General features: G+C 45.7%; 1 protein-coding gene across 3 annotated transcripts; it reads left to right on the forward strand.

Moving 5' to 3' along the window:
• The first annotated feature begins 34,817 nt into the window (after nucleotides 1-34,817).
• Nucleotides 34,818-55,204, forward strand: LOC137534615 (oocyte zinc finger protein XlCOF8.4-like). Of its 3 annotated transcripts, none has more exons than XM_068256195.1 (5): nucleotides 34,818-34,965; nucleotides 42,837-43,005; nucleotides 43,984-44,169; nucleotides 44,250-44,373; nucleotides 52,169-55,204. In XM_068256195.1, exons 1-5 carry the CDS (start codon nucleotides 34,955-34,957, stop codon nucleotides 53,260-53,262), a joined length of 1,584 nt encoding a protein of 527 aa, XP_068112296.1. In that variant the 5' UTR covers nucleotides 34,818-34,954; the 3' UTR covers nucleotides 53,263-55,204. The 3 variants fall into 3 exon arrangements, with proteins under 3 accessions (XP_068112296.1, XP_068112297.1, XP_068112298.1); XM_068256196.1 differs by lacking the exon at nucleotides 34,818-34,965 and adding an exon at nucleotides 35,896-36,149; XM_068256197.1 differs by lacking the exon at nucleotides 34,818-34,965 and adding an exon at nucleotides 35,896-36,088.
• The last annotated feature ends 6,964 nt before the right edge of the window (nucleotides 55,205-62,168 follow it).

A 62,168-nucleotide genomic window follows, 5' to 3' on the forward strand; every position in this document is an offset into this window, starting at 1 on the left:
GAACAAAAGAAGCATGGAGGAGGACACTGAAGTAACAGGGAAACAGTGGTGACACCAGGGCCGGATTTACCATAAGGCACTGTAGGCACCTGCTGATGTAAGGGTGGCCCATTCCTCTCCCTCCTATGTGGAGACCTAAGCAGAGTGTAATGAGAAGTTACTCACACAGCTCTCTGTATTCCATTGCTGAGATCTCCCTTCAGTCAGGGTCACCACTAGCTACCGAATACTTGGGGGCACATCTAGCTACATAATACTAAGGGTACCTCTGGCTACCTGATGCTAAGGGGCACCTGTAGCTACGTATGATGGGCAAGGGAAGTAAGGGAAGAGTGACAGCTAGGCCATCCAGCACACTTGTGGTTAGAGATGTCCCAAACAGGCAATTGTGGCTTATCCCAGTTGTCTGTAATTAATGGTATACTGTATCTTTATCTTTCTCTGTTCAGTAAAATGAGGGGAAGAAAAAAATCTCACCTTATACAGAGGATTATGTGCTGCTGTACATATGTGGCTTGTGACATTTGTTGCTTTTCATGTGAGGGGCTAGCGTTTGTTGCATTACATATGTCTTGGGTAACTTATGCTTCATTTCATAAATGTGGGGTAATGTGTGCTGCATTTCATATGTTGAAGGTAACATTTGCTGCTTTTTGTATGTCGGAGGTAACATTTTTAGCTTTTCATATGTTGGAGGTAACGTTTGCTATGTTGGAGGTAACGTTTTCTGCTTTTCATATCTGGAGTCATAATTATGGGAAGTAACCATGGGACCTGAAAGACTGAGGGGGCTGGAAGAAGCCCCAGCAAAATAAAATAAATTTTTTCCTCGTCTCAGGTCTTCTTTAAAGAGGAACTGTCGCGAAAATCTTAAAATTTAAAACACATACAAATAAGAAGTATATTTCTCCCAGAGTAAAATGAGCCATAAATTACTTTTCTCCTATGTTCCTGTCACTTACAATAAGAAGTCGAAATCTGTCATTACCGACAGATTTTGGACTAACCCATCTTCTCATGGGGGAGGGGGGGTTTTCAGGGTTTTCTTTATTTTTAAAAGCACTTAGTGAATGCCAGTTGCTCCGTCCAACTGCCAAAATAGTGTACAGCGAGCAGGGAGGCTGGCCAGCACATTTGTATAAATCTTTTTCAGGGAATGTCTTTAGAAAGAATAAAGGACATGCTGAGAATCCCCTATGGAGAGATGGACTAGCCCAAAACCTGTCGGTAAAGTCAGATTTCTACTGCTTACTGTAAGTGACAGCAACATGGGAGAAAAGTCATTTATGGCTCATTTTACTCCGGGAGAAATGTACTTCTTATTTGTATGTGTTTTAAATTTTAAGATTTTCGCGACCGTTCCTCTTCAAGGAAAATAAATAACAATGTCCTAATAAACACTGATCTTGGCTGTAAAGTCACAAGTCAGGCATATGTTAGATCAGCAGGTCTGATGAAGCTGTAACTGCTGATATTTATTATTCTTACCTGTTATTGTCATTTCACCTCCTGATCATCTTATGACACCACAACAGTTCAAGCAGATACTATCTGGGAATATCTTAAGTCACATTTATTTATTCATTGCAGACTGGTTTGTTGATATTTCTGGTCTTATTATGGTTATAACTTTAGTTTTTTCTCACTACACAGTGTAAGAGAACGTTCCAGAGCTAAAAACATCAATACCTTTCTCCCCCCCCCCCCCCCCCCCCAAAAAAAAACCCCATTATATATAGCCATGTGAAAAAATAAGACCACCACAGAAATTATAAGTGTTAGGGGTGTAACAATAGAAGCAGTGGAGCATTCTACTTTAACTTTACCTCTGTCACGCTGGTGCGTGATGAGACAAGGTACAGTTGAATACACAAACAGAAGTACGTAGAGCGAAGTCAGGAGCAGGCCGTAGTCGTACACAAGGTCAGAGATATCGAGGTACAGAGTAGCAAGGCGTAAACGTAGTCTGTAACTTAGCAGGGTCATACACAAGTCAGATGTCAGGCGTGTTGTAAGGATCAGGCAATGAATGTAGTCGGGGACAGGCTGAGTCATACACGTGTATCAGATGGCTAAAGTACAGAAGGACTAGACAGAGACGAGGTCAGGAGGCAGGCAAAAGGTCGGTACACAGATAATAATACAATAGATGTTACTTCAATAATACCACGAGGATATTATGAATAAATTACAATATGTATAACTACAAAATAACACTGACAGACTGGAGTATATTAATATAACTAGCTAGGCCAAGAACCAGTGAACTGATTAGTATCAAGGCCAGTGAGCAACTTAAGCTCCTTGCCTTATATACACAATAAACAATACCCCAAACCACTCCCCAGGTGATGTCAGCTGATGACATCACCTCAGATCCGCCTCTTCAGCCTGTAAAGACATGGCAATAAATTAGTTTTATGTACAGTAGGCTTTTTAAAGCACCCCACAGTCTATCAGGTCCCTCAGTTTCCTCCCCATCCAACTGGCGTAACAATAGGGGATGCGACCCCTGCCGTCGCAGGGGGGCCCGGGGCCCCCCTAGGGCCCGCTCGGGGACTTTTTGGGGGTAGGAGGGGTCGCAGCATAAGAGGAGAGCTGTGGCCGCAGATCGGTGGGGAGGGGGGAAATCCCCCCCCCCTCCATCACCTCGGGCTCTCCTCTCAGCGCTCCCCTCCTGCAAGCAATCATTAGTGGTGCTCGTGGCAGCCGCGGCGGCGGCAGGCAAGCTGAGCACATACCTCCTTCTGGCCGGACTCCGTAAACAGGAAGTTCTATGAAGCACTTAGTGATCGGAGACCTCCGGCCAGAAGGAGGTATGTGCACAGCTTGCCTGCCGCCGCCGCCGCCGCCGCTGCTGCCACGAGCACCGCCAATGATTGCTTGCAGGAGGGGAGCGCTGAGAGGAGTGCCTGAGGTGAGGGGGGGGATTTCCCCCCTCCCTACCGATCTGCGGCCACAGCTCTCCTCTTATGCTGCGACCCCTCCTGCCCCCAAAAAGTCCCTGAGCGGGCCCTGGTGTGGGGGGGGGGGGGGGGGGTTTGGGTGCCCGGAACTTTTTTTTGCAGGGGGGCCCGGGCCTTCTAGGTACGCCCCTGCCCCGTCCCCTTTGTTATGTTGCTGGCCCCCTTCCAAAACATCACCAATTATACTAGTCACTGGAGGGAAATTTAAAGATGCTTTGCTCTCAGCTATACTTAGTAAGAGCACCATCCTATGCAGACCCTCCACCGCCGGCTCCAGCTGTCCTCCCGACCTTCCCACACCTATCTCACCAACCTATGCTGGCACCCAGTGTACCCATGGGTACACTAGGTGCCAGCATGGGTGGGGGTGACAGGTGCTGGGGGTGGGGAGGACAGCGTAAGCCGTGACAGGTGCTGGGGGCGGGGAGGACAGCGTAAGCCGGCGGTGGAGCGTCAGAGGACATCGCTCTCAGCTATATACTTAGCATAGCTGAGACTGAGCTGCGGTGGGGGGCAGCATGTGTAGCTGCGTGTGGCAGCCACTGGTGGAGATCTGCAATCAAATTCGCAAGATAGAGGATATTGGCGTTGCATCATTTCCGAGGATATTGGCATGGGAAATTTTTTATAGGGGGGTGCTATTGTGGCTGGGAACGTGAAGAATCACTCGCGTTCCCAGCCTGTCGCCGCCGGCGGGTCCAGGAGCATCGGAGCGGGCTGCGAGGGCACCGATCAGCTGCAGGGGGCTGAGGGAAGCCCCAGGTGAGTTAAACTAATTTTTTCCCCCTGACTTAAGGTTCACTTTAAAGGACTTTATTGGTGGTTGTGTTTTTTTTTTATCATACTTGTTTTTATTTTGAGAATAATAGGAAATAACAGGAACTGGTTTCACAGAGTTAACAGTCAAGATAATAGTACAACGAATATGGGGATACAAAAGGAAGGACGAGTGGGGCTTTAGGTTGAGTCCCAGAGGTAGATCTAGAGAAGTCCCAATCAATGTCCAACCTTGAAGCTTTTGGAGAAACAGCAGAATAAATCGAGGAGGATTAAATCTTGATTCGAAGACGGAAAGTTCCAGCTGGAGACGTGGCAAGTGTCTGGAGTCCATGATAAATGGGTAACTGAAAAGTTTCAAGCCACATTCTGAGAAGTGGGGGGGGGGGGGGGGGTATAGGGAAGAGAGGGGGGGGGGGAAGAGATAGTAAGCTTCGAGATATAGAAGTGAGAAAGAGGAGTCACACCACTGCCCTGATGGCCTGTATTATGTATGGGAGACATGAGCTGTTTGGGAAGGACCTAGCTAAATCTAGCAAGGGTGGATGTCCAATGGTGGGGATATGGCTTGTTAGGTCAGTTCAATAGTAAGCTAATGAAGGGTAGAAGAGATGGGTATACTTCAGGGGGGTTGATAGATGGGAGAGGAGTACGGCCAGGAATCCCAAATTTTGTGAAAGTTCAATTCTGTGTCTCTGAGTGAAGCCGTAAGTTGTTCCATATTTTTTGTCCAATTGATTTTGTGGATAACTTCTGATAGTGTTGGGGGGGCTATGTTCTTCCAATTGGAAGCAATGGATAGTCTGGTGGCAGTTAGAATATGGGTAATTAGCCGGTTGGTATATTTATTAGTATTGTTTTGTGGTGATTTGCCCAGGATCATATATAAGGGGTCCAAGGGGACTGTAATATTAGTGGATGACTTAATAAGTTTTTGGATATCCGACCAAAGGGGGGAAATCCGAGGACAGGACCAATAGACGTGTTCGATAGTACCTTTGTAATTACAGCCCCTCCAGCAGAGGTCCGATGAGCCTGGGTAAATCCTTGCTAATTTGTCAGGTGTAAGATACCAATGGAAAAGTATTTTATATATATTTTCTCGAATTTGGATACATTGTGAGGAATGTTTCGCGTTATCCCAAATATCGTACCAGTCTTCTATTGAGATAGAAGTTGATAGAAGGCTATCCCATTTGGCCATGTAAGAATGGTTGGGAATTGTTGAACCCGATTTTGTGTGTAGGATAGAGTAGATCTGAGAGATCAGACCCTTCTGTTGAGCTGACCTATTACATAATCTCTCAAAAGGGGACAATGTAGGAGTTGTTTGAAGGTTTTTCACTAGAGATTGGAGATAGTGGGATATCTGTTTGTATTGCATGAGAAGTTGGGGTGTGAATGTAATTTTATCTTCTAAGTGGGATTTATGTAAAACTTTACCTGTGAGTGGGTTAAGCCAATCCTTAAGGTTGAAGTATCCCAAGCTAAACCATTAAGTCATAAAAGGCCTAGATAGACTTGGTAAGAAATGTGGGTTGCCTAGGATCGGGCATAGAGGGGAGGGTGATGACCTCAACTTGGCTAAGTGGACAGTAGATCCCCAGATGCGGAGTGTAAATTTGATGGTGGGGAGAAAATCTTGTTGGGAAACTTTGGGTTGGGGGTGGGTCCAAATAAGAGATGCTAAGGATATAGGGAGGATGCTAGTTGCTTCGATGAGGCCCCATTTAGTAAAGACTTTAAAATTGGACCACTCGGGTAGTTGGCGGAGGTGCGAAGCTTGGTAGTAATATCGCAGGTGAGGGACGCCCAAGCCGCCCTGGTCTCTGGGGGCAAGGAGGGTCGACCTAAGAACCCTAGGGATTGGTGGTTGTGTTTTTATTTCATTTAACTTTGTGGAAATGTTTTCCCTGGGGAGAGGGCAGGCATCTGGGGTGCCCTTCTTAAAGGGGTCTCCCAGATGCCACCCTGAACCCCCCCCCCCCCCCCAGGAAGTTGGTGGCCCCCACCTCCTCCTTGAGCTCTGGAGTTGGAAAAGAGCCCTTTGTCCATGGATTGGATAAGGGCTCTGGGGGACAGGGGGAGGCTTGGCCACTACACCACTAGAATATCTCCATCTCTTCTGAGCACTCCCAACTACAAGGACACATGCACCTGACAAGTTGCAGAGGTCATAAAATGCACAGAGCAGTACTAGTAGTGGTGGTGATGGATGAAGCAGTGCACCACGTGACCCAGAAAGAGGACCGAGCTATGGCTCAATGATGAGGTCTAAGCTACAATTCAATAATGTCCATTACCACAAATTCAATACTGCAGTTATATTGTAGTGTTCACCTGAGCACAAACACCCGGCAGGTATTGCTATTAATTGCACCAGATTTAGTAAATGATATTGAAAAAAAAAAACAAGAGAAGAGTAGAGTAGTGATGTCGCGAACCTCCGATTTTCGGTTCGTGGAAAAGTTTGCGAACCGCAATAGACTTCAATAGGGATGCAAACTTTGAAAAATAGAAAAAATTATGCTGGCCACAAAAGTGATAGAAAAGATGTTTCAAGGGGTCTAACACCTGGAGGGGGGCATGGCGGAGTGGGATACATGCCAAAAGTCCCGGGGAAAAATCTGGATGTGATGCAAAGCAGCGTTTTAAGGGCAGAAATGAAAGCCCGGCATGGTGCACATAGATACATTACGTTAGCTCTCTTGTGCGATTGGTAAGATGCACTGTCTGTCCCAGGAGAGGACATCAGGATGTAAGGTCTCCTAATCCATTGATAGGTTTGATGCAATGAATGTTTGCATGTCTGCACTATGCATGTTACAGGGCCAGAGTTAGGACACCTATGTTTACCTGGGTACTTCTGCGCAGTATAGGTGACTAAGCATAAGAATGCATTCTTCTGTGAACTAAGACCCCAGCTTTTAACGTAGCTGTAGGGATTACAGTTGTGCCTGGATGAGTTAATCTGTGAATGCATTTGTTTGAACATTTGCATGCGAGAGTGCGAAGGGTTAATAGATTTTTGCTGTTTTCTAGCCACACCCCCTTCAGCACCTCCCTTTCCTTAATAACTTATTTAATGTCCTAACTAGAGGCGATGTGCCTGGATATATGTATTTTTTTTTCTTGTTACTGACCCCTGTGTCTAGGGTCTAATTCAGTGCACTTCCTCCTTCCCCTGTATGTGTTTGTCAGCATGCACACAGCTTATGCTGGTGTATGTGCATGGTGCACATGGATACATTACGTTAGCTCCCTTGTGCGATTGGTAAGATGCACTATCTGTCCCAGGAGAGGACGTCAGGATGTGTGCTCCTAATCCATTGATAGGTTTGATGCAATGAATGTGTTTGCATGTCTGCACTATGCATGTTACAGGGCCAGAGTTACTACACCTATGTTTACCTGCGCAGTATAGGTGACTAAGCATAAGAATGCATTCTTCTGTGAACTAAAACCCCGGCTTTTAACTTAGCTGTAGGGATAACAGTTGTGCCTGGATGAGTGAATCTGTGAATGCATTTGTTTGAACATTTGCATGCGAGAGTGCGAAGGGTTAATAGATTTTTGCTGTTTTCTAGCCACACCCCCTTCAGCATCTCCCTTTCTTTAATAACTTATTTAATGTCCTAACTAGATGCGATGTGCCTGGATATATGTATTTTGTTCTTGTTACTGACCCCTGTGGCTAGGGTCTAATTCAGTGCACTCCCTCCTTCCCCTGTATGTGTTTGTCAGCATGCACACAGCTTATGCTGGTGTATGTGCATGGTGCACATGGATACATTACGTTAGCTCCCTTGTGCGATTGGTAAGATGCACTGTCTTTCCCAGGAGAGGACGTCAGGATGTGTGCTCCTAATCCATTGATAGGTTTGATGCAATGAATGTGTTTGCATGTCTGCACTATGCATGTTACAGGGCCAGAGTTAGGACACCTATGTTTACCTGGGTACTTCTGCGCAGTATAGGTGACTAAGCATAAGAATGCATTCTTCTGTGAACTAAGACCCCGGCTTTTAACTTAGCTGACTTAGCTGTAGGGATAACAGTTGTGCCTGGATGAGTGAATTTGTGAATGCATTTGTTTGAACATTTGCATGCGAGAGTGCTAAGGGTTAATAGATTTTTGCTATTTTTTAGCCACACCCCCTTCAGCACCTCCCTTTCCTTAATAACTTATTTAATGTCCTAACTAGATGCGATGTGCCTGGATATATGTATTTTTTTTCTTGTTACTGACCCCTGTGGCTAGGGTCTAATTCAGTGCACTCCCTCCTTCCCCTGTATGTGTTTGTCAGCATGCACACAGCTTATGCTGGTGTATGTGCATGGTGCACATAATGCATTCTTCTGTGAACTAAAACCCCGGCTTTTAACTTAGCTCTGGGGATAACAGTTGTGCCTGGATGAGTGAATCCGTGAATGCATTTGTTTGAACATTTGCATGCAAAATGTCTATCAAGGTGTGCCATCAACGTTGGGTGCATTAGTTGGAATGCTCAGCCAGGTCTTCCTGTTTATTTTGTGAACGGAGGTGGGCAGAGGCCTCTGGCACCATTTTTTTGAACTAGCAATCAGTTAGAAATTTGCAGAATATTTGTGTAATTTTGTTAATAAAGCAAGAGTCTAGTACATTGAAACTTTATTATGCATTGAACAGTAACGGGAAGGGGGGCAGAAAGAAGGTGTGTACAGTGTTTGTGTACTGTATGTTTGTACAATGCATGCGTGCAACTAATATTGGCGGGCGCAAGTTAAAGTAACTTTCCCACCCACCTGTAATTACTTATTATTTTTAAACTCTGTCCCTTTTTGCCAAAATCACTAATGGCAGTTTTTACCCAAAGCTGCCAAGCTGCAGGTGGGTGGAAGCAACACAGTTCAGGGTGGCCACAGTTTCAGAAACACCTAAGACTAAAATGGCCACAGTAGTCTTGCCAATTGGGGGGCAGTATTTTAAAGTGGATTACAGAGGATTACGTGCTGCTCTTCATATGTGGCTTGTGACATTTGTTGCTTTTCATGTGGGGGGGTTAGCATTTGTTGCATTACATATGTGTTGGGTAACTTATGCTTCATTTCATAAATGTGGGGTAATGTGTACTGCATTTCATATGTTGAAGGTAACATTTGCTGCTTTTTATATGTCGGAGGTAACATTTTCAGCTTTTCATATGTTGGAAGTAACGTTTGCTGCTTTTCATATCTGGAGTCATATTTATGGGAAGTAACCGTGGGACCTGATAGACTGTGGGGGTTGGAAGAAGCCCCAGCAAAATAAAATCAATTTTTTCCTCGTCTCAGGTCTTCTTTAAAGAGGAACTGTCGCGAAAATCTTAAAATTTAAAACACATACAAATAAGAAGTATATTTCTCCCAGAGTAAAATGAGCCATAAATTACTTTTCTCCTATGTTCCTGTCACTTACAATAAGAAGTTGAAATCTGTCATTACCGACAGATTTTGGACCAGCCCATCTTCTCATCTTCTCATCTTCTCATAGGGGGGGGGATCAGGGTTTTCTTTATTTTTAAAAGCACTTAGTGAATGGCAGTTGCTCCGTCCAACTGCCAAAATAGTGGACAGCGAGCAGGGAGGCTGGCCAGCATATTTGCATAAATCTTTTTTAGGGAATGTCTTTATAAAGAATAAAGGCCATGCTGAGAATCCCCTATGGAGAGATGGACTATCCCAAAACATGTCGGTAATGTCAGATTTCTACTACTTACTGTAAGTGACAGCAACATGGGAGAAAAGTCATTTATGGCTCATTTTACTCCGGGAGAAATGTACTTCTTATTTGTATGTGTTTTAAATTTTAAGATTTTCGCGACCGTTCCTCTTCAAGGAAAATAAATAACAATGTCCTAATAAACACTGATCTTGGCTGTAAAGTCACAAGTCAGGCATATGTTAGATCAGCAGGTCTGATGAAGCTGTAACTGCTGATATTTATTATTCTTACCTGTTATTGTCATTTCACCTCCTGATCATCTTATGACACCACAACAGTTCAAGCAGATACTATCTGGGAATATCTTAAGTCACATTTATTTATTCATTGCAGACTGGTTTGTTGATATTGCTGGTCATATTATGGTTATAACTTTAGTTTTTTCTCACTACACAGTGTGAGAGAACCTTCCAGAGCTAAAAACATCAATACCTTTCTTTTCCCCCCAAAAAAACATTATATATAGCCATGTGAAAAAATAAGACCACCACAGAAATTATAAGTGTTAGGGGGTGTAACAATAGAAGCAGTGGAGCATTATACTTTAACTTTACCTCTGTCATGCTGGTGCGTGATGAGACAAGGTACAGGTGAATACACAAACAGAAGTACATAGAGCAAAGTCAGGAGCAGGCCGTAGTCATACACAAGGTCAGAGATACCAAGGTACAGAGTAGCAAGGCGTAAACGTAGTCAGTAACTTAGCAGGGTCATACACAAGTCAGATGTCAGGCGTGTTGTAAGGGTCAGGCAATAAATGTAGTCAGGGACAGGCTGAGTCATACACGTGTATCAGATGGCTAAAGTACAGAAGGACTAGACAGAGGCGAGGTCAGGAGGCAGGCAAAAGGTCGGTACACAGATAATAATACAATAGATGTTACTTCAATAATACTACGAGGATATTATGAATAAAGTACAATATGTATAACTACAAAATAACACTGACAGACTGGAGTATATTAATATAGCTCACACAATATAACGAGCTAGGCCAAGAACCAGCGAACTGATTAGTATCAAGGCCAGTGAGCAACTTAAGCTCCTGGCCTTATATACACAATAAACAATACCCCAAACCACTCCCCCGTTTATGTCAGCTGATGACATCACCTCAGATCCGCCTCTTTAGCCTGTAAAGACATGGCAAAAAATTAGTTTTATGTACAGTAGGCTTTTTAACCACTTGAGGACCCACGCTTTACCCCCCCTTAAGGACCAGCGCTGTATTCTGTGATCTGTGCTGGGTGGGCTCTGCAGCCCCCAGCACAGATCAGGTAGCAGGCAGAGTGACCATATCGCCCCCCTTTTTTCCCCCCTATGGGGATGATGTGCAGGGGGGGTCTGATCGCTCCTGCCTGCCTGAGGTTTGCGGGGGGGGGGGGGCACCTCAAAGCCCCCCTCTCTGCGGCGACATTCCCCCCTCCCTCTCCTACCTAGCTTCCCCCCGGAGGTAGGAGGCTGCACAGGAACGGATCTGTCCTGTGCAGCCTCTAACAGGCTCCTGCCTGTCATGTCACAGCGATCCCCGGCCGCTGATTGGCCGGGGATTGCTGATCTGGTACAACGCTGCTACTGTTAGCAGCGTTGTACGGATGTAAACAAAACGGATTATTTCCGCTTGTGTTTACATTTAGCCTGCGAGCCGCGATCGGCGGCCCGCAGGCTATTCACGGAGCCCCCCGCCGTGAATTGACAGGAAGCAGCCGCTCGCTCAGTTCTGCGTCGCTGGTCCTGCAGCTGCCACTTTGCCGACGTGCGTTATGAGTGCGCGGTCGGCAAGTGGTTAAAGCACCCCGCAGTCTATCAGGTCCCTCAGTTTCCTCCCCGTCCCCATTGTTATGTTGCTGGCCCCTTTCAAAACATCACCAATTATACTAGTCACTGGAGGGAAATTTAAAGATGCTTTGCTCTCAGCAATATTTAGTATAGCTAAGAGCACTATCCTATGCAGACCCTCCACCGCCGGCTCCAGCTGTCCTCCCCACCTGCCCACACCTATCGCACCAACCTATGCTGGCACCCAGTGTACCCATGGGTACACTAGGTGCCAGCATGGGTGGGGGTGACAGGTGCTGGGGGCGGGGAGGACAGCGTAAGCCGGCGGTGGAGTGTCAGAGGACATCGCTCTCAGCTATATACTTAGTATAGCTGAGAGTGGGGGGCAGCAGTGGGGGGCAGCATGTGTAGCTGCGTGTGGCAGCCACTGGCGGAGATCTTCAATCAAGTTCGCAAGATAGAGGATATTGGCGTTGCATCATTTCCGAGGATATTGGCATGGGAAATTTTTTATAGGGAGGTGCTATTGTGGCTGGGAACGTGAAGAATCACTCGCGTTCCTAGCCTGTCGGCTGGTGACGGCGAAACCGTAAGTCGCCGCCGGCGGGTCCAGGAGCATCGGAGCGGGGCTGCGAGGGCACCGATCAGCTGCAGGGGGCTGAGGGAAGCCCCAGGTGAGTTCAACTCATTTTTTTCCCCTGACTTAAAGGGATACTGTAGGGGGGTCGGGGGAAAATGAGCTGAACTTACCCAGGGCTTCTAGTGGTCCCCCGCAGACATCCTGTGTTGGCGCAGCCACTCCCCAATGCTCCGGCCCCACCTCCGGTTCACTTCTGTAATTTCTGACTTTAAAGTCAGAAAACCACTGCGCCTGCGTTGCCGTGTCCTCGCTCCCGCTGATGTCACCAGGAGTGTACTGCGCAGACACAGACCATACTGGGCCTGCGCTGTGCGCTCTTGATGACATCAGCGGGATCGAGGACACGGCAACGCAGGCTCAGTGGTTTTCTGACTTTAAAGTCAGAAATTCCAGAAGTAAACCGGAGGCGGGGCCGGAGCATCGGTGAGCGGCTGCGCGGGCACAGGATGTCTGCGGGGGACCATTAGAAGCCCCGGGTAAGTTCAGCTCATTTTCCCCCGACCCCCCTACAGTATCCCTTTAAGGTTCACTTTAAAGGACTTTATTGGTGGTTGTGTTTTTATTTCATTTAACTTTGTGGAAATGTTTTCCCTGGGGAGAGGGCAGGCTTCTGGGGTGCCCTTCTTAAAGGGGTCTCCCAGATGCCACTCTGAACCCCCCTCCCCCCCAGTAAGTTGGCGGCCCCCACCTCCTCCTTGAGCTCTGGAGTTGGAAAAGAGCCCTTTGTCCATGGATTGGATAAGGGCTCTGGGGGACAGGGGGAGGCTTGGCCACTACACCACTAGAATATCTCCATCTCTTCTGAGCACTCCCAACTACAAGGACACATGCACATGACAAGTTGCAGAGGTCATAAAATGCACAGAGCAGTACTAGTAGTGGTGGTGGTGGATGAACCACCACGTGACCCAGAAAGAGGACCGAGCTATGGCTCAATGATGAGGTCTAAGCTACAATTCAATTATCCATTACCACAAATTCAATACTGCAGTTACTGTATATTGTAGTGTTCACCTGAGCACAAACACCCGACAGGAACTGCTATTAACTGCACCAGATTTAGTAAAGGATATTGAAAAAAAAAACAAGAGAAGAGTAGAGTAGAGTAGTAGCTATAGAAAAACAAACAAACAAAAAAGATAAAAAAAATGAAAAGACTTTAGGTACGGTGACCATACGTCCCGCTTTACCCGAGACGCGTCCCGCCTTCGGGGGGCGCTGTCCCAGGCTGCATGAGGTCCCGGGAAACGTCCCGCTTTCAGCAGCGGGACGTCCCGGCCTCGGGACTCTGGTCACCGTACATGAACTAGCCGCAGCGTCTACTAGACGCTGCGCTAGTTCATTCCCCGCATCCCCGCTCCAGCAGCCTGCATTGTCCTCCGGCAGGCACAGGCAGAGCGGGGCTACGGGAAGATGGCGTCCGGAGGCGGAGCCCTATACTGGAGACTGTGTCTCCAGTACAGGGCTCCGCCTCCGGACGCCATCTTGCCGTAGCCCCGCTCTGCCTGTGAGAGGAGAGCGGGAGATTGAAGGAGGATCGTCCGGAGGAGCTGCACACACCAGAGGCCGGCTGCGTGAGGGGACCTGTCTTATGTCAGGTGAGTACATGCTTTTTTTTTCCAGGTGAAATGTGCCCCCATTGCGTATTTGTGCTGACATGTTTGCCCCCATTGCGTATTTGTGCTGACATGTTTGCCCCCATTGCGTATTTGTGCTGACATGTTTGCCCCCATTGCGTATTTGTGCTGACATGTTTGCCCCCATTGCGTTTTATTTGTGCTGACATGCTTGCCCCCATTGCGTTTATTTTGTGCTGACATGTTTGCCCCCATTGCGTTCATTTTGTGCTGATATATTGCCCGCAATGCGTTTATTTTGTGCTGACATGTTGCCTGCAATACGTTTATTTTGTGCTGACATGTTGCCCATTGCGTTTATTTTGTGGTGTCCGGGGTAACTGTTACTGCATTTATTATTTAATGGTCATAGTTGGCTATGTTTGCTGCTTTGGGGTTACGGTATACTATAAATAGCATCACACAGTTTCTGCACACCCATGATGCGAACCCTCGTTTGACCACATCACGGCGTAAACACTGCTTTCTTATGCCTCGCTGTTACATCATTAGGTTAGCTCCGCCCACATAATGTCATGGCCACGCCCATTTTTCGGCGCGGCGCGCTTGCACCACGTTGGTTAGCGCAGCAGTCCCCCATTTTTGGTTAGCGCAGCAGTTCCCCCTAACCGCCACCCTGTCCCAGGTTGAGCCTACAAAAATTTGGTCACTCTACTTTAGGTAGCAGATACAACTAACCATTGGTTGCCAAAAGTGCAAATTCTTGCTGTGTTCTTTCTATGGAACATTTTCTAAATTGTCTCTTAATGACAAAATGCGAACCACATTTCCAGGCCTGGAGATAGAGTCACATTAATGAACTTCATCTTCTGCTATGCATAGTAGAAGCCAGGACCATGCTATGGATGTGGGCACTTTTTACTGAAGCAACTGCAGCACTGGGTCAAGAAGATAGGAGCTCACATACACACGGGGCAAGGGAGCAGCAGCCCAAAGATATTGCTTGCCATCCCCCACCCCACAACAGTCCACACCATTCACATGTGGCAGGGGTGCTGCTCCCTCGCCTGGGTCCCCCGATCTGCGCTCCCCTCCAGCTGTAATTACGGGCGGGGAAGACTCACCTTTTCCGTGTTCCATCGTGCGCTCCACTGACGTCACTTCCTGCATCGCCGTCCACTTACAATACAGTGGGCGGCGATGCAGGAAGTGACGTCAGTGGAGCGCTCGCTGGAACTCGGAAAAGGTGAGTCCTCCCCGCCCGTTGCCTCTTACGATCTGCTAGCGGCTGCTTCCTAATTACAGCTGGAGGGAAGCGCAGATCGGGGGACCCAGACGAGGGAGGGGGACCCCCATCCCCACCGCTAGGCCCAATACCCCCGACCTGCCCGCTACCCCTCCGGCTCGGCGGCCGGCCCCCCTGGGTGGGTGCCGCCCCTAGAAGTTTGCCGCCTGAGGCAAATGTTTCACCCCGCCTCATGAGCGGGTCGGCCCTGGGTGCTGCAATTGGCAATGGAGAGAGGCACGGTGATGCAGTCTTCTGGTCTTCCCCTTCTTAGATAATAAAGATAATTTTAGTCCATTTCTTCTCAACCAACTACAAGGTGTTTCTGATGAAATTCCAGTTTAGTATAAGGAAAATGAAATAGCAATGTTCTAATACACCGATCTTGGCTGTAAAGTCACACAAGTCAGGCACATGTTTGTTCAGCACCTGTTACTGTCATCTTATCTCATGATCATCTTATGACACCACATACATTATGAGCAAATACTATCCAGGAATATGAATTCACATTTATTATTTCAACATTTATTCATTGCAGACAGGTTTCTTGTTATTATTATTATTGATATTACTTTTGTGTCACATCACTATACAACAAGAGAGATAGATCTCCCTTACATCCCTTGGCTGTCATAGGCAGATACAGGGGCCAGATTGCCAATTAGTATAAGGTAGCCAGATATAACCTCAATATTAAGTAGCTAGAGGTGCCCTTTAGTATTAGTAGCTAGATGAACCTCAATATTAAGTAGCTAAAGGTGCCCCTGACTAAAGGGAGATTTTGTCAGTGGAATGCTGAGAGCAGGGTGAGGAACCCAGGGGCAAACACAGGATTTTCAAGGGGGGGATTCCTGAAAGGTCTCCCTCAGCCATGCACAATACAGTATAATAATATGGTAGGACATCATGCTTGGTACACACAATGCAATTTCCCATCTGACTGACAGGATCTAACGATTATTTCCTAAATGTCTGATCTTCTGCCAATCAACAACGGGATTGATCAGGAGCAGTTTGGATACAGATAATAATGAGGACAGCCGACATTGCTAATGAAGGGGAAAGGGAAGCATTCACACAGCAGAGCACAGGGCTGTGCTCATACCTGGCTCTGTTAAGTTCTCCAGAGCTGCTCTATGCTCTGTACACACACACTGCTGTTCCATGCTCTGTACACACGCTGCTGCTCCATGCTCTGTACACATGCTGCTGCTATATCCAAACTCAGCTGTAGCAAGAAAGGAAAAGGGACAGTGCTGTGAGCTGCAGGATACATGCAGATATACTGGTGTCTCAACTTGTGCCTGTCCCCAGACACTGCACAGGCCCTGGTCTGAGGGGGGATTCAGGGCAGCTGTCATCCCCCCCTGCGTTTGCCAATGGAACCTGTCATTTACACTCTCATCAGGACTCTGCATAGGGAAGGAGGGTGGAGCTCAGGGAGGGGAGTGAGCCGCCTTTCCATCATCAGGCGCCTGTAGGCACTTTATGGTAAATCTGGTACTGCCTGTATGAGTTATAAACACGCTATGTAGACTAAATACACAACATCACAATTGTTGCTCACATATCGCTTTGTTGATGTAAAGCAGACTTTGACTAGATAATGTTGCCCAAAATTAAACCAGTGGCGGCTAATTTGGGAAGCTGGTACATACATTTTTCTGGCCAGATCAGCTAAGATGACTAACCAAAATACATTTTAACCAATTTGTCAAGGAGGACATGTGCGCTCCCGCGCGCTCCCGCAGCCGATCGTGCTCCAAGCCGCAGATTCGTTAGCCCAGGAATCAAGGAATCCTCTCCCCCGCAGAAAAAGCAACAGCTTCTCTCGGAAGCTTCGAATTTTCTGCCTCGTATGTCCCTCTAAGCGTACATTGTACGTTTAGAGTGACGTCATGTAAACAAACTCGAGGTTGCCATCTTGTGGCCAAAAAGTAAAACTACATCTTAATGTAAAAAAATTAAATAAATACACATATATTTACCCCAAACAAATACTATTTACATCCCCCCCCCTCCCAAAAATACCCACATAAAATGTTTAATAATAAAAAAACAAAAAACATTACAATAATAAAAAAACCACAAATATTTACCTAAGGGTCTAAACTTTTTAAATATCTATGTAAAGATGAAAATTTCTATTTTTATTTTTTTTTATAAGCTTGTAAATAGTGATGGATGCAAAACGGAAAAAATGCTCTTTTGTTTCCAAATAAAATATTGTCGCCATACATTGTGATAGGGACATAATTTAAATGGTGAAATAACCGGGACATATGGGCAAATACAATACGTGGGTTTTAATTATGGAGGCATGTATTATTTTTTCTTATTCTTACTGTTAAAATGTATTTACAGTAAAGTGGCTCTTAGCAAAATGTACCACCCAAAGAAAGCCTAATTGGTGGCGGAAAAAACAAGATATAGATCAGTTCATTGTGATAAGTAGTGATAAAGTTATAGGCTAATAAATGGGAGGTGAACATTGCTCGGATGCATAAAGTGAAAACGACCGAGGGCTTAAGTGGTTAGGTAAAGGCCATGATCCTCTAAATAGATTTAATTGTAGGAATAAGCGAGCAAGCATTGACACTGACCTCATTAATGGTGGCCACTAATGATCCAATCTTACCATTTCTATGTAATATAAGGGACTGCCTAAATTACCCATTCACTGTATTCACTCAATTTACCCTTATACTACATTGATTTGGTGACAGTTGATGAAAAATATTGGATCATTAGTGGCTACCATTAGTGATATTTTCACCAACCTGCCACTAAAATTTGTCATGTTGCCAACTTAGGCGAAAACAAGGAACTACCGTTCTGGTCATTTTAGTGCAGGGATCGGCAGGCATCTAATCGATACAAATACAAAATATCCGTAATCAGGCATCCAGACGGTTAGTAGGGCATCCCATGTTGCACTAGTAACCATTGATAGCAATCTCAATTAGTGAGATTCTCACAAACCTGCCAGCTTAGGAAAGAACAACAAAGTACACAGGGTGGGCAGTTAACGGACTGGAAAAGATCAGGTAGCAAACATGGGAAACTCCCTGTGCTTGTCCAATAACTTCTTCTCAGGTATCTATGAGAAGATCACACAATCCACAGACCTTTATAAAAGGGAGAAGGGAAGGGGTTTCTTATTCTGACTTCGCCATGATCGACAAAAGAAGTTTAGCGGACATACTGATCGTCATATCCAGAGGTTGTCTTTTGCAAATGGATGTATGAGTGCTGGCAGCATTGCTGCAGAGGTTGATGGGTGGGGGTTTAGTCTGTCAGTGCTCAGACCATATGCCGCACACTGCGTCAAATTGTTTTGCATGGCTGTCATCCCAGAAGGAAACCTCTTCTAAAGATGATGCACAAGGAAGCACGAAAACAGTTTGCTGAAGACAGAATAAGGACATGGATTACTGTAGTCTGATGAGACCAAGATAAACTTATTTGGTTCAGACAGAGTCAAGCGATTTAGGGATGGTCGGAAATGCCAATTTACGCTTCCACGGAAAACCCGGTTTCCGCCATTGCCGATTACTGCTACCGATATCCGCATTCCAATGCGGATTTTCGTGTAAAATTTTCGCAGAATTTAATATCGATTTTCTCAAAAACTACAAGGTCTTTTTGAAAAAACACCCGGGCCCAATTTCACAGTGGGGGTAGAGATTTCAAGAACGTATGTGAAATACTGACCCTGGGGGTTAGAAAATCCCACATTATTATGTGTGATTTTATATATCTTGGCAACTTATTAGTTTTAAAGCAAATTGTAATTTATAATTTAGGTACTCTTTAAAGAGACTCTGAAGTCTCTAAAAAAAGTATTTTTATGTCATAAATCTGTTTAATACTTTATCCCTAACTAAACCGCCGCATCCCCGCCGCTGTAAACTATCTAAATCCCCCCTAACTCCACCCTCCCTCTCCCCCGCAAAATCCACGACTTTCTTGGTCATGGATTTTGCTGCCCTGTGCGCTTCCGTGTGAGGCAGGGCTATGAGCTGCAGCCCTGCCTCACACGCATCTGTCAGCGGCGGATCTCTGCCTCTCCCCCGCCCCTCTCAGCGAAGGAAGACTGAGAGGGGCAGGGGAGAGTCGGAGATCCGCCGCTGATAGATGCGTGTGAGGCAGGGCTATGAGCTGCAGCCCTGCCTCACACGCATCTGTCAACAGCAGATCTCCGCCTCTCCCCCGCCCCTCTCAGCGAAGGAAGACTGAGAGTGACGGGGGAGAGGCGGAGATCCGCCGCTGATAGATGCGTGTGAGGGAGGGCTATGAGCTGCAGCCCTGCCTCACACGCGTCTGTTAGCGGTGGATCTCTGCCTCTCCCCTGCCCCTCTCAGCGAAGGAAGACTGAGAGGGGCGGGGGAAAGGCGGAGATCCGCTGCTGATAGATGTGTGTGAGGGAGGGCTGCAGCTCATAGCCCTGCCTCACACGGAAGCGCTCCCCGTAGTGTGCCCCGGGGAGTTTGGGGGGATTTAGATAGTTTACAGCGGCGGGGATGCAGCGGTTTAGTTAGGGATAAAGTTAGGGATAAAGTATCAAACATATTTATGACATAAAAAGATGTTTTTTTCTAGAGGCTTCAGAGTCTCTTTAAAGAGACTCTGTAACAAAATTTTCAGCCTTATTTCTTCTATTCTATAAGTTCCTATACCTGTTCTAATGTGCTCTGTCTAACTGCAGCCTTTCCTACTTGCACAGTGGCTGTGTTATCTCTGTTACATGGTCTAATCTTCTCTCTTCTGTCGGGTCTGTCAGCTGAGGCTGGAATGTGTGGAATGTGCTGCACTGCTTGTCATTGGCAGAAGCTATACACACCCCCTCCACACTCTGTGTGAGTCACAGTCTGAGCCTATCACAAGCTGGTTAGTTTGTTTGTAAACACTGCCTAAAACTCTCAATTACAAGCCAGGATTGCAGCAGGGAGTGGCAGAAACAGCACAGAGGGGCCCAGGAGAACATAAGGAATAGAATGGAATGCTTTTTATTGTAAGAATTTTAGAGTACAGGTTCTCTTTAAGGCAGTGCTAGAAAACAATGGTGAGCACACAAAATATTGACACTTTGGGCATTATTTTGACATTCTTCACTCTGGGGTTAAGGCCCGGTTCACATTAGCGTTCCCTGTCCGGATTCGCCGGGCCGGATCCGGACCGTATACTGTACAAACGGAACGTAGGTTCCGCATAGCAATGCAAAGGCTATGCGGACGTTCACACGTGTCCGTTCCGTACAGTACGGAGCCGGACCGGATCCGGACTCCGGACACTTTTCCAACATGCGCTATTTTTTGGTTCCGGCTCTATGGCCCACGCACCCGGACCGGAGCTGGACCTGAGCCTGACAGCACCATCCGGAACACAGGAACCAATGGGAAACGGAAGGCACAGAACACACTGCCTACAAACACCTGACGTTCTACCCCACTTTCTATGCGTATCCAAGCGGCCATTTCGGATGGGGACACATGGGCCAAGCATGTCTGGAGTGGAGCAGCAGTGACAGATGTGCTGGAGCTGTTTGGCAGTATGTCGGAGGTGGAGGTGAGGCCTACAGCGGAGGATCCTGATTCTACAGGTGCACCAGGTGCACCTTTTGCTGACCCCAACATTTTTTTTATTTAAATTTCGCTATTTTTTGCCCACGGATCCGGATGGCAGCCTGATGCATGCCTGATGCAAACGGACCGGATCGGATCTGGATCGGAACCGTACGGTTCCGATCCGGATCAGGTCCTGATCCGATCAGGATCCGATCAGGATCCGGTCCGTTTGCATGGCAAAATGCAAGTGTGAACGGGGCCTTAGACATTAATGGCTGTGGGTTGAGATATTTTGACAGGACAGCACATTTACAATGTTATAGAAGCTGTACACGGACTACTTTACATTGAATGAAAGTGTCATATCTTTAGTGTTGTCTTGTAAAAAGATATAATAACATATTGTAACATGCAGCACACAAAGATTTGCACTGAATGCAGATTGTCACTTATTGTGGAAATACTGAAGTCCAAACCAAGGGTAAAAGTGAAATAATGTAAAGGTTTATTTACAAAGTGCAGGATATATACAGGTGATGATGCGATTGGTGCATGAACATAAATGCAAGCGTATTCAAGTGAACTGTACAAATAGCAATACGATTGCAAACAACTAGCAATACCAATGCAAACAACTAGCAGACGTCTTACGATCTTACAAGCAACATGATCACAAACAACTAGCAGGCAGACGTCCTGCGATCAGACATGCAAACAACCCAGTGAATATATATATATATATATATATATATATATACATATATATATATATATATATATATATATATATATATATATATATATATATATATACACACACAGTGTGCACACAGCAAACCCCGGACCCTGTCTAAACTAATCTAACTAATATATACACAAGATAATAAACAATCAGGTTCAGGACACAATACAGCAGGCAAGTGAGTAGTTGAGCAAGCAGAGATCATTTACCAGAAAGTCAAACAACAGGAACGATAAACAAGCGAATAGTCCGGCAATGCAAATGTCATACACCAAGGAATCAAGCAATCGAGAATCAGGTACAGGTAACAGGAATCAAGTATCAGGTAACAGGGAGCAATGACCAGAACACAGGCTCTAGGACTATCAACACCAATGAACTAGCAAAGATGTACTGCTGGAGCTAGACTTATATACTGTGCTGGATGGTCATGTGACAGCTTCCAAGGCTGCAGAGACACAGTTCTTGAATACAGAGACCTCTGCTGGTGGGCAGAGAGAACTTCATAATGTTTGCAAAATGTTCTTGACGAGAGAGAGGACATCTACTGGTGGACAGAGGAAATCCATGTAAACAGTTCACAAATGTCACCAGCAGGAACAGATCGTGACACATATCTACAAAACTGTACATTTTTGTGAGATACTGTATGTAATATCAATTTATCTGGGACACCTAGTCTCCTGGTCAGAAAACCTTTCTGGCCCCACCAGAAACTCACTCCCTTATAAGTATGGATTTCAGTTGTACATGACACCCATGTGAGATCTCACACATTGCACAGGTGTCACCACTGCGGGAATAGGATGCGTATACACAACCCTCACTACTGCCCCCACTCACACTCAATTATTATTCATGCTTTATACAGTGTTTCATCTTGTAGCGGTCCTCAAAGTCAGGTAAAACTGGTCCTTACATAGTTTTGTATGTGTGGCTTAAAAACTTATTAAAGCGGACCTGAACGCAGAACTTTCCCTCTGCTCTAAAAGATAATCAACAGCATAATAACGTTTAAAGAAAAACATTTCTTTATTACAGCTGATACAAATATTGAAAGCGTGTCTACTTTCTGCTTTCATGAAAGTAGACATAGGGTTAACCTGTTTTTACAAATTGGCTGCTCGGCCGAGGTTTGCCGAGATTCCTTAGCTGACACAGCTGAGAGATCAGATTAGTGATTAGTCACAGATGAGAGGGAATTAGACAGGCTAAACTCTCTAAATACATACAGGATGCATTTCTCTCTGTGTTCCTTCTGTCCTGTGCAAGAGTTCAGATCCACTTTAAAACTGAACTTTGTAATGGGAAGTTTTTAAATCTTGATTTACTACCTTAAAATATAAAGGGCTGGACCTTTTTCAACTGGCTGCCGAGCATTAACCATGTACTCGCCAGATTTGAAGGATGAAGAGTAGGAAACATGGTTTGGGCCACTCTCACACTGACATGTTGCAGTGCTTCGGACAATAGAATTGCATGGCAAACGTAATGCAATTATGTCGTAATGGTACATTGATTTTGGTGCATTAGTAGTGTGGTGCAATGGAATCCATCGGAATAACATGAATAACACGAGGCATGCAGATAACACGCATGGTTACAGTTGCAGTGAAGCATACTTACCATGTACTGTATGCTTCACTGCATGCATCACATCGCACACATAATGCATGACTCTTCATTCTGCCATTCTGTTTTTACAGGGTTTGCAATTATTATTTAGTATTTATATAGCACCAACATTTTCCACTGTGCTGTACAGAGTATAATATCTTGGCACTTACCATAACTGTCCATCAGAGGGGCTCACAATCTAAGCCCTACCATGGTCATATGTCTATATGAGTATGTATCATAGTCTAGGGCCAATTTAGGGGGAAGCCAATTAACTTATCTGTATTTTTTGGGATGCGGGAGGAAACCAGAATGCCCAGAGGACACCCACATAGAGACGGGGAGAAAATACAAACTCACTGCTTCAACATCTGCAGCAATGCTACCAGCACTGATACATCTACTGTATTTGCAAAAGAAAACCTCTGAGTATGATGCTGAGAATCTGCACTCAATTTCTTTGGTTGATCATGGTGAGGCCTGCAGGGAAAAATTGGCAAGGCTCCTAATCAAACTCTTCCACCGCTTTGAGGTATCCTCATGGAAGAGACCCTAATGAATAAGTGCTTTCAATTGCTTCCTGTTCCCAAAAAATGTGTAAACCATTTTACTGCCAGCTGCCCCCAGGTCTACACTATGTTGTTAATTAGAGGTTAGGGTCTCTTCCATGAGGATACCTCAACGTGGTGGAAGAGTCTAGTATGGAACACTCTGTGTGGTGATATATTGGGGTGCTGATGCTGTTAAGGATAATAACAGAACATATTTCTGTCCTGTTTCTGTCTAGTACTGGGTAAAACCTCAGATGTGTATTGGGCTTGGGAGTAATTGGTCACCTGGCCAGAGTAAACTGAAGTCTAATGTAATTCTGTATGTAGATGTCCATTACCTCTGCCCCATTGTCCAGCAGGGGAAACTGTGTCTACTGCTAATTAGCTGCCAATTGAGGAAGAATAGGCTGGTCGGCATGGCTTTTGAGTCTGGTGTCAGCCATTGTCCCATTATACAAGGAAAGCCTGCTAGAGTCTTGAGGAAAGGGGGAAGCTGACACCTGAATGTTTGAAATGTATTTGACAGCCTACTGGAAATTATTGAAGGGGTGAAGTCCTTTTGATACCATTTTCTACCTGTGGAAATTGAATTATTGGTGGAGGTGCAAACTCCTTATCTTTGATCAGCTAGGAAGTACTGTCAACAATGGGGTTGTCACTTGTAACTTGGACTAGGGAAATCTTTTCATGTATGTGGATCTCTGGAAATCCCATTTATGTCTGAGATTTAATTAAAAACTAGTTCCTCCCCTCCCCAAGGAAGTTGCAGCCTCCAGGCGTATTTCATAGTATAAAACCGCAGCTAGGATAGCCACAACTTGTAGTTCTTGGAGGTAGCTCACACGGCTAGAACTAACCTGGTTCCTGACCAGAAGTGCGTACCCCCCGCAACAACGCCAGATCGATACGCTGGTACGTTTATTTCCCCGTTTATTTTGGTAAGCAAAATCGCTTTGTGTGTTATCTTTGTAACCTCTTATTTTTGTAACTTTTATCTTGTAACATTTTTACTTTGTCTTTTCGTAATCTTTTGTATATATTAAGTTCTGCATTGTTCTATGTTTTTATGGAATATTAAATCATTATATAATAAGCTTGACTTCTGCTGTACTAAACTAACACTCATAGCCTAGAAGAGACTGCAGTATAGCTGTGTATAAGTCCGTGCCTAATTGTATGCTTGAGCAACACTACCATATGAAATTGTAATTGCATTGTGTGTGGGGGCGTTTGTCATACGTTGGCCTAAAGCGCGCAGCTGACCCAACGTACGAAACGCCAGTGCGAGTAGCTAACAGTATCGTTTGGAACGACTGTTAGTGGTTTTGCGTCACTATAGTGTAAGATTGCAACGGTGTGTGTGTGCGTGGCGCTCTCGTATTTGGCCTAAGCGCAGAGCTGACCCAAATACGAAAACGCAGATTGCGTATTGAGCACTCGATAGCTGAGTGAACGTGTCTAGCAACGCTAGTGGTGGCAGTGGGAAGTGTTTGAGGGGTTCCAGCCTTGTTTGTAGCTTAAATAAGGCTGTTCCCCGCTTAATCTGGTCAAACCCGCAGTCGGGAACCGTATACGCAGGCGTGCCGCGGGCCGGTTCCTGACATAATTGGCTGGCAGTGGTGGGATCGTTTGGTACATTAGTACGCAGTTTAGCTCGCTATTCTGAGTACTAAAGGCTGGAAGCTTGCTAGAAGCAACTAGCCTACAGAAGTCTACTCAGTGCAGAATCTATATACGTTTTTTTTTTTTTGGTTCAAAGATACACACTTGGTATTTTGCTTTCCCTCCCCCCCCTTTTTTCTTTTTCTTTTGCAACACGATGGCTCAGAAAGCATCCAGCTATGCAAGGCAAAGCAAAGAGATACTACTCAACCTGTGTGAGCACAAAGGCATCGAGATGGTGAGCGGCCAGACTAAGGAGCAGTTAGTTCGTGCGCTCGAGGAGTATGATGAGGCAGAGCAAGCCCGTGCTTCAACGTCAGCGGATGCAGCTCATGACACGCCAGAGGAGGAATCGCTCCCGCTGCAGAACGCTAGTGGAGACGATGTCCTGGACGATCTGCCGAACACGGAGATGACATCTCTGGAAGCCGATCTACAGCTACTAAACTCAGCGGATCCTGAACTGCGCCTAAAACTGATCCTACTGCACCGACAGGCAGAGAAGGAACAAGCGGCACAGCGACACCAGGCCGAGAGGGAAAGTGCTGAACGGAGACACCAGCTGGAGCTGGCTAAACTTCAGCAGCAGAACCGGTCTGCTGGACCCGCAGAACGCGAAGGTGAGCGAGTCCACAGAATCCCCCTGGATAAGTTCCCCGCTATTGACAAGGACTCTGACATAGACACTTTCCTACAGGGGTTTGAAAGGACTTGTCGGCAGTATGGGGTGCCCCGTGAGCAGTGGGCAAGATACCTCACAGCAGGGCTGAGAGGCAAGGCCCTGGAGGCGTTTGTGAGTCTCCCCCAGGAGGAAGAAACAGACTTTGAGGCGATTAAGAAAGCCATTATTGCGCGATACCACCTCACGCCAGAGGTGTATCGCAAACGTTTCAGGACAGTGCAGCGAGGTCCTAATGACAGCTACCTGGATCATGCTTGCAACCTGCGCACTGCCTTCCAGCAGTGGGTAAAAGGACTGTCGGTTGAAACCTTTGATGCCCTGCAGGAACTGATAATAAAAGACCAGTTCCTCCACAATTGTCCTGTTGAGTTCCGGCAGTTTGTACGAAGACCGTGGATGAGGCCGCAAAAGTTGCTGATGCCTACACGTCCAATCGAGCATCTGACTTTCGAAGGACTACGGCGCCCAGCTGGAAGGGAGAAAAGCCTGCGAGACCTTCTCCTCTGAGCACCCAGCGAAGCCAAGTCCCGCAGCCGCCTGGAGGTAGAACAGCCACCGTTGACACTCGGAGATGTTTTGCCTGTAACAAACCGGGTCACATCAGTGCTACGTGCCCAGAAAAGAAGAAGGAAGCCCCAAACTCTGGCGGGGCCCGAAATGCGTTGTGTGCCACCAGGAATGCAGGTAGCTATGCAGAGAATCTGCAACCTGTCACGGTTGGGGATACAGTTACCACCGGTCTAAGAGACACTGGAGCAGAGGTGACTCTAGTGCACCCCCAGCTTGTGAACCCTGAGGAGTACATTCCTGGCAAGACTATGGCTGTCAAAGGAGTTGGGGGTGTCACCCCCGCCATACCCACCGCCTTGGTCCACCTGGACTGGGGGGCCGGCAGCGGAATGAAAGAAGTGGGGGTAACGGATGCCATCCCCACGAACGTTTTGTTGGGTACTGACCTGGGACGGTTAGTGGCCCGGTATGAGCCTACTTTAAACCCCATGGAGCCTGCATCCCCCGCAGAAGTTCAGGACTCTTGCAAGGTACTGTGTGATAATGCTGTGCAAGCGGGGAGTGCTGGTGAGGCCCCAGGGGCTACGGACTGTGTACTAGGAGCCAGCCCTAGTGAGTCTCCAGTGCCCAGGCCTGGAGGAGGACACGTTGTTACCATGAATGCAGATAATGTTGATGTAATATGTGATGTGTTGCATGATGACATGTGTACAGTGAACGCTCCGTCAGCTGCAGTGGTGACCCGCAGTGCTCACCGGGCTGCAGCAGACAAATTGTCCACTGAAGGGGCTGATGTCACTGGGTCGGGCTCTTCCACTTCAGAGCCTGGCTCTGAGGACCCAGAGGCCTCTCAGTTTGCCACCTCCCTGGTGCCTGTGGCCGACAGCGCTGAGTTCTCCGAGGCTGTGCGACTTGATAGCAGCCTGGAAGAGCTCAGGAGTCTGGCGGACAGGGCACCGGGGGAGGGCGACAAAGTGAGGGTGTACTGGGAGCACGGCAGACTGTACAGAGAGGTTATTCCCTCTGAGCCGTCTGAAGTGGAGGAGGCCGACCGGCAGTTGATTGTCCCCCACAGGAACAGGGAGCAGCTATTAAGAATAGCACATGAGGTGCCCCTGGCTGGTCACTTGGGGATCCGCAAGACCAAATCCCGGCTTGCCCACAATTTTTATTGGCCCCACATGGGGACAGATATTGCTGATTTTTGCCGGTCTTGTGTCGCCTGTCAGCGGGTTATGTGAGCGGTTCAATGGTACTCTGAAACAGATGCTAAGGGTGTTTGTTGAATCGCAAGGGAGAGACTGGGAGCGATACCTGCCCCACTTACTGTTTGCTTATCGTGAGGTGCCCCAGGCATCCACCGGGTTCTCGCCCTTTGAGCTCTTATATGGGAGGAGGGTACGCGGACCCCTCGATCTCATTCGAGAGGTCTGGGAGGGGCAGGATATGGGTCCCGGGGTCTCCATAGTGGAATACGTTCTAAAGTTCCGGGAAAAGATGGACACCCTGGTGGGGTTAGTGCAAGAGAATCTTACTCAAGCCCAGGCCACCCAGAAGCAGTGGTATGACCACGGGGCTAGGGAGAGAGTTTATGAGGTAGGTCGCAAGGTATGGGTCCTAAACCCGATGCGACAGAATAAGCTGCAGGCCGCTTGGGATGGGCCCTATACCATACATAGGAAGATTAGTGATGTGACCTATGTGGTCGCGCTGGATGACCGAGGTAAGCAGCTGAAAACGTACCATGTCAATATGTTAAAGGAACATCATGATAGAACCGCTTGCGCTCTCCCTGTCTGCAGTTTGCTACCGGACGGTGAAGCAGAGGCCCTGGTTGACATCCTGGCCTCCACCCAGGAAACCGACTCTGTTACCGAGGTGCAGATCAATCCGGAGTTGACAGCAGAGCAGCAGGCTGGGCTATCTGATGTGCTGACCCTTTACCGTGGTACCTTTGCAGCCCGCCCTGGTCTGACCAGCCTGGCTGTACACCATGTTGACACCGGAAATAACAAGCCGGTTAGACAGTCAGCCTATAGAGTCTCCCCTGAGGTTCAGGCCCACATCAGCAAGGAGATTGAGGAAATGCTGTCACTAGGGGTGATCCAACGGTCGCACAGCGCATGGGCATCACCTGTAGTGCTAGTACCCAAACGGGACCAGACCACTCGGTTCTGTGTAGATTATCGAAAACTAAATTTGATAACTGCGTCAGATGCTTACCCAATGCCGAGGGTCGACGAATTGTTAGATAAGCTAGCTGGCGCGCAATATCTAACAATCGTGGATTTGAGTCAGGGATACTGGCAGGTCCCTCTAACAGCGGAGGCACGGGAGAGGTCTGCCTTTATCACCCCCTCATGTCTGTTTGAGTTTAATGTGATGCCTTTTGGGATGAAAAACGCCCCAGCCACCTTCCAAAGGGTTGTAAATGGTCTCCTGGAAGGTTTGGAACACTGCGCTGTCGCCTACCTAGATGACATCGCCGTGTTTAGCGCCAACTGGAACGACCACTTAGCACAGCTGTCACAGGTTTTGGGGCGCATCACTGCAGCAGGACTAACAGTCAAGCCTAGCAAGTGTCAGATAGGTATGAAACAGGTACAGTACCTGGGACATGTGGTGGGGGGGGGGAGAGCTTCGTCCAGATACTGGGAAGGTAGATGCCATTGTGTCCTGGCCCACCCCCCAAACGAAGAAGCAGATTCAGTCCTTCCTAGGGACTGCTGGGTACTATAGAAAGTTTGTCCCCAACTACAGTGCCCTTGCCAAGCCATTGACAGATCTCACCAAAAAGAAGCTGCCCAAGCAGATTCTCTGGACGCCAGAATGTGAACAGTCATTCACAGCTCTGAAGAGGGCCCTAGCCAGCCCTCCCGTGTTGCAAGCGCCAGACTTCAGCCGACGGTTTGTGGTCCAGACGGACGCCTCAGCCTTTGGCCTAGGTGCTGTGTTAAGCCAGGTAAACCAGACTAGGGAAGAACATCCGATTCTGTATTTAAGTCGGAAGCTGCTACCCCGGGAGGTAGCCTACGCCACCATAGAGAAAGAGTGCTTGGCAATTGTATGGGCCCTACAAAAGCTGCAGCACTACCTCTATGGTCGTGTATTCACGGTCGTCACCGACCACAACCCTCTTAGTTGGTTACATCGGGTTTCTGGTGACAATGGAAAATTGCTGAGAAGGAGCTTGGTTCTCCAACAATATAGCTTCACTATTCAACATAGGAAGGGGAGCAATCATGGGAATGCGGATGGGCTGTCCCGTCAAGCAGAACCAACAGTGTAGGTGCTGGCAGGATGATCTGGGAAGATCGTCTGCCTTGCACCAAGTTAACGGTGGAGGTGTGGTGATATATTGGGGTGCTGATGCTGTTAAGGATAATAACAGAACATATTTCTGTCCTGTTTCTGTCTAGTACTGGGTAAAACCTCAGATGTGTATTGGGCTTGGGAGTAATTGGTCACCTGGCCAGAGTAAACTGAAGTCTAATGTAATTCTGTATGTAGATGTCCATTACCTCTGCCCCATTGTCCAGCAGGGGAAACTGTGTCTACTGCTAATTAGCTGCCAATTGAGGAAGAATAGGCTGGTCGGCATGGCTTTTGAGTCTGGTGTCAGCCATTGTCCCATTATACAAGGAAAGCCTGCTAGAGTCTTGAGGAAAGGGGGAAGCTGACACCTGAATGTTTGAAATGTATTTGACAGCCTACTGGAAATTATTGAAGGGGTGAAGTCCTTTTGATACCATTTTCTACCTGTGGAAATTGAATTATTGGTGGAGGTGCAAACTCCTTATCTTTGATCAGCTAGGAAGTACTGTCAACAATGGGGTTGTCACCTGTAACTTGGACTAGGGAAATCTTTTCATGTATGTGGATCTCTGGAAATCCCATTTATGTCTGAGATTTAATTAAAAACTAGTTCCTCCCCTCCCCAAGGAAGTTGCAGCCTCCAGGCGTATTTCATAGTATAAAACCGCAGCTAGGATAGCCACAACTTGTAGTTCTTGGAGGTAGCTCACACGGCTAGAACTAACCTGGTTCCTGACCAGAAGTGCGTACCCCCCGCAACAACGCCAGATCGATACGCTGTTACGTTTATTTCCCCGTTTATTTTGGTAAGCAAAATCGCTTTGTGTGTTATCTTTGTAACCTCTTATTTTTGTAACTTTTATCTTGTAACATTTTTACTTTGTCTTTTCGTAATCTTTTGTATATATTAAGTTCTGCATTGTTCTATGTTTTTATGGAATATTAAATCATTATTTAATAAGCTTGACTTCTGCTGTACTAAACTAACACTCATAGCCTAGAAGAGACTGCAGTATAGCTGTGTATAGATCTGTAGGAAGTGAGTTCCGCACGATGTAGGTAGCGTGTGGTGATGGATTTTAGCCTGTCATGTGTTTGATTCAATAAAGGTATTTCGACTCTACCTACATCGTGCGGAACTCACTTCCTACAGATCTGTACTTGGGGTCCAAGCAACCCAGTTTCCTGCACTGTCGGTGGACGGAGGTTTGTGAGCGGATTTCCACACACTTTTATAGCTGTGTATAAGTCCGTGCCTAATTGTATGCTTGAGCAACACTACCATATGAAATTGTAATTGCATTGTGTGTGGGGGCGTTTGTCATACGTTGGCCTAAAGCGCGCAGCTGACCCAACGTACGAAACGCCAGTGCGAGTAGCTAACAGTATCGTTCGGAACGACTGTTAGTGGTTTTGCGTCACTATAGTGTAAGATTGCAACGGTATGTGTGTGCGTGGCGCTCTCGTATTTGGCCTAAGCGCAGAGCTGACCCAAATACGAAAACGCAGATTGCGTATTGAGCACTCGATAGCTGAGTGAACGTGTCTAGCAACACTAGTGGTGGCAGTGGGAAGTGTTTGAGGGGTTCCAGCCTTGTTTGTAGCTTAAATAAGGCTGTTCCCCGCTTAATCTGGTCAAACCCGCAGTCGGGAACCGTATACGCAGGCGTGCCGCGGGCCGGTTCCTGACACTCTGCATGTGTTTTTGTAAGGCAACATCTTCCATTTTATTGCATTTGTTTTAAATGCAAGCTGTGTATCCTGTCAATAATTAGGCTCTGCACATACATGCAGTTGGCCAATCAGATGCAGCCTGCCTTATAGAGAATCTGTATTGTTAAAATCGCACAAAAGTAAACATACCAGTGCGTTAGGGGACATCTCCTATTACCCTCTGTCACAATTTCGCCGCTCCTCGCCGCATTAAAAGTGGTTAAAAACAGTTTTAAAAAGTTTGTTTATAAACAAACAAAATGGCCACCAAAACAGGAAGTAGGTTGATGTACAGTATGTCCACACATAGAAAATACATTCATACACAATCAGGCTGTATACACCCTTCTTTTTGAATCTCAAGAGATCATTTGTGTGTTTCTTTCCCCCTGTTCTCATGCACTGAAGTTTCAGGCTGCTCTTTTCTTCCTGCAAACAGCTTTGCCCTTGTCTGTAATTCCTCAGTATGTGAAACCCCAGCCAGCTCAGAGGAGGATTTATCCAGCTTGTAAAAGATATGAGAGAAGAGAGAAGCTGCTCTAATCTAAATAACACACAGGCAGTGTGCATAGAGGGGCCTGGAGGGGGGAGATGCATCACAGAACCACAACACTGAAGAACTTGGCAGCTTTCCAGACACAGGCTGACAAGTCTGACAAGAGAGAGATAAGTTGATTTATTACAGAGATGGTGATAGTAGAACGTGCTGCAGTAAGCCAGAGCACATTAGAATAGCTTTTGGAACTTGTAGGATGATAAAAAACAGGATGCAATTTTTGTTACTGAGTCTCTTTAAGAAGTGCTGCCACCTCCTCCTGATGCATGGTGAGGCCTGCTCTGAGTGGAACCTGTACTGTTAAACCACTGTATGGTCTTGGCCAGCATGCTACAACTCAGTTTCAGGCTGTTGGCTATCTTTTTATAGCCGGGGTCATCTTACTGTAAGAAAAAGTGGAACAATTATTCCTTTTGTAAGCTGCTCAGATCATTCTCTACAATGAGGTACCATGCTGAACTAACAGTGGCCAGTAGGAGAGGAAGTGACACCAATTTTACACACCGGCTCCCCATGCACACCTGATACCTTGCTTGCTTGCTATGGTAACTAGTAACATGACTTCAGGGAGGTAAAATGTCCAACTGGGCAGAATGTGCTCACCTTTGTTCACAGCGTTTGTGTGAGTTATTTTAATGGCAAAGCAAATTTACACTGTTGTACAAGCTGTACACTGACTTCTCTGCATTGTTTCAAAGTGTCATATCTTTAGTGTTGTTCCATTTAAATATTAGATAATAGAATATTTACCAAAATGTGAGAGGTGTCACTTTTGCTAGATACTGTAGGTCCCCTAAGAACAGAATAGGATCTTAAAGATATCTGCGAGGCTGCACATGTTTTTTGGAATTTATATATGAGGCTAACCCAGATGTGGGTTTTTTGGTCATCTACAACACCACACCAAAACATTTTGTAACCCTAATAATGCACTTATTCAAATAAAGTAGTTAATTAATTGTTCCACCCGTTGTGTCACTTACCATCTTTATTTTGGTTGTCCTAAGCACATTACTGTAACGATTGTGGAATCGTTTTCGTGGTCAGCGCACGAGATGCGCACTGACACAGCGAAAACCTTCCACAAGCGTATAATTTGGTGAACCCAGGCTAGGTGCAATGCACCAGCAGAGGGCAATTCCCACCGGCAGATGGCGCTGTGGAGTGCAGACGAGTACAATCGCTGCACGGCCACAGATGCCAGATGGGGATTGTACAGATCAAGACAATGCGGGGTTGAACAGCCCATAAAGAGAAAGAGCACAGGGACAGGACAAATGTGTGTTCACCAATCTAGTCGTGACCCTGCGACGGTGAACACACATCAGCAGAAACAAAAGTAGGAACGCGATTGCGAGAAAGGCGATCGCCAGAAGTGACACAAGACAGACTAGAGCAGAACACAAGAGGAGCAAGGCACAGCAAATAATACAATGAGAATGATAAAGAAAATAACAAACGCTAACTAAACGCTAACACCGCACTCATTCGCAACAGCGAACGCGTTTATAGCGCGGTCTCCGCGTGTTAAGCACAACAGAGACAAGCACGCCTAACTAACCACCGACAGACAAACACGAAACAAAGAACGTGAACGCTTGCTTAACGGTTACCTCACCGAGCCTACAGCAAGCGCCCGTATCAGACAAGACAGACAAACGAGAAACAGGAACTAGGCAGAAAGGATCCACCGCTCTTCCGCCAGAGCAAGTGTGATCCAAGCAGGAACACAGATCAGAAAGATCCACAGCCGCTAACGCTAGCGGCTAGTGCAATCTAAACAAGACAGATCAGATGAGGTAGCCGGAAGCAACCGCAGCTCCAGCTTACACTCCAGAAACTAGATCAGAAGGATCCATAGCCACTAGAGGCTATTGCGATCCAGGCAAGACAGATTAGACGAGGTAGCCAGAAGCGACCGCAGCTCCAGCTTACACTCCAGAAACTAGATCAGAAGGATCCACAGCCACTACCGCTAGAGGCTATTGCGATCCAGACAAGACAGATCAAAAGGGGCTACCAGTAACTACCGCAGCACCGGTTAGCACCCCAGACAAACAGAACGATTTCCTGTCGACTACCGCTGGGACAGGACAATTGCAACAGACAAACAAACAGATATGCAATCCTAACTGCACTAGGGAACCTGCCTATTGCAGTCCCAAGAATTACTCTAAGATAACTTTAACAAGAAGTAGCTTGGCTGACACTCTAGGAGTGTTTACTACAAACCCTGAAGGAATGACCAGCCAAGCATTCTGGGAGCAGAAAGCTCTTATAGAGCCAGTCATCAATGGAGGCAGGTAGGGGATTTGCATAACGAATGTATGCAAATGCTTGAGCAGCAGAACAGACCAGAAACTTGAAATGGAAAGACAGGTCTCTCTTCCAGAGACCTGAAGCCCACAGACTAGAGGAATGGTCAAACAGCTGTCTGCCAGTGCAGCCAGCTGAGCGGATCATCACAATTACTATATAGGCTGTACCTCCAAACCTCAGAAGATTAGATCTGGTGAGCATTAGAGAAAAATCATACAAGGCTCTGAAGATAAGACTGTCCCTCGTCATTTCAGCCAAAAGTAAGAAGGGAGAATTGGCACCTTGAAAGTAATCAGGCTGAAAGCTATCTCACCACATTAACCCACAGGATTGAGAAGGCTGTTTGGACACACAAGAAGGTTCGTAAAACCTTCTGGATCTTTGGTCTCAATGAGGAGGTAGAGATGTCCAGCTTTTTACAACATGTCTCATCTGAGAACACATTTTCTTTTTCCTAGGATAATAATTTGCCATATAATTGTTTTACTTTTTTAAGCTATTTACTATTGGTCTGTATAGCTTTTCTTTTTCTTTTCTTCCCCTTTTCTTCCTGCTTGCCAAATCTCATGGCCTTTTTTATTACTATAAATTATTTATTTTATTATTCAATTTTGTTGGAAAAGAAAAATTAAATGCCCATTTAGGAGTCTCGCTTGTATTTTGGATTACACTTTACATTATAATTGCGTTTTAGATGCCACTATATTTTAGCAGAGAAAATGTTTAAGGTTTGCTTCTATTCACCATGTGACTGGAGAAGGAGCCAGGGGGCGGAGCAGTAAGCCTCATGAAATACAGGAAGAGGGATGAGCCATACCTTGGTTCTAAATATGGCAGACATCAATGGGAGGACATAAACAGATCATACAAAATAATACTGGTGGCATGGTGGAAAAACATCACGGCACCACCAGAAAGAGCAGCACAAAACCAAAACATGGCGGCAACAAATGCAAGAAAGGTAAATAAATTGCAAGAAAGGCACAAATGCATCATCAGATGCACAGATATATTTTTAAATTGTAATATTTTTTAGCTCTGGAAAATCTTTTGATGCTGTACAGTGAAGGGGAAGATGGCACTATACATGTAATTCACATATCTTATTCCATATTCCAACAAACTTGTTTGCAATGAAAAAATATTGAAATAAGTTGTATGTGATTATGCTGCATGTGGTGTCACAAGATGATCAGGAGCTCAAATGGCAATAACAGGTGAGAATAACAAAAACATCGGCAGGTATTGCTTCATCAGACCTGTTGATCAAACATGTGCCTGACTTGTGACATTACAGTCAATACTGGTGTCTAGTAGAACATTGTTATTCGATTTTTCTTATACTAATCTGGAATTTTATTAGCATACGTTCTTGCAATAACACTTTAGTAATTCTTCCAGCATAGCACCCTGGTCCCCATGGATGAGGTGGTGAGAGGACAAAAAAAAGACTAGCGAGAGGGGGCTATTGGGAAACATTTATAGCATTGGTCCTTTAGGGGTCAAGTGGGCGGGGCTTAACCCTACTGTGCATGCCATGGAGACAGATGGAAATATATATATTGCTCTAGACGAGCACTGAAAATAAGAAATCACGTAAGACTTGGTTATTTATGTCAATATAACAGCACAGCAATACAGCTGCACACTAGCACCTGACACATGCAGACACCCTGACTGGCTACAGTAAAATGGCCACTGACTCCTGGAGCTGAGGACAGTTTTAAGTCTATACAAGACAGCATTTTTTCCAATTTTAGAACAGTATTTGTGACAGTATGGACATTCTGATTTATTTAGAATACTTTGAAAAGTCAGTTTACGTTGTCTGTGAAGTAATTTATTGTATCCTTATATTTGGAAATGCATGAGCTGCGAGAACATGGCCGCCAGGAGGTGGCAGGAGACACCGTTTTTGGCCAGGTTGTTGCTCTAGTGTTGGAGAGAACACATTCCATATATGGGCATCCCATGACTGCAGTGCAGAGCAGCGCAGATTACACCCGGAAGTATCTTCCTGATTAGAGAAGAGGAGGACAGCTGGAGGGGGAGCTTTGAGGAGATCGATGCTGAGTGCTGTGAAGGTGGTGAAGTAGCTTCTTATCATTGGTCAGAATTAGAGATACCATAATAACAGAATCAGAGGTCTGTATTTTTATTGATAAATGAATTGTTTAATTGATTTGCAACCTCCATCACCTTTTCCTGCTTCTCTCAAGCTGCTCCTCGTTCTCTTTCCACCCTCCATGTACGATTCTGCTTCCTTTCTGTTTCTCTCCCTTTCCCTCTCCTCTCTCCCTCCTTCTTCCTTTTTTTTATTCCTTCCCCTTATCCCCCTATTCACTCTATCATGCTATTCTGCCACCCTGCATCCTCAATATTCATAAATAATTCAAGAGAGATTTAAATGGACATTGGAAGAGGGGCCATTTAGCTGTTTAAAGGTGCGTGCACATGCACTATTACTGTCACCTGCTGAAATTGGGACATAATCCCTCAGGGAGCGGTTCAGGGTCGAGTTCTGTACAGATACTTCACTAGCCTGGAGGGGACAGGGAGGCTGATGGCGCAGTGCACAACAGAGAGGTAAGGAGGACAGCAATGGTCTAAGCCGGGTACCTGAACAGGGTACTCCGGTTTCCTCCTATATTCCAAAAACATACAGATAAGTTAATTGGCTTCCCCCTAAAATTGGCCCTAGACTACGATACATGCACTACATGATACATACATAAGACATATGACTATGGTAGGGACTAGATTGTGAGCCCCTCTGAGGGACAGTTAGTGACAAGACAATCTACTCTTTACAGCGCTGCGTAATATGTCGGCGCTATATAAAAACTTTAAATAAATATATGCTTCTATCATATGTGTAATAAACTGAGTCTGACACCAAGACGGTGGTGATGGTGCCACCCCCTTGTCTACCTTGAACCTTGACCTCAACAGGTTAATGCCCAAACATCATATAAAGTTACATTGGGTCAACCTCGCTGTATGTAAGTGACCTAACCTCAGAGATCATCTCCTACCTTAATCTATTTATACAGGGCCCTGCGGCCAAAGGGAAGGGGCATATGGATTTACAAGATATGAAATAACCTCTATGTACTAGAGAGACCAAGTTATCTTTCCACAGTATACCAGGGAGATCTGTAATGTCTCCCTCAAACGCTCCTTCTTCCCAGAGGCCACATAGGATTGTGAAGTCTGCAGCCACCAACACTGACATGGATAATAAGAGGAGGTGGTGCCAGGCTGTACAGCTTGATGGGCAGTACGGTGTCGTAGTGGTCAGGGCTCGGCGCCTTGCAGCGTGGGGTCCCGGGTTCGGATCAGGGCACTATCTGCACAGAGTTTGTATTTTATCCCTGTGTCTGTATGGGTTTCCCCCAGGCACCCCAATTACCTCCCACACCCCAAAAACCTACAGAACACAAGGTAATTGGCTTCTCCCCAAATTGTCCCTAGAGTACGATACATATACTACACGATACATACAGCACATACACATATGACTATGTTAGGGATTAGATTGCGAGCCCCTCTGAGGGACAGTTAAGTGACGACAATATATACTATGTACAGCACTGCGGAAGATGTTGGTGCTATATACAGTGGCTTGCAAACGTATTCGGCCCCCTTGAAGTTTTCCACATTTTGTCACATTACTGCCACAAACATGCATCAATTTTATTGGAATTCCACATGAAAGACCAACACAAAGTGGTGTACACGTGAGAAGTGGAAAGAAACTCATACATGATTCCAAACATTTTTTACAAATCAATAACTGCAAAGTGGTATGTGAATAATTATTCGGCCCCCTTTGGTCTGAGTGCAGTCAGTTGCCCATAGACATTGCCTGATGAGTGCTAATGGCTAAATAGAGTGCACCTGTGTGTAATCTAATGTCAGTACAAATACAGCTGCTATGTGATGACCTTAGAGGTTGTTTAAGATAATATTGGGAGCAACAACACCATGAAGTCCAAATAACACACCAGACAGGTCAGGGATAAAGTTATTGAGAAATTTAAAGCAGGCTTAGGCTACAAAAAAATGTCCAAAGCCTTGAACATCCTTCGGAGAACTGTTCAAACAATCATTCAGAAATGGAAGGAGTATGGCACAACTGTAAACCTACCAAGACAAGGCCGTCCACCTAATCACAGGCCGAACAAGGAGAGCGCTGATCAGAAATGCAGTCAAGAGGCCCATGGTGACTCTGGACGAACTGCAAATATCCACAGCTCAGGTGGGAGACTCTGTCCATGGGACAACTATTAGTCATGTACTGCACAATATTTGCCTTTATGGAAGAGTGATAAGAAGAAAGCCATTGTTAACAGAAAAGCATAAGAAGTTCCGTTTGCAGTTTGCCACAAGCATGTGGGGGACACAGCAAACATCTGGAAGAAGGTGCTCTGGTCAGATGAGACCAAAATGGAACTTTTTGGCCAAAATGCAAAACGCTGTGTGTGGCGGAAAACTAACACTGCACATCACTCTGAACACACCATCCCCACTGTCAAATATGGTGGTGGCAGTATCATGTTCTGGGGGTGCTTCTCTTCAGCAGGGACAGGGAAGCTGGTCAGAGTTGATGGGAAGATGGATGGAGCCAAATACAGGGCAAGCTTGGAAGAAAACCTCTTGGAGTCTGCAAAATACTTGAGACTGGGGCGGAGGTTCACCTTCCAGCAGGACAACGACCCTAAACATAAAGCCAGGGCAACAATGGAATGGTTTAAAACAAAACCTATCCATGTGTTGGAATGGCCCAGTCAAAGTCCAGATCTAAATCCAATCAAAAATCTGTGGCAAGATCTGAAAACTGCTGTTCACAAACGCTGTCCAGACTGAGCTGGAGCTGTTTTGCAAAGAAGAATGGGCAATGATTTCAGTCTCTAGATGTGCAAAGCTGGTAGAGACATACCCTAAAAGACTGCAGCAAAAGGTGGTTCTACAAAGTATTGACTCAGGGGGGCTGAATAATTACGCACACCTCACTTTGCAGTTATTTATTTGTAAAAAATGTTTGGAATCATGTATGATTTTCGTTCCACTTCTCACGTGTACACCACTTTGTATTGGTCTTTCACGTGGAATTCCAATACAATTGACTCATGTTTGTGGCAGTAATGTGACAAAATGTGGAAAACTTCAAGGGGGCCGAATATGTTTGCAAGCCACTGTAGGTAATAACAATAATATTGTTGGGGTTCCTATGACGATAGAGGCCTGCTAAATTAGATGAGACTGCCCATATTACAAAGCCATCCCTTGCATGATGTGCCTCTGTCTGGCATGGACTTAGAGCAAATGTCCAGAGAAACAACGTTTAGCCAGTTTCTGTGGACCTGCCTGCCCTCTGCTAGCCACCATGCCTGAAGTATTTATTTTACCACTCTTTAGTAAACTTTATGTTGCATATGGCCAATGCTCTTGCCCATTTGTATGCACTTGCAACTTTGTGTTGAGCAGGGCGCAATATTATGTAACAGAGTAATCACATACCATGCTTGAGTGAACCCTCCTGGTGTACATGACTAGGGATAAGCTTCCCATGTGTTGGCCTGTGGCAGAGGGGGTTAATGCACTCTGGTTGCCGCCTCTGGCAACAGTACTTCATGCTGTACTCCATCACTTCGCTACTTCCTTTTTCACAGCTGGAAGGAGGAAGTATCAGAGAGAGGCTGCAGCGGCCCACATAATAAGGGTCGGTTTCTGTGCAGCAGTGTTTTGAAAGCTAATCCCTACTCATAACCTTCCACCATCCATTCCACTTCCCATACCTCTCTCACTTCTGTCCTCCATTCTCTTTCACTCTTGCTCCATTTTTTTTTTTTATGCTTTTTCACTAGCTTTTTTCACGATAGACAATGATTCAATGGCTGCCATGTTTCTGTCTAGTTGCCAGTCACTGCTTGCTTCATTCCTACAACCCATGGCACACTGACCCACACCCTCTATAAGAGCCCTCGTTGTGAATAAAGGGCAACTACAGCAAAAGTAGAAATTTAGTTAAATCTGACAGAACCGACAGGTTTTTCACTTGTCCATCTGCTTATGAGTATTCTCATGGTCTTCTTTATTTTTAAAAGCATTTCCTGAATTGCCGTTGCTGAGGGCCCATTCACACTTGCTAATCGCGAAAGGCTAGCGATTTTGCTAGCGTTTTGCTCTGGCGGTTTTTGGCGATAACGCCCTAAAAAAAAAAAAAATCACCATTCACACCTGGCAATTTTTTTTTTCTTTTTAGCGATCGCATTTTGCGCTTCTATAGCACTAAAACACGATCGCCAGGAAATCGCCTGAAAATGGTGCAGGCTACGTGTTTGCGTTTAGCGGTTTTAGGTGATTTGTGGCGATTAGCGCAAATCGCCCAAATGAGAATGGGCCCATAGACTTTTATTACCCTAGCGCTTTGAAAAGCGCTAGCGTTTGAGAGTTTTGCCGAAATCACCGGCAAAACGCTCAAGTGTGTCTTAGGCCCCATTTACACTTAGGCCCAGTTCACACTTGCGGTTCTCTGCCAAACGGACCAGATGACCTGACCGGATCCGGATTGGAACCGTACGGTTCTGATCCGGATCCGATCAGGATCCGGTCAGGTTGCATCAGGTGTTCATCAGGATGCGATCCGGATCCGTTTGGCAAAAGATAGTAGAAATAGAATAAAAATGTTGGAGTCTGGGAGGTCAGCAGAAGGTGGACCTGTGGAATCAGGCCCTCCGCTGTTTAGCACTCACCTCCACCTCCGACATACTGCCAACATCTCCAGCACGTTTAAAATCACTGCTGCTCCACTCCAAAATGCTTGCCCATGTGTCCCCATCCAAAATCGCCGCTTCAATACGCAAAGGAAGTGGGGTAGAACATCCGGATTTTTAGCCAGTGTGTTGTGCGCTCTCCGGGTTCTCATTGGTTTGTATTGGCCGGATGGTGCAGTCCGGCTCCGCTCCGGATACGGCTGCCGGAGGAGCCGGACCAAAAAATAGCGCATGTTGGGTCTTATGCCGGAGTCCAGATCCGGTCCGGATCCGGTCCGGACGAAACGGATGCATAGGCTTTCATTGCTATGCCGTGCGTCCGTTCCGTCCTGTTAGCTTCACAGAGAATACTGTTGACCTTACCACTGCGGAAAGGAACTTCCCGGAGCACAGAGTCTAAGTGACCACGGGTCTTCACCCACGACCCCTTGAGGGGGAAGCAGGAACACCCCCCTAACGGGGATGTCGGACTTCGCTGCCTAGTGCCCACCAGGTTGTGCCCAGGTCGTCCCAACAGTGGTTCAGAGAACAGCAACGCTGCAATATGGGATAGCAAGGTACAGAATCAGCAGGCGATATCGTGGTCAGACAGTTCCAAGGTCAGGGCTGGCAGAGTTCAATCAAAACGGTAAGGCAATCCAAGGGTCGAGGCAGGCAGAGTTCAGGCAACACGATAAACAGGCAAAGGTCGGGGCAGGCAGAGATCAAGTGGAAACAGGAACAGGCCGTGGTCAACAACAGGAATCAATCAGGATACAAGCGGGCAGAGACACAGGTTACTGCTAGCAAGCTGTAAGAACTGACAGCAATGATGCTCATGGCTAGCTGGTTTAAATAGGCCGTTTGGCGCCAAGGACTGAACGCCACGCATGCGCACAAGCGGACGCATGGACGCATTGCGCATGCGTAGAAGCACGCACATGCGTACTATTGTCCGCATGGTACCGGGTGCGCGCGACTGCGCCTGTGCGAACTACACGGCGTGGTGACATCACGCCCAAGGAAGTAACGCCACGCGGGATGCATAACAAATGCCGGCCCCTCCTGCGCACGCGAGTGCATACCGATCCCCGGGACTGACACGCAGGAAGCCGGTGAGTATGACACGTCCGTTCTGCATGCGGTCCGGCTCCGGCACGGCGATTCCGGACGGCGACCGCTAATGTGAACCGGGCCTAAATCAGTTGGTAAGTTTTTTTTTTTTTTTTTCTTCGCTATAGCAGTGCATTATGAAAAATCTTTCAGTTAAAAGCGTACAGTGTGAACTGAGCCATTGGGAAACATGGGCATTAGTTTGAAAATCAGTTGTCCTTTCAGTTACAACAGAGCAACTGATTAAATGTAAATGGGGCCTTACTGTCAAAAGTGTGCAAGAGAGTAAGGAGGCTGGCTGATATCTTACTACTGTATTTTGGCAGTTAAACTGCCGTTCAAAAAAATGCATTTGAAAACAAATAAAACCCTGAGAATTCCCCCGAGGAGTTGGACTAGACCAAAGTCTGTTGGTTCTGTCAGATTTTAAATGCTTAATTTTTTGCTGTAGTGCTCCTTAAAGAGACTCTGAAGCGAGAATAAATCTCGCTTCAGAGCTAATAGTTAGCAGGGGCATGTGGCAGGAATCAGAACGCCCAGCAGGTTAAAGGTAACTTCAGGTAAAATACTAAAAATACATGCTGTATCTTTATAAGGCCTCTTGCACACTACACGCGATTCCGATTTTTAATCGTTTTTCCCCAGCGATTCCAATTTTTAATCGGTACTGCATGCTGCGTTTTATCAGCGGTTTTCTTTTGATAGCATCCAGGGAAAATCGGATTCGCAAATCGGAATCTCAAATCTGATTTGCAATGTGCAGGGAGCTTAACATTGCCCTTTTGTGATCACCAATTGCCCTCAGTCTAGCAGTGTAATATCTACTCCAGTTTATAGCCAGTAGGGGAGATGCCAATTCATTTGCCAGTATGTTTCATGGCATCTCTGTATTATCTTGTACCCACACAGGTTGTGTTTTTTTTATGCTATTTCATGTAACAGTAATTTATTTGTTTTACAGCACCAACTTGCTACTTAGTGTGATCCCTTCTGAAGCCCCTCATTACTCAGCCTCAAGACAGTCATTCCCTTCCATAACTAAGTCAGAGAAGATGTACAAGGACACAGAGGGGATACACGACCGACTGATAAAACTCACTTTGGAGATCCTTCATCTTCTGACCGGGGAGGTAAGGATGGCATCACTTTCATCTCTAATAGTAAAGCACACACCTGACTATGGGCTGGTGCACACCGAGCGGGTTTTTGGGTGTTTTTGCAGCCGCTTGCGGCTGCGGATACGCTTGGTCAATGTATCTCAATGGGGTGGCTGAAACGCATACTCCCGAGGTGAGGCATTTTTTGGATTGCGGAGGCGTTTCTGCCTCCAATGTAAAGTATAGGAAAAACGCAAACCGCTCTGAAAAACGGCAGTTTAGAGCGTTTTTTGCAGGTGTTTTTGTTACAGAAGCTGTTCAGTAACAGCTTTACTGTAACAATATATGAAATCTACTACACCAAAAACGCATCCCAAAACTGCAAAATGCTAGCTGAAACACTACAGAAAAATAAGAAAAAGCGTTTCAAAATCTGCTAGCATTTTGCGGATCTGCTAGCGGGTTTTGGTGTGCACCAGGCCTAAAGGAGGATTCTGGGAGTGGCAAATGACATCCCTCTTAAAATAAAACACACCTGACTGGAGAGTGGAGGAGGATTCTGGGAACGTGACATCACATGACTCTTTTTCACTGCTCTTGAAGCAAAAACCTGACTACAGCGGTGAAGAGGATCCTGAGAACGTGATATGGCATCACTCTTTTCACTGCTAATAAAAGGCAGATCTGACTGGAAAGGTGAGAAGGATTCTGGGAGTGTCACATGACATCACTATTGATTCTGGGAGTGTCACATGACATGACTGTTTATATTATTTAAAAAAAATGGAGCATGCGGTAGCGCACATGGCCTTCTGGACGTAGCCACTACTACCAGAAGGCTTAAATGGTTAAAGTTTCATCTTCAGGGATGAAGATCAGGTTCTGTATGCTGCCTGAAGAAGAAACAAAGTTTTGAAAGCTTGCAAGAAAATTGTGCACAGTTAGTTAAGGTATTACCTTAATGAACGTTTGTTTTTATTTTTTTATTATTATTATTATTGTTATTATTAGGCTTATGGCCCAGTGGAGAAGACTGACAGCTGTGAGACTTCCAGCAGTCTTCCTATTGCACCACAAGGACAGGGCAGAAGTCAGAGCCCCCACTTGGAGCCCCCACCTCCCTCACTGACAACTAAAAGAAACAGCAAGAAAATCCAAGAAGCTACCAACAAGACCAATGAGCTGCTGACAGGAGAGGTGAGCAGTGCTGGGAATCATGGGATGTTATCCAGTAACGCTAGGGATGTGGAGGGTGACTGTATCATTGTGTTTGGCAGGTTCCTATGAGCTGCCAGGATGTCACTGACAGTTTCTCCATTGAAGAGTGGCAGTATTTAGAAGGACACAAGGATGTGTATAAGAATGTTGTGATGGAGAATCACCCACCCCTCATATCACCAGGTAAGGAGGATTTAAGTTTGTGCACGGCTGAAAGTGCAAATCCACTTTTGTTAAACAGACTCTGTATTAAAAACAAATACCCTTGGGGTGTACTCGCCTCAGGAGGGGGAAGCCTCTGTATCCTATCGAGGCTTCCCCCATCCTCCTCCATCCCACGGTGGTCTCTGGCTGCCCCTTGGAAGGCACAGCGACAATTTGACAGGCCGTTCAATATTTACCTTCCCTGGCTGCAGAGGGAGGCGCTGTTGCGGCTCTCTGCTTGGAAATAAACGGAAATAGCCGATCCCGAGCCGATTTTTCTTAATACAGATTTTCTTTAAAGGAGAAACGGGGATCAGCCATGTATGGTGAGCTGTCCTGATGCTCACTAAATAGCATGCTTCACTGTCGCTGTTAACCAGCCTGCAGGGTGCACTTTGTTAAATCGGTCCGCACCAGCCTTGCTGTAACATCGCATAGATCTAACATTGCAGTGCGACTTTCTACATTACAATGCATCCGTTACATTGCGCCGCACTGCCCCGTTCTGAACTGGGCCTGAATCTGGACCTGTGAGGGGTTGGAAGGAGCGTGACACTCCCAGTCTGACAATCCCTGCTAGCTCCCGTCTGCAGTGGCTGTATGCTGTATGCACAAAAACAAGGTAAGCAAGTCGAAATAATAATTTTCTTGAAGAGGTGCCTGTTTTTTGTTTTAGAAAGTTAGATACTTTCCTCAGTAGGGAGAGGCCTCTGGATGATCCAGAGGCTTCCCCTGTCTCCCTCCTGTGCTGTGCTGGAACCCTCCTAACAATCTTCAACATTAAAGGTAAAGATTGTTTGCGGCGTCCCTCACTCCTGCCTGTGTAGGAGCGTTGCCTGACTGCGTAGGCGCAAAATACGGCCTACACAGCAGCACAGGCCGCTCGGGCACAGCTTCTTACTCTGTGCATGAGCAGCTCTGTGCTACTGCGCAGGTGCAAAACCACTGGCCACACTCGTACACACAGGGGAGCGGGGCCGCAAAGATAAGGAAGGTCCCAGCCGGCAGCGTAGGGGTGATGGATGATCATCCAGAGACTATAGTTTCACTCAGGCCCCTTTTACACTAGGCCACTTTCTTTGCATTGTGTTACCCTTTCTGCATGCAGTAAAAAAAAAAAAAAAAAAAACAGCAAAGGAGGTCTATGGGGCCTACTACACGAACCACGCTGCGCAGCGCTGGAAGTGTCTGATTTACTGCCGATCCACCTCAAAGCCAACAGCGCATTACCGTTAGACTTCCAAAGTGACCAAATGCATATTAGTCAATGGGCAACGCAGAAACTTTAAATACGTTAATCTCCCTGGCATTCTGGGTAATGCGTACATAAGTACGCATTGCCCTTTTTGTTAATTTTTTTTTTCCCGCTTGCTGTAGCTAGCGTATTGCTAGCTACAGCAGTACGCCACGCCGTCCCTGTCCACATCCACCCTCCCAATCCCCGCCGGCCATACTTACGCGTCCGAGATACCACGAGAAGTGTGACTTCCTATCGTCGCTTCTTCCATCGCCATTGGTGATGATCGGTCATGACATCATGGGGAGCTCCGATCCTTCCCATTGCGCAGCCTGGCGGTGATGTGCCAGGCTGCTCTATGCGTTTCGGGGGGGACAGCCCTTTTAGCGGCACATCGTGGCGGATTGGCGGGTAGCGGCGGCGATCGGACAGAACATGTAGCTACCAAAGTGCTAGCTACATGTTCTGAAAAAAAAAGTAAGTAAAAAGACCCTCCAGGGGCTGAGCAATCCTCCTTGGCGTACATGGACGAGCTGAGCTCGTCCATACCGCCAAGAAGGTTAATGGCACGCATGAACAGAGTGACGCAAATATGACGGGCAACCCAGGAATCCCAATGATGTACTATAATAATAATGTTTCAGCGAGCTCCACCCCTAATACACCTTATACAATCCCGTGGGTATGCTGCAAATTCAAATGTCACACCAACATATAGAGAATATAAAAAACACAAAATTTGCGCTGCCTCACAGTCCACTAATAGCAAGGAACGGACCAAAGGGAAGTTCTTGGCCTCGTAGCCACCAACGGCGTAGCTAATCGTCTTCAGTCAACCTCAGACAGAAGAAAAACAAGAAAAAAAATTTATCGTATAGCCTATCAATTCAGACTTGATCCTCCACCAGCTATGGCCCGTGTGATATTTAGAGGGTATCACCTTCTTCCTGTGTTCCACCACCCGCAGGGATTGCCCCCACCTTTGGCTATAGCTGCCCAGACCTCACAGACAGCAACCAGCACATATAGGTAACCACAAAGACCTGGCTTCTCCTCGTTTCAGACTAATGGGATGGCTCACGATTCCAGGATTAAAGAGATAAAATACATATCATTGCGTAGGCTGCTATGCAGATTCTTCAAGCGGGATCAAAGCCCACTATCCACTATGCCACCGTGCCTATGGATTTATGGGGACCACCTCTACCACAAACAGGTGTACCACCACCCAGCAGGACCGTGCTCACCTTTATTCTATGCTGCCCCAGTCATAGACAGCCACACAACACATTGGTAAGCGGTCCTCCACACAGCAGTGCTGGCTAGTATATGTCTCCTCCACGCATAAGTATAATGCAGCCCACTGCAACTGAACAGGCTTGAAATGGTGTAAAATCATTTATTAAGAACAATATAAAAAGAGTACTTCTCACAAGCATGAAAAAGAGTCAGGCATATCATAAAATGTCATGAGGACGTCTCCTCCGTGCACTGCAACCTCCTGTCCGTTTAGCCACGCCGTACGCGTTTCGTCTTACGACTCATCAGGGGCTCTTGGACAGGACTGGTCAGCAGTGCTTAAATACCCTCCCCGTACATCCCCTTAAACCTATCACATTACTTAACCTACTGGTATTTGAGTATTGCACGCCCAAGTACATCAGCGTCCACTTATCCTCCAGCGCGCGATACAGCCCCACTGCGCAAGCGCCTCTCAGAACCCGCGAGACTTCGGAGCATGGTCTGGAGCGCAACCAGAGCTGTTCCGCGTTCCAACGCGAACCTCCATGTGCGTCCCAACATCCCTCCTATTGCGCCTCTGCTCACCTCTCGCGTGATTACGGAGGAGGAAAACTGAACCCACTGCCTCCGTGTCATCATGGCCATCATCTGGCGCTTCCTACTAGGAAGTATTATTCTGCGTTCCACACTACAATAGAGAACAGGAGACCTTACTGCAGCCAATTTCTACCCCATTAACCATAATAAATAAAAACCCTCAATATGTGTGGGTTCGTGCAACTACTCACTTACCATTACATGTGCAAACAGCTACTATAAATACGTGTTATAGTGTCAATAGCATACATAGATATATACCCCACCTAATTGTTAGAGCCCACCCACTATTCATACACTAATCTCTAGTGCTATACAGATAGTAAAAAGTAGTAAATTTTACTGATGTCCCTCACCCTACAGACAGCAAGATTACTGATATCCCTCACCACCTGGCATTAAGGGGGCGACCCCCCAAAAATCACAACCATGTATACAGTGCTTAAAAAACTGCAAAGTAACATTATATATAAGATCCTCCAATATTACACACAATAAACCTGAATCAATGTAACAAATACAGTGTTAACTAGAACCCACGAAGTGTACCCACCAAACATTCCCCCCCTTAATCATCAGCAATGAAGCAATTTAAATCCACCTCAATATTCAAACCCATGGGGTGTAACGTTTTCATTTTATAGATCCATTCTGTTTCTAATTACGAGACTTCCCTGGTCTTGTGGCATCCTCGCCACCTCATAGATAATTTCTGTAGCGCTGTAAATTGTAGCAGAGCAGGGTCACGGTTATGTTTCAAACTAAAATGTTTTGACAGACTATGTCCCTTTACCCCTTTCTCTATATTTCTGACATGTTCAGACATTCTTTCCCTTAACTTCCTTGTTGTCCGTCCTATGTACTGTATCCCACACGGACACCATGCCAGATACACCACATATCTTGAATTACACGTTATACATTCCCTAATCTTAAACTTTTCCCCTGTTGTGAATGACACTACCATGTTCCTTCTTCTGGACCTCGTCTTACAACACGCATTGCATGTCCCACACAGAAAGAAACCCACCTGTCCCAATAGATCCATTGTGTTATTATTTCTGGGCCCATCCACAAAGGTGGGCACCACCAGACTTTGAAAATTTTTTGCCTTCCTATATATAAAAGTCGGCCGGGGGGGTAGGTGGTGCGCTAGTATGTGATCTCCCAACAGCACATTCCAGTGCCGTTTGATGCTCCTTTCCACCTGTCTATATTGAGAGTTGTAGTCCAAGACAATCGCGAACCCATAATCCTTCTCCCCTACTGCTCCTCCACTTCTATCTGTAAGGGTAACTGCCCTATCCATCTGTCTAATCCTCTCCACTTCTTCCACCAACACCTCCCTCCTATAACCCTTTTCCTCAAACCTCTTTATCAAGATCTCACTTTGCTCCAGAAAGTCACTTTCTCTAGTGCAGTTCCTTTTCATCCTGATAAATTGTCCCCTTGGTATATTGCGCAGCCACGTATCATGATGGCAGCTATTGGTTGGTATGTATCCATTCCGATCAGTTTTTTGGAAAAAAGTTTTGGTCCCCACCCCACCCCCTTCTCTATATAAGGTTAAATCCAAAAAATCAACCGTATCTCTGCTCCACTTTGCATCCAATCGGATCCCCAAATTGTTACTATTCAACACATCCACATATTTGGGTATATCCTCTTCCCCCCCCCCCTCCCATATCCATACCAGATCATCGATATAACGCCACCAATGTACAATGGGCCTACTTATATCCATATCCAACACATATTTTTCCCACTTTCCCATAAAAATATTAGCATAACTGGGGGCAAACTGCCACAACTGGTAAGGGACACCAAACAAGTATTACAGAAACTTGAGGGAGTAGTGTTTGGGGAGGGACGGTTCTTTATAACGGCGGACGTCTCCTCTCTGTACACTATTATCCCCCATGTAGAAGCAACCAAGGCAGTAGCAGAAGCGCTAGAAGAAAGAGGGAACCTGAAGGGACAACAGATAGAATTTATAGTGGAGCTCCTTGGGTATTGCTTAAGCCACAATTATTTCTGGTATGGAGGCAGCTATTATAGGCAGAAGGTTGGCTGTGCGATGGGGGCAAAATTTGCCCCCAGTTATGCTAATATTTTTATGGGAAAGTGGGAAAAATATGTGTTGGATATGGATATAAGTAGGCCCATTGTACATTCATGGCGTTATATCGATGATCTGTTATGGATATGGGGGGGGGGGGGGGGGGAGAGGATATACCCAAATATGTGGATGTGTTGAATAGTAACAATTTGGGGATCCGATTGGATGCAAAGTGGAGCAGAGATACGGTTGATTTTTTGGATTTAACCTTATATAGAGAAGGGGGTGGGGTGGGGACCAAAACTTTTTTCCAAAAAACTGATCGGAATGGATACATACCAACCAATAGCTGCCATCATGATACGTGGCTGCGCAATATACCAAGGGGACAATTTATCAGGATGAAAAGGAACTGCACTAGAGAAAGTGACTTTCTGGAGCAAAGTGAGATCTTGATAAAGAGGTTTGAGGAAAAGGGTTATAGGAGGGAGGTGTTGGTGGAAGAAGTGGAGAGGATTAGACAGATGGATAGGGCAGTTACCCTTACAGATAGAAGTGGAGGAGCAGTAGGGGAGAAGGATTATGGGTTCGCGATTGTCTTGGACTACAACTCTCAATATAGACAGGTGGAAAGGAGCATCAAACGGCACTGGAATGTGCTGTTGGGAGATCACATACTAGCGCACCACCTACCCCCCCGGCCGACTTTTATATATAGGAAGGCAAAAAATTGAGGTGGATTTAAATTGCTTCATTGCTGATGATTAAGGGGGGGAATGTTTGGTGGGTACACTTCGTGGGTTCTAGTTAACACTGTATTTGTTACATTGATTCATGTTTATTGTGTGTAATATTGGAGGATCTTATATATAATGTTACTTTGCAGTTTTTTAAGCACTGTATACATGGTTGTGATTTTTGGGGGGTCGCCCCCTTAATGCCAGGTGGTGAGGGATATCAGTAATCTTGCTGTCTGTAGGGTGAGGGACATCAGTAAAATGTACTACTTTTTACTATCTGTATAGCACTAGAGATTAGTGTATGAATAGTGGGTGGGCTCTAACAATTAGGTGGGGTATATATCTATGTATGCTATTGACACTATAACACGTATTTATAGTAGCTGTTTGCACATGTAATGGTAAGTGAGTAGTTGCACGAACCCACACATATTGAGGGTTTTTATTTATTATGGTTAATGGGGTAGAAATTGGCTGCAGTAAGGTCTCCTGTTCTCTATTGTAGTGTGGAACGCAGAATAATACTTCCTAGTAGGAAGCGCCAGATGATGGCCATGATGACACGGAGGCAGTGGGTTCAGTTTTCCTCCTCCGTAATCACGCGAGAGGTGAGCAGAGGCGCAATAGGAGGGATGTTGGGACGCACATGGAGGTTCGCGTTGGAACGCGGAATAGCTCTGGTTGCGCTCCAGACCATGCTCCGAAGTCTCGCGGGTTCTGAGAGGCGCTTGCGCAGTGGGGCTGAATCGCGCGCTGGAGGATAAGTGGACGCTGATGTACTTGGGCGTGCAATACTCAAATACCAGTAGGTTAAGTAATGTGATAGGTTTAAGGGGATGTACGGGGAGGGTATTTAAGCACTGCTGACCAGTCCTGTCCAAGAGCCCCTGAAGAGTCGTAAGACGAAACGCGTAGGGCGTGGCTAAACGGACAGGAGGTTGCAGTGCACGGAGAAGACGTCCTCATGACATTTTATGATATGCCTGACTCTTTTTCATGCTTGTGAGTAGTACTCTTTTTATATTGTTCTTAATAAGTGATTTTACACCATTTCAAGCCTGTTCAGTTGCAGTGGGCTGCATTATACTTATGCGTGGAGGAGACATATACTAGCCAGCACTGCTGTGTGGAGGACCGCTTACCAATGTGTTGTGTGGCTGTCTATGACTGGGGCAGCATAGAATAAAGGTGAGCACGGTCCTGCTGGGTGGTGGTACACCTGTTTGTGGTAGAGGTGGTCCCCATAAATCCATAGGCACGGTGGCATAGTGGATAGTGGGCTTTGATCCCGCTTGAAGACTCTGCATAGCAGCCTACGCAATGATATATATTTTATCTCTTTAATCCTGGAATCGTGAGCCATCCCATTGGTCTGAAACGAGGAGAAGCCAGGTCTTTGTGGTTATCTATATGTGCTGGTTGCTGTCTGTGAGGTCTGGGCAGCTATAGCCAAAGGTGGGGGCAATCCCTGCGGGTGGTGGAACACAGGAAGAAGGTGATACCCTCTAAATATCACACGGGCCATAGCTGGTGGAGGATCAAGTCTGAATTGATAGGCTATGCGATGAATTTTTTTTCTTGTTTTTCTTTTGTCTGAGGTTGACTGAAGACGATCAGCTACGCCGTTGGTGGCTACGAGGCCAAGAACTTCCCTTTGGTCCGTTCCTTGCTATTAGTGGACTGTGAGGCAGCGCAAATTTTGTGTTTTTTATATTTTTTTTATAATCCCAATGATGTGCTTCCTGTCTAGCATCTATTTTATGGCCGCAACGCTCTGGCCAGGCGTAAAACCGGCCTTGATATTGAAGTAAGCTACTTGCAGGTTATTTGCAAGTAGCAATGTTATACTTATTACTGTAGGATTATGAATGAGATGTTTTTTTTTATTTTTTTTACCAGGCTTAATTGAAGCTGCTGAAACTGAATTTACATCTAACTATATTAAGGAGCAAACCCGGGGTCATAAACATCTCCTGCACCATGATAGATCTATTTCTGAGGACTGTACACAACGCACATCTACCTGTGTCAAGGAAGAATCCATCACACACACAAAACATCTCACAAACTTTGGAATTTACTCACCTCTTGTTCATACAGGGCCCTTAACTTCTGGTAACGGGGAACTCCTTGCCTACCACAATGAAAAATGTCTTCCCCAGCCCAATGCTTCTACATCTTCATATGGTGCTTTACCTCCACCTGCTCAAGTCAAGGAAGAACTGCTTCCAGCTGAGGTACATCTCACCCCCTCTTCCAGCTTCTTGACGCTTCATACTCAGTCTACACGAACTCATGTCAAGAAGGAGCCAATCTCACAGAAACCAGAAGACCATCTTCTGCATTCCAGAGCATCGGAGTTTCCTCAGTCTATGAAGGAGGAAACAAATTCAGGTGCTGAAGAAGATTTCACAATTACCACCTTTTTTGTAGGAGAAGATTCCCAGCCTTTACCTTCCAATACAAAGGACATCCAGACTATTAATCAGAACCAGCAGACTGAATGTAATAGAGTATCCTGTTCTTTTTGCGGGGAGTGTTTTTACGATAAAGCTGCACTTCTGGCCCATCACAGCACTCACGCTGGAGAAGAAAACTTTCACTCATCAGGGCAGAGGTCTAATTCTAACCTTGCAGAAAGGAAGAAGTATGTTTGCCCAAATTGTGGTAAGTGTTTTACTCGAGGCTCCAGTCTTGCTGTCCATCAAAGATCCCACACTGGGGAAAGACCTTTTACCTGCCAGATATGTGGGAAAGACTTTATCGTCCGGTCGCATCTTGTGGTTCATCAGCGATATCATTCTGGGGAGAAACCATACACTTGCTCAATATGTGGAAAGTCATTCATCAGTTCCTCGGAGCTTCTGAGGCATCGGAAATATCATATGGAAAAGAAGCCATATTCCTGCTCAACATGTGGGAAAGGGTTCGTCATGAATTCGGCATTGATTCGGCACGAGCGGGTTCATACAAAGAACCCTCAGCTTTCTTGAGGAGCCAATCAGGACTCATAGTGACTGCTGTATGTCAATGGATTATGTGGCCTATATTAGTTACAAGTCTTCACATGTACAGTACTGGTCAAGGCATGCGGAGGAAAGAACCACGTTTTATTTCATGTGAACTTTGTTGGTGATAAGTCTCTTCCATGATAATAAATGGTTATGGTAAAGAATTTCTTAGAAAACTGTACAGTAACGTGTTAGAAGCTCTGTCCACAACACAACTTCAGTTTCTTTTGGAGTGACCCACCATTATACAGTAGAGGGTTGAAATGGCTAAAGTGCTACAAAGATTCCATGTAATGTCTAAGTGCACCATCATTATCCTCCACCATAGTCCAACAGACATATTCAGTAGAATCTCGTGATAGTAAACTCTGATATAGTAAACCTCTTCCTATAGTAAACTCAGTCCCCAGGTTCCTCCACTGTGTACCTGTATAAATATACATGGGCTTGATTCATGAAGCTAAAGGTGGCCACACACGATACAATAAAATTATCAGATTTTACGGCAATTCGATAAACGATTGGATCTCCCGAAAAAACGAAAGCTTTTTTTTTCATTCGACTGAAAAATCCAATTGGATTTCCCGTTTTCTTTGATTTTTATCGATCCGGAATGCCAGATATTTTTCTTCAAACTTTCTAAAGATTGTATGGTGTGTGGTAGATTGCCGAATTATTAATATACACACCCAAGCAATTTTCTCAGTTTTCAATCATTTTTATTATAATTGGGGAAAATATTGAACATATATGTGTGGTACATTGGTCATATTTTTGAAATGTTACAATCAGTCAGAAAAATTGATTTTAATTCTTAAATTGAACAGATATTTAAAAAATGGTATGGTGTGTGGCCACCTTAAATGAAAGTGCGAGCTCAGCATGCACTGGTAACATACGCGCACTCTTTGTAACTAACGGCCACTCCACTCCTCCCACCCTGAGCCAATGGCTTGATAGGACGTGATCCCCGTAAGTTGAATGGCCAAATCGGCTGCCTGTCAAGTGACAGGCAGCCTATTGGGCCAATCAAAGCGCCAGGATCATGTCCTAGAAAGCCACTGGACCCTACAGGACTCAGGGCAGGAGGAGTGGAGTCGCCGTTAGTTACATAAGTTACCAGTGCACGCTAGCTGCACTACCGCAGCATAGCGCGCACTGAGTTCGTGCTACTCATTAAGCTGCCCTGCTTTAGCAGCACAGCTTGATGAATCAAGCCCTATGTATGACTAATCCTGATATAGTAAACTACTTGGCCAGGTCCCTTGGAATTTACAATAAAGGGATTCAACTGTATATACTGTCAGGATTTCAGCACTTTGCAATGTCTCTAATATGTCTAAGGCCTAGCGCCAACTAGAACACTTTCAGTAGTGATTCATGCCTCTAGGAATCCCAGCGATTCCTAAAAGCACTTTGCTACTGAAAGGCTATGGGAGTGAGTCCAAAACAGCGTTGCGATTACAAGCATGCTGCACTGCATTGAGCCGGAGCAATTGCATTCAAGCCAATAAGGGTAAAATCGCAATCCTTCCCTGAGGTTAGCCCCACCCCTGTCCATTTAAAGGACAACTGTAACGAGAGAAATATGGAGGCTGCCATATTGGTTTCCTTTTAAGCTATACCAGCTGCCTGGCACTCCTGCTCATCCCAGCCTCTAATACCTTTAGCCATAGACCCTGAACAAGCATGCTGCAGATCAGATGTCTCTGACACTGTCAGATTTGACCAGATTAGCAGCATGCTTGTTTATGGTGTTATTTAAACACTATTGCAGCCAAATAAATCAGCAGGGCTGCCAGGAAACAGGCATTGTTTAGAAGGAAATAAATATTCATTTGTGTTTTAACAGTACAATGCAAAAGGCTTTGTGGTCAGTAGAGCATCACAGGCTAGACTATTAAATGGACCAGTTTAAAAAAAAGCCATCAGTTTGCTGTTTTTCTTTTGGGGTACCGGTAATTTACTTACATCCAATCTTTTGTATTGCTTTTTAAAGGGATGGGAGTGAGGGCTGGTCCGCATTAGCATTAACAATGGTCCTATTTTTGGAACGGACTGCAGCGGACTTGTGTTACACATAGCTGTGAGCATTAAAAAAGGAACTGTAACCAAGGATTGAACGTCGTCACAATCAGTAGCTGATACCCCCTTTCCCATGAGCAGATCAGGGACAAGGTCCTCCAGCACCCAAGGCTGAGACACCAAAGTGCGCCCCTCCATCCCTCCCACCCCAGCTGTCACACACTGATTGCTATTAGACTAAGAGGGCCACAGTGCCCACAACCTCCCCAACACCTTAATAACTAGTTATATGGCTTGCAGTCACTGCTATGTATCCCCTTTTCTTATTTCTTTCTGCTTCATACACAATTAGGAATGACAGCTGAATGAATTGTGCGCCCCCTCCTACACTGCGCCCTGAGGCTGGAGTAGGCCTGAACGATTTTAGGAAAAAATTGAATTGAGCGATTTCTGTCTGAAATTGCGATTTCAATTCAATTCACGATTTCCTTCAAATCAAGCTTTGCCCCCCCTTTGTTCCCCCTCTGTCCTCCTGTCTCTTTGTGCTCCCTCTGTGTCTCTGTGCCGCTCTGGTTCTCTCTGTCTCTCCCTGTGCCCACTCTGTGTCTCTCTGTGCCTCCTTTGTCCCCAAAGCTGCATTACTTCTGTACATAGCTTCCAGCACGGTCCAGCGATGCCAGTCTATCCACTTCACCTCCTGCAGGCTCTAATGCATGGAATACTTCCTGTATGTCATGTGACATACAGGAACCTGGAGTTTTGGCAAGCACAAGAGCTGGCAGACAGTGATAGAGGACAGACAGCGTTGGACTCATGTGGAAGGTATGTCCAATGCTGCGGGCCGCACGCGCCTGGACTTTGGGGAAGTTTAACCTCCTTAGCGGTATGGACGACTATATACGTCCATCACCGCCAGAGGCTGCCGCTCAGGCCCTGCTGGGACGATTTTTGTGAAATAAAAAGCAGCACACGCAGCCGGCACTTTGCCAGCCGCGTGTGCTGCCTGATCGCCGCCGCGAGCAGCGGCGAAAGAGGGTCCCCCCAGCCGCCCGAGCCCTGCGCAGCCAGAACAAAAGTTCCGGCCAGCGCTAAGGGCTGGATCGGAGGCGGCTGACGTCAGGACGTCGGCTGACGTCCATGACGTCACTCCGCTCGTCGCTATGGCGACGAGGTAAACAAAACAAGGAAGGCTGCTCATTGCGGCCTTCCTTGTTTATTCTGGTCGCCTGAGGCGATCAGAATGACGCTTCCGGAGCGCCCTCTAGTGGGCTTTCATGCAGCCAACTTTCAGTTGGCTGCATGAAACAGTTTTTTTTTAATTTGAAGAAAAACCCTCCCGCAGCTGCCCTGGCGATCTTAATAAAACGCCAGGGAGGTTAAGCCACTTATACAAACTTCCCCCATGTGGAAATGACATGATCACGATAATTGCCACTCTGACGATTCTGAAATTGTGATCTTGGTGATCACGATTTCGGTTTAAATTCGATTTATCTTTCAGGCCTAGGCTGGAGCCTATGCCCGGCCCTGCCCATGAGAAATCTTTACCTTTTCTCAGACAGATCAGCGGGCTCTGTATCGCAGATATTGTGGTGAAACCCCCTCCCACAATGTGATGTCAGCACCTAGGTCCTGAGAGTTTCCGGTCTATGAGCCTTGTTGCACTGTGGGAAATAACAGCTGTTTTCAACTGCCAAGCAACAAGTATCTCCCTCTGTGCATATCTATAAAAAATAATTTTAGCCTATCGCATTATTAGTGGGTGTGGTTATAAATTATTGCAGTTGGCACTGTTTTTATTTCATGTCTGCCAGTAGTAAAGATGATTACCTGCAGGCTGATTGTGGATCAAACATGAACGAATTACATGACGAATATGAATGATTTCTTGATATCTCTTATTTTTAACTTCTCACTTTGCAATGTATCAATTTATTTTTTCCCCTTTTCATTAAAGAGTAGCTGTCGGGCATAAAATCAAAAATCAATTCTTTATTTTTATCTGGTAAACAAGTAATAAGGTTGCTAATCAGGCAATCCAAAAGTTAAAATTGCTATTGTTTTTCTTGTTTATAAATGATCATTCCCCAGTTTACCTGACTCTTATTTGGTACGTTGCCGCACAAAGGAAGTTGCAGGGCATGCTGGGTTGCCTTTTTTTGCTTCTTTATTTCCCCTCAGATGTACAGAAGCAAAAAAGGACAACCCAGCATGCCCGGCAACTTCATTTTTGCGGCAACGTACCAAATAACAGTCGGGTAAACTGGGGAATGATAATTTATAAACAAGAAAAGTACTAGAGATTTTAACTTTTGGATTGCCTAGTTAGCATCCTTATTACTTATTTACCAGATAAAAATAAAGAATTGATTTTTTATTTTATACCCGACAGTTACTCTTTAAAGTTCTCCTTTCACCTAAGAGCAAAGGTGCAGCTCTTCCTGTACACAAGGTGCTGTGAAACCTGTCAAAAAAATAACAAAAAAGGAGCACACTGTGAGACTATGGCCAGATGAGCTAATGCTTTAGTAGGAAATGTCTCACCTGGAGTGCAGTGCTGGTAGAGCCCGGACAGGTTACCAGCGTTTGAGCTGTGTCACTCTACAACAGGGGTCCCCAAACTTTTTCGATCAAGGGCCGGGTCAACATACTTCAGACTGCTGCGGGGCCGGAGAATACATAAAATGATGTGTAAAAACTTTACATTGAACCTAGGTACTGTAGACAGCGCCTTTTAACATGGGCAGTCCTCCCGTCTCCCATTTATCCAGAGCCGATATTATGCCACCAACACAGCATATGCAGATAGAATGCCCCCCAACACGGCTTTCTGTCTTCCATGTGGAAGGGTGGTGCCAGCTCTGCTATGCTATATGTGGGCCACCAATATTTAAAGATGCAGTGGGCGACATCTATAAGTAATACATTTTGTGTGTGGGGGCCAGTAAAAAAGTCTCAGGGGGCCGCATTCGACCCGCAGGCCTTAGTTTAACCACTTCGCATCCAGACCTTGTTTTCAACATATTGACCAGAGCAGTTTTGACAGTTTAGCTATGTCCCTATTTAATCAGAAATAACTTTGTCCCTACTTATGACACAGAAATGAAATATATATTGTTTTTTTCAAGACAAACTAGGCTTTCATAGTATGCCATTTTTTTCCTCAAACAATTTTGTTTTCTATGAATTTTAATGGTAAAACAAAGAAAAAAATAGAAAAAACATGTATTTCTCAGTTTTACCAATTCCCGTTTAAAAATAAAAAGTGCTACTGTAGATAAAAAACACACATTTTGTTTGGCTGTTTCTACTGTTTATCACAAAACTTAGATTATGTTCCTGTCACAATTTATGGTGAAGATATTTGATTCTGAAATAATGCTACAAAGTGTGTTTTTCACTATGAATGAGAAAATAAAAGTATTTTTAATGGTAAAAATCAATCTCATTAGCTCAGGAAACTTATATTCCCGTTCACCAATTAGTCCTGCATCAGATAGTGCCAGAAATGTGCACAGGAGCAAGCCCAATCCTGCACAGCACTGCTTCAATACAGGTCAGTAGATTCTACTGACCTGTGGCTTAGATGAAGTCCCAGAGGACGTATATCTACTGACCTGTGGACGAAGTGGTTAAGGACCACTGCTCTACAATAACCTAGATATAGGTTTATTGACAATAAACCGACTCCGAGCCTGATCCTTCAGGTTACTACTTACACTAATCTATAGCAGAATACCGCTACGCAAACACACTGCCACACAGCTCCCTTCCCGACACAAACTCCTTAGACTAGCTTCCTTCCAGCCGCCACCAGCAGATGTGGGAGTCCAGTGCTTTTGCTTACACAGCGGCTTTCTTTAGCAACGCTTTGGATCATCCAATACAATCCCAGAGGTCCGCACACTCAGTATCAGAAGAATGAATGCTTGCTTTATTCACACATGGTGACAATAATCCATTCCAGGTAAACCAACAATTGTTTCGGGGCCACGGCGGGTCCGTTTGTCAAGGTAATATAGCCGAATGGTAACAGTGGCTTTTTTTCAGCAGCCCTTCAGAACATCCAGGATGCCAGAGGGTAGCAGTAGAGGGACACAGCTTGGAACGCTGGTTACACGTATGGGCTTTAGGCTGCATTTCCACTTGTGCAGTGCGAATCGCCGCGGTAAAATTTCACATGCGGATGCGAATTTCTATGAGAATTTTCATGCGAATTCGCATGGATGACGATGTATGCGAATTTAACCATAGCAGTGCTGTTGTGCTTTCCCATTGTTTCTATGCGAATTCGCATGAAAATTCGCATACTAAACCTCATGCGAATTTCCTATTAAATACATGCGAATTCTGATGGCTCTGCCATGCGAATTTTTTCTGCACAGAAAAACGCAAAGGAATCCTGATACCTGGAAACAGTCCCATTCACTTGTACTGCTATGCGAATTTGCATGCGAATTCGCGTTAGTGGAAATGAGCCCTTACTGATACTGCATTCCAGGGGCCATATGCAATTCACTTTTTCACTGAGTTTTCACCTTGGAGATCATTTTTCATCTTTGATTTATGACAACTTTTTAGGATTTTGCAATAGAAAAAGTACCAATAAGTAGGTGAAAAAGTACTACAAAAATATTTTGAGTATTTGTTTGCTTGTTGGTGATTTAAAAGGCATTTTATTGACAAGTTTAAAAATTTCACCTAGGAGAAAACTCAGGTGAAAAAGTGAATTGCATATGGGTCTAGGTGTGCTAAACATCGGATCTGTTCAGCCATGTGGCGGCATGGCCGTTCTCTTTGTTACCATGCTGGAATGCAAACTCGGAGCAGGCAATACTTTTCTGGACACTTGTTTTTCAAAATATTGCTTTTGCTGCAATTTTTCCGTGATTTTAATGCAAGTCAATGGGAGCGTTTACAAAAAAAAAGACCCAAAAAACGCTCTCCGGTGTGTCTCCAGCCAAATAATACAGTACTCTATACTTGCACTGCTTATAGTGATGCTTGTGTCTATGAGAATTCATGGAGAAGCAGTTCAGTTTGATTAGCTGATGGCTTTACAAGACTTTGATCTTTGCCAAATGGTAATGCTTGTTTGCTTGTTTGCGTAATATTGGGGAGGATGATTCAGGAGTAGCAATGCTGCAGCAGAATGTGCTCCTTAGCAACCAAGGGGCAGACTGCTGTAACGAGAAAGGGAATAGGAGTGCAGCTAAGGCTAGTCAGGTACTGGTGGTAGGGGATTCAATTATTAGGCGCACAGATAGGGTAATCTGTCGAAGAAACTGTGAATGCCGTACAGTCTGTTGCCTCCCGGGTGCTCGGGTTCGGCATGTAGCGGAAAGAATTGACAGATTACTGGGTGGGGCTGGGGAAGACCCGGCTGTCATGGTACACATTGGCACCAATGACAAAGTTAGTGGGAGATGGAAGGTCCTCAAAAATGATTTTCAGGTACTTGGAGATAAACTTAAAGCAAGGACCTCCAAGGTGGTGTTTTCTGAAATACTGCCAGTGCCACGTGCTACATCTGAGAGACAGAGGGAGCTTAGGGAGTTAAATAAGTGGCTGAGAAATTGGTGTAGGAAGGAAGGGTTTGGGTTACTGGAGAACTGGGCAGACTTTGCAGTCGGCTACAGGTTCTACAGCAGGGATGGGCTGCACCTTAATGGGCTGCATTGGGGGAGAAGATGGCTAAACGGTTGGAGGAGATTTTAAACTAGGATCTGGGGGGAGGCGGGAGGATAAAGTCTCAATACGTAGACAAGATGAGGTAAAAAGACAGTGGGAGCCTAACATTATGGGGGGTGGGGACAGTGTAAAGATTGAGGTTGGTAAAAATTCAAGTAGCCCATTTCATGTAAACAAAATTGGTAAATGTGGTGGTAAAAATATAAAGTGCATGGTAACCAATGCTTGGAGCCTTGCAAATAAAATAGACGAACTAGAGTTCATTCTGAATGACAAAGGCTATGACATTGTGGGAATAACCGAGACATGGATGGATGAAAGCCATGACTGGATAGCTAATTTAAAAGGATACAATGTGTTTAGGAGGGATAGAACAGGGAAAAAAGGTGGAGGGGTTTGTCTCTTTGTTAAGAATTCTCTTACAGCTGTCCTCAACGATGAGATGGAGGAAGATTGCGAAGATGTGGAGTCCGTTTGGGTAAATATTCATGGTGGAAATAAAAGTTGCCAATTGCTTATTGGGGTATGCTACAGGCCACCTCTTATTAATGAAGCTGCAGAACTGCGATTACTACAGCAGATTGAAAAAGCTGCAAGTAAAAATGAGGTCATAATTATGGGAGACTTCAACTTTCCAGACATTGACTGGAGTATTGAGGCTACCCATTCTGGTAAAAGCAGCAGATTTCTGGCAGCACTACAGGATAATTACTTGACTCAAATGGTAACTGAACCAACTAGGGGGAATGCGTTACTGGATCTGATCATTTCTAATAGACCAGATAATGTATCAAATGTGCAGGTTCAAGAACATTTGGGAAATAGTGATCACAACATGATAACGTTTGATCTGGTGACTGATAGGCCACGGGGCAGCGGGACCACTAAAACTATGAATTTTAGAAAAGCAAAGTTCAATCAAATTAGGCAGGCACTAAGTTTGGTGAACTGGGATAATGTACTACAAGGGGAAGACACTGAAGGGAAATGGCAAGCTTTTAAACTTATACTCAATCAATATTGTAGTATGTATATCCCATATGGAAACAAAATGTCTAGGAATAAAAAAAGGCCTCTATGGATGAATAGAAAGGTTAAAGATAAAATGAAGAGGAAAAAGAATGCCTATAAGGTCTTTAAACAGGAGGGGACCGAGGCTGCACTAAGCAATT

This window comes from Hyperolius riggenbachi, chromosome 10 (genome assembly GCF_040937935.1).
Source record: "Hyperolius riggenbachi isolate aHypRig1 chromosome 10, aHypRig1.pri, whole genome shotgun sequence".
NCBI lineage: Eukaryota > Metazoa > Chordata > Amphibia > Anura > Hyperoliidae > Hyperolius > Hyperolius riggenbachi.

Coding starts and splice junctions, on each gene's coding strand:
- LOC137534615 (XM_068256195.1), top strand. Junction 43,006..43,983: donor TTCATCTTCTGACCGGGGAG/GTAAGGATGGCA, acceptor TGTTATTATTAG/GCTTATGGCCCAGTGGAGAA. Junction 44,170..44,249: donor ATGAGCTGCTGACAGGAGAG/GTGAGCAGTGCT, acceptor TGTGTTTGGCAG/GTTCCTATGAGCTGCCAGGA.